Consider the following 72,089-nt stretch of genomic DNA (forward strand, 5'->3'; position numbering starts at 1 on the left):
TATTATTTATATTTGATTTTATTCATTTAAATTCAAATTAAATCATATAAAATCACACTTAAATGAGATAATTTTTATATTCCAATTATTCAATCAAATCAAAATTCATCCAAGAGGCCATGATACGTGAGAAGAGATTGGAATAACATTGATCCAAGTTTAGAAAGAATTAATACAAATATTCAATCAAATATCTCACACTCCAATCTTCATTATTCCAAAGATTTGAATCAAGTTTTGTAACCCTAAATTTCTCCATTATATATACATAAAGCCATACAAGTCATGGGGGAGGAAAGAGAGGGCAAGAGAATAGGGCTGTGGAACATAATTTTTTGGAAGAAAAGTGTAAATCGAGTTTTCAATTTCTAGCAACTTTCCATCAGAACCAGGTCCCAAAACGTGTCCCTGAGGTGCTAAAGGACGTTACTCAACTCTAAAACAAGGCCAGACGTGCTCAGAATCCCATCACTCATCGTCACCGGTTTGGTAATATCTTGCTTTATCGAATTGTTTATAGCATGCATTATTAATGAGTTTCGTTTGTCTAGGCATGATTGTGAGGTTATTCAGAACAGGTCCAAGTAGTTTCATGGAAGTTTGAACGTGTAAATATGCATCTGCCATTGTTGAGGCAGTCGGAGCTGGTCTCTTCGAAACGCATCATACAAGACGTTTTAGCCAAAACAAACCCTCGATTTAGATTCAGGAGACTCGAATTAGTAGGATAGGGTTATTTGTTTGGATTTATATTGGCTATTTTGCAGGTGTGGTATTTGAGTTCGTCGGAGAAGACAACCGGCACTAGGGCTCCGGCGTGTCTCCGATTCGGTCAAACATTATGACCCTTCTCTTTCCTGCGTGGCAATTCCAAGATCCTCCATTGGCCAGTCAAGATTCTCACAATTAGCAGCAAGGTACTTGAGCATTGTGAAGGACCCAGGTTCGATCCTGGCCAAGGACATTTCTTTTTATCATTCACAAATAACACGAATCCAGTGTACAATGTCAACGTGAGACCATTATGCGCCCTCGTTCATCCACCACTTAATGGAAGGATCTTCAGATCCAAAGGTCCAAACAGCGCATCTCACCATGCACCCTCAATGGAGCACTCCACAGGATCTGAAGCTAAGTCACTTTTAATTATTTACTCCCTCCGTTCCTTTTTAAGTGTCGTTTTAGCAAAAAGCTCTTCAACCAAGATAGTGGATTATTAGAGTTAATTTTCCTATTATACCCTTATTTATTTTTCTCTTTCCAAATAAATTCAATCATTCACTCTCTTTTTCCAATAACTAATTGAAAATTTTGAGGTGGAGTTATTGAGAAAATAAGGGTATAAATGACAAATTATAACATTAAATTATAAAACAACACTTAAATAGAAACAAAAAAATTCTTCTAAAACGACACTTAAAAAGGAACGGAGGGAGTATTTATTTATTTTTATTATATAAACCCTTTTTATTTGTTTTCTTTTCTCTTCTTTTTTTTATTAAAATTAGTCTATTTTAAAAATAAAAAGAAAAACATGTTATTTATTAATAAAATAAATATTTTCACCATTATTTATTTTTAATCGGAGATTCGACTTTTTTTATTTTATAATTAAAAATAATCGTTTTTAAGGTTTTTAGCTAATAATTATTTTAGGGTAACAATTTTAATTTTGCCTCAAACCCTGATTTTAGCAGGATAACCAATCACTGTCATTGGTAGGTGTTGTCCGTTAACCTTAGTTAATTTATGTCCTTTTGAGGTTTGCCTTGCCTTTTTTTGCCTAAATTATTACTATTGGGATCACTCATACACTAAAACAAATTCTCTTCTTTGCGCAAATTTTCAGGGTTATTTCAAGTTCTTCAGCCGCGCGCTTCACCCGACCAAAAGCTAAGTTTTCTAACTTTTTTTTATATATATATTTATTTTTATTTTTAATTATATAATTCCTCTTTTATTTATTATCAATGCCTTGTATTTGCCACAAAAAGTTTTCTACCTTTCTCTTCTTCATTTTTCAGGGTTAGCCACGATCCTCCGACTACGCACCATCAGAGCTAAGTTTCCAATCCTTATTTTATTTTATTTAAATATTATTTTACTTTTTGCCTTTTGCCCAAAATAGGGTTTGCTTCGAATAGTCAATACACTCAGCCCTATTATTTTCATTGTAATTTTCAGGGTCAATCGAAGGTTCGAGAGAGATCAAGGCATTCAATGTTTAAAACTAATTATTGATCCTTCTTTTTTTTCATTTGTTAATTTCCCCCATTCCCCGCAGGTGTTTATTGTAATAGCGTAGGAATTTATTTTCTGCCTTTAATTTCCGCTCATTTTAAACTGCGTGGTTAGTAATCTTAGGGAGTGCAAGCCCTTAACAGGATTAGAATAACTATAATTATAAGATAAATATTATCTGAATACAATCACGTGATTGATGCACACACTCACCTTTAGGGTAACCTCCTTTTGTTGCCTGTTGCCTTAAATATTGCTGCCTTTAAATAGTCAAGTCCCTCGATTCCGAGGATACCTAAAGCAATGTTGCCTGTTGCCTTCAAAGTTATTGAAACTCCCTCGAGGTTGCCTTAAAAAGAATAATTGTCCCAATTGCTAAGGTATCCTCGCATGATGCCTAAAAAACAAAATGACTATTCTATCCTTCCCTTAGACTACCTGCCCTCTTTATGGCAGGGACAGTCTTATGGCGAACGATATTTGTAACACCCCACTTTCCCATATCGAAAATAAACAAGTTATAAATACATAAATAATCAGAGTAATACGAGTAGGATGTCACATCTTCTGAACAATTCACAATAACATCACTTTATTTAATATTCATTAAAATAGAATATCCTATACTGCAGCGGAATTCAAAACAGCTTATTAGTTCTCATGGTACCACGGCCCCAACAAATAAATCATATCCACTAAACAGGTGGTCTAACAATAATGTCAAAATCAAGATACGTAACAATTTAACATTTAACTGAAAGGAAATCAAAACACAGCGTATCCCAACATCCCCGTGTTACGTATCAGAGCGACTCCTAAGACTCGATCAGGTAACACTCGAGAAATCCAAGCACTACTCTGGTACCTGGTTATCTGTACTCCCGAAGAAGCACAGACACAACAACAGAAGAGGGGTGAGAATTACATTCAATAAATATACGGTGAAATATCACATGGTTAAGGAGTAGTATCTACACCACACACAAACACAATCACACACAGATTCTCACACCATCAATCACACAACAGCGTCATTACATGACATTTACAAACAGTCAGATGAATGAAAATGTAACTATCGACTCTACATGCATGTGGTACCAACAGAGCATAAGCCCTCAACAGATGCCATTATATTAGAGGCAATAACAAGGCATAAGCCTTCAACAATGCCAATACAGGCCAACAACAGAGCATAAGCCCTCAACGACATATGTATGCAATATGGACATCCAATCAACACAATTCAACAACACAAGGCTTCAGCCTTCAACTCATTGCCATTTAGGCTATCAACCAGCTCAACAACATGCAACTATAATTTTATTATTTTGTAGTTACATTCACAACAGTCAACACAAACCTAACACAATATTTTATGTCCAAAGCATAACTCTTACAGTCTCTCTATGTTTACCTAAGTCTTACAGTTTAAGTAACTCAGAAAGGTATTTATTTCACTCAAGGATCAGGAGAAAATCACAAAAATGGAAAATTCTGCACACTAGCGTAACCATACGCGTACAGCTAAGCCATACGCGTATACCCCCTTGCCCATACGCGTATCATACGCGTTTTGCCAGAATCAGAATTGCACTAAAAACTCTTCCATACGCGTATCACATTCTCATACGCGTATGATCTCTCTCTCATACGCGTACCATACGCATTCCACCAGTTGGTTGTACTATGTTGGGACAGGGCTGCGTATCATACGCGTATAGCCCCCTGGGTGTGTCCCTCATACGCGTATGGCCTCAACCCATACGCGTATCATACGCAAACTGACAGGAAAATTGTCTTTCCAAGTCTGCATTCGCACCAGTCCGTTCTCACTCGTTTTCATCACTTCCCGTCTGCGATTTCAGGTCTAAAACATCATAATTTCACAAATTAACTCACACCTTTCATCTAGATTCATTAACCTATTATGCTACATCAGTTTTAACATGATAACAACTCAATTCCTAGTCATCAAATTAGACAGTTTTACACTCAGATTCAGTTCTTTTATGAACACAACAACAACTCAACCAACATCCAAAACCACACCAAAATTCATCAATCCAAAACAAAATTTCGTCCACAATCATACAATACTCATTAATCATGAAGAACAACATACAATTCAAATTAATTCACACATCAAAGAAGGAATCAACATGTCAATTATGAAACCTAAAGAGGTAAAGGAACCCTCACTACCCTCTCATGTTGTAATCACCATTTAGAGAACCCATTCTCCCCCCTTACCTTAGAATTGAGCTTTGATCCTTCAACAATGGTGGAGTTCTTCTACCTCTTGCCCTAGCCTTTTTCTCTGTTTTCACGTTCCTCTAAATTTTACCAAAAAGAAACTATTCCTTCTAATTTTTCTTTATTTTTATTAATCTCTCATTAATCCTTAATTTTCTAATGGGCTTACTACACATCCTCCCACTTACTAATCGCTACTTGGCCCAAATAACTAATTAATCATTCTACTATTTACTAATTAATTATTAAACTAATATAATAAAAATTAAATATCAGTTTAAGGCACCAAATACACCCAACAATTACGTAATAAATAAATATCGAAAATTGGGGCGTTACAACTCTCCCCCACTTACGATATTTTCGTCCTCGAAAATCTTACCTCGTTCAAACAACTCGGGATAGGAGTCTCGCATCTTGCTCTCCATTTCTCACGTCATGCTTTCTCCGGTAGTCCCCGTCCAGACTACTTTCACCAACGGGATATCTTTACCTCTAAGGGACTTTATCTCACGATCTGTGATCCGAATCGGCATCGTCTCTACTGTAAGGTTCTCTCTCACTTGCACATCATCCATATGAATCACGTGAGATGGATCTGGAACATACTTCCGAAGCTGTGACACATGAAACACATCGTGCAGATTCGACAGGTTAGGCGGTAACGCCACCCTATAAGCGACAGTACCAACTCTCTCTGAAATCTGATAAGGGCCGATAAATCGTGGAGTCCGCTTCTTTGACTTCAGGGCACGACCAACACCAGTCACAGGCGTGACTCTTAGAAACACATGGTCACCTGATTCAAATTCTAACTCCTTTCTTCGCTTATCATGATAGCTCTTCTGTCTACTCTGTGAAGCCTTCATCTTTTCCCGAATCATCTTTACTTTCTCTGTGGTTTCTCTTACAATTTCCGGTCCAAGTACTACACCTTCGCCAGATTCGTGCCAACATAGCGGAGTTCTACACCTCCGACCATACAACGCTTCAAAAGGTGCCATCCCGATACTAGAATGATGACTGTTATTATAAGTAAACTCGATCAATGGAAGATGAGTGCTCCACGAGCCTCCTTGTTCGAGAACACATGCTCTCAACAAATCCTCTAGAGACTGAATAGTCCTTTCAGTTTGACCATCCGTCTGAGGATGATACGCCGAACTTAACCTCAACTTAGAACCCAAACTTTCTTGCAAGATCTTCCAAAAATCTGAAGTGAATCTCGGATCTCTATCCGACACAATGCACAAGGGAATACCATGCAACTTCACAATCATTCGGACATAGATCTCAACTAACTTTGCCACCGGATACGTGATGTTAATAGGTATGAAATGGGCTGATTTGGTAAGCCTATCAACAATCACCCATATCGAATCGTGTCCACTCGCAGTATTAGGCAACCCCGTTACGAAATCCATCGAAATGCTATCCCACTTCCATTCTGGAATTTCTAACGGTTGCATCAATCCTGCAGGCTTTTGGTGTTCAATCTTCGATTTTTGACAAGTTAAACAAGCATATACAAATCGTGCCACGTCTTCTTTCATTCTCGGCCACCAGAATATCTTCTTCAAGTCTTGATACATTTTAGTAGCTCCAGGATGAATACTCAAGTTACTTCGATGACCTTCTTCTAAAATCATCCTTTTCATATCATTATCATCAGGGATACATATTCGATCCTGCAATCTCAACACTCCTTGCGCATCCACCCTAAAATCACTCTTCTCGGATTTGCCACAACCCACTATCATGTCTACCATTTTCACATCCAATTTCTGAGCCTCTTTGATACTGTTCAGAAAGTCATTATCAATTTTAAGCATTCCCAACTTAACACTCTGCGGTGTCACTTCACAAATCAAGCTCATATCTCGGAATTGTTCGATCAATTCTAATTCTTTAACCATCATAGCGGACATGTGCAAGGTCTTCCGGCTTAAGGCATCAGCCACAACATTCGCCTTACCGGGGTGATAATTCAACCCGAAATCATAATCTTTCAGCAGTTCTAACCATCTTCGCTGTCTCATGTTTAGCTCCTTCTGGTCAAACAGGTATTTCAAACTCTTATGGTCACTATAGACTTCAAATCTAGAACCATAGAGATGATGTCTCCAAATTTTTAGTACGAAAACAACAGCAGCGAGTTCCAAATCATGTGTAGGGTAGTTCCTTTCATGAATTCTCAGTTGTCTCGACGCATAAGCAATTACCTTACCATTCTGCATAAGTACACCACCTAAACCCATCAAAGAAGCATCGCAATAAACTACAAAAGGTTCTCTTGGGTTTGGTAATGTCAAAACCGGGGCTGTCGTCAATCTCTTCTTCAATTCCACAAAACTTTCTTCACATTGTGCATCCCATATGAACACTTTACCCTTACACGTCAACTTAGTTAATGGAAGTGCCATATAAACCGTCTGTAGTAACCGGCCAAGCCCAAGAAACTTCTGATCTCGGTAGCTGACTTTGGAGTCTCCCATTGTAACACAGCATCTACCTTAGATGGGTCTACAGCAATGCCACTACCAGATATGACATGTCCCAGAAAACTGACTTCTTTCAACCAAAATTCACACTTGGACAACTTCGCATACAACTTCCTTTCTTTCAACACTTGCAATACCGTCCTCAAATGATCTGAATGCTCTGGCTCTGATTTAGAATATATCAAGATGTCGTCTATGAACACCACGACGAACTGATCTAAATACTCATGGAAGATACGATTCATATATTCCATAAATACTCCTGGCGCGTTCGTAACACCAAATGGCATCACTGAATATTCATAATTTCCATATCTTATTCTGAATGCTGTCTTCTGTACATCTTCATCTTTAACCTTAATTTGATGGTAACCCGACCTCAGATCGATCTTGCTAAAAACACTCGCACCCACCAATTGGTCCATCAAATCATCTATTCTCGGTAGCGGGTATTTATTCTTAATGGTTACCTTATTCAGCTGTTTATAATCTACGCAAAGTCTCATGCTTCCATCCTTTTTCTTCACTAACAGCAGTGGAGCTCCCCACGGCGATACACTTGGTCTGACAAACTTCTTCTCCAGTAAATCTTCTAATTGTTTCTTTAATTCTGTCAACTCAGATGCGGACATCTTGTACGGTGCCATAGAAACAGGTCTGGTACCAGGTACAAGATCAATCGTAAACTCAATTCCTGTTTCTGGCGGCACATCGAGAATCTCATCGGGAAAAACTTCAGGGAATTCACATACTACTGGTAGCTCATCGATGATGTTCTGATTCTCGATTGACAATGTTGCCATCAACGAGAACATCTCTACTTCTTCCGTCAGCAATTGTCGTACCTGCTTAGATGATACTAAACCAGCTCCTTCTTCTTCGGCAGTTGAAAATCTCACAGTCTTGTTATAACAATTGATATGAGCATAGTTATATTCTAACCAGTTCATTCCCAAAATTACGTCCAGCCCGGCTAACGGTAAACATACTAAATCAACAGCAAAGTCCCTGTCGAAGATCGACAACGGACACTTCAAACAAACAAGAGATGTAGTCACAGATCCTTTAGCTGGAACCTCAACTACCATCTCGCCATTCATCGAAGATAGCACAAGACCCAACTTTTCAACACATTCAGCAGCAATAAAATAATGAGTAGCACCAGTGTCGATAATAGTAATTAAAGGCATACTATTGATGAAGCAAGTACCTCTAATGAGTCTGTCCTCAGTGCTTGTCTGAGTACCAGCCAATGCGAACACCTTACCACCAGCTTGTGCCTTCTTTGGTTTCTGACATTAACTTCCAATGTGTCCTTCTTCACCGCAATTAAAACAAACCACTTCTTTATGTCTACATTCAGACATCATATGACCAGTCTTGCCACAACGGAAACGCTTCTTAACGTCATCAGTGCAGTAAGTACTCTTGTGACCAGCCTTGCCACATTTAAAACACACAATCGGGGCAGGAGCACCTCCCCCACTTGTTCTCTGGCCCGGAGCAGCTCTCTGTTTGCCCTTGCCAGCTGGAGTGTCATAAGGCTTGCCACGTTGCTGACTCTGCTTACCTCTTCTATCACTGACAATCTTATAGTGAGCAGCATTATCTTCCTCAATGATTCTGCAGCTGTCTACCAAGTTAGGGAAAACGCGGATCTGCTGATACCCTATAGCCTTCTTGATCTCAGAGCGTAACCCATTTTCAAACTTAACGCATTTTGAAAACTCTGCACCCTCTCCATCATAGTATGGATAAAATTTGGCCAATTCAGTGAACTTTGCAGCATAGTCAGTCACTGACATATTCCCTTGTTTCAGTTCGTGGAACTCGATTTCCTTCTTGCCACGGACGCCCTCAGGATAATACTTCCTCAGGAATTCTCTTCGGAACACGTCCCAAGTGATCTCTTCACCTGCAACTTCTAGTCTAGGTCGTGTTGCTAGCCACCAGTCGTCAGCTTCGACTGCTAGCATATGCGTCCCATAGTGAACTTTTTGAGCCTGAGTACAATCCATTACACGAAAGATCCTCTCGATCTCTTTCAACCACTCTAGGGCTCCATCGGGGTCGTGCTTGCCTTTGAAGACCGGGGGTTCTCTCTCTGGAAAGTAGCCAAACTGCGAGGCCCAGCATTCTCACCAGCATTAGGTTGATGTTCCAGAGCTTGTGCCATAGCCTCCAAAGCAGCAGCAATCGCGGCATCGTTTCTTCCAGCCATTTCAACCAAACACTGCAACAGAAACATAGTTTAGATAACGAGATTAACAATACTCGATTTGTTAGCGACTCAACTACTTGGTCGGACGGACCGACCTGCTCTGATACCAATTGTAACACCCCACTTTCCCATATCGAAAATAAACAAGTTATAAATACATAAATAATCAGAGTAATACGAGTAGGACGTCACATCTTTTGAACAATTCACAATAACATCACTTTATTTAATATTCATTAAAATAGAATATCCTATACTGCAGCGGAATTCAAAACAGCTTATTAGTTCTCATGGCACCACGGCCCCAACAAATAAATCATATCCACTAAACAGGTGGTCTAACAATAATGTCAAAATCAAGATACGTAACAATTTAACATTTAACTGAAAGGAAATCAAAACACAGCGTATCCCAACATCCCCGTGTTACGTATCAGAGCGACTCCTAAGACTCGATCAGGTAACACTCGAGAAATCCAAGCACTACTCTGGTACCTGGTTATCTGTACTCCCGAAGAAGCACAGACACAACAACAGAAGAGGGGTGAGAATTACATTCAATAAATATACGGTGAAATATCACATGGTTAAGGAGTAGTATCTACACCACACACAAACACAATCACACACAGATTCTCACACCATCAATCACACAACAGCGTCATTACATGACATTTACAAACAGTCAGATGAATGAAAATGTAACTATCGACTCTACATGCATGTGGTACCAACAGAGCATAAGCCCTCAACAGATGCCATTATATTAGAGGCAATAACAAGGCATAAGCCTTCAACAATGCCAATACAGGCCAACAACAGAGCATAAGCCCTCAACGACATATGTATGCAATATGGACATCCAATCAACACAATTCAACAACACAAGGCTTCAGCCTTCAACTCATTGCCATTTAGGCTATCAACCAGCTCAACAACATGCAACTATAATTTTATTATTTTGTAGTTACATTCACAACAGTCAACACAAACCTAACACAATATTTTATGTCCAAAGCATAACTCTTACAGTCTCTCTATGTTTACCTAAGTCTTACAGTTTAAGTAACTCAGAAAGGTATTTATTTCACTCAAGGATCAGGAGAAAATCACAAAAATGGAAAATTCTGCACACTAGCGTAACCATACGCGTACAGCTAAGCCATACGCGTATACCCCCTTGCCCATACGCGTATCATACGCGTTTTGCCAGAATCAGAATTGCACTAAAAACTCTTCCATACGCGTATCACATTCTCATACGCGTATGATCTCTCTCTCATACGCGTACCATACGCATTCCACCAGTTGGTTGTACTATGTTGGGACAGGGCTGCGTATCATACGCGTATAGCCCCCTGGGTGTGTCCCTCATACGCGTATGGCCTCAACCCATACGCGTATCATACGCAAACTGACAGGAAAATTGTCTTTCCAAGTCTGCATTCGCACCAGTCCGTTCTCACTCGTTTTCATCACTTCTCGTCTGCGATTTCAGGTCTAAAACATCATAATTTCACAAATTAACTCACACCTTTCATCTAGATTCATTAACCTATTATGCTACATCAGTTTTAACATGATAACAACTCAATTCCTAGTCATCAAATTAGACAGTTTTACACTCAGATTCAGTTCTTTTATGAACACAACAACAACTCAACCAACATCCAAAACCACACCAAAATTCATCAATCCAAAACAGAATTTCGTCCATAATCATACAATACTCATTAATCATGAAGAACAACATACAATTCAAATCAATTCACACATCAAAGAAGGAATCAACATGTCAATTATGAAACCTAAAGAGGGAAAGGAACCCTCACTACCCTCTCATGTTGTAATCACCATTTAGAGAATCCATTCTCCCCCCTTACCTTAGAATTGAGCTTTGATCCTTCAACAATGGTGGAGTTCTTCTACCTCTTGCCCTAGCCTTTTTCTCTGTTTTCACGTTCCTCTAAATTTTGCCAAAAAGAAACTATTCCTTCTAATTTTTCTATATTTTTATTAATCTCTCATTAATCCTTAATTTGCTAATGGGCTTACTACACACCCTCCCACTTACTAATCGCTACTTGGCCCAAATAACTAATTAATCATTTTACTATTTACTAATTAATTATTAAACTAATATAATAAAAATTAAATATCAGTTTAAGGCACCAAATACACCCAACAATTACGTAATAAATAAATATCGAAAATTGGGGCGTTACAATATTTCTCGATGACCCTTAAACATCCAATTGAAAGACTTCCTGCCCTCTTATGGTATGGATAAACCTTTTCGCCCGAAAGACTAAAAGAACAATTTTTCAAACTTAGGGTAGTTGCTACTAATTGCTTGCTCTAAATTCAAAATATTTTTCCCACTCTTTTCAAAATCCAATTCAAAAAGACTACGCTTATTTACAAGCTAAAGTTCTTCTTCGAAATCTTTTCTTATTCAAAATCTTTTCAAACAAATTCAAACAAACAAGTGAGCTAAGCAATTAAGAGCCCATGGATAACCATGGATGCAAAGGGTGCCTTACACCTTCCCTTTGTATAACTTACCCCCCGAACTCAAATTTCTTTAAAAAGGTCTTTTTCTGTTCTTTTAGCCTTTCTTATTGGATAAAATAAAAGTCGGTGGCGACTCTTGCTATCTGCACATTTTAAATAAAGTCAGTTCACCGTATTACACTGCTGATATGAACACCAAGACATTGCCGAGTTGCAAGTTTTTCCACTGTATGTAGTTGATAAAGCTGCATAAAGAAAGCTAGTTTGTTCTTTGATGTTACAGAGTTTGTTCCCAGGTGGAGATTCATGAGAATTGGATCGAACTCTAGTGTGTCAAAGGGTAGCTTCTGGTTTGACAGAGATTGTGTCGAAGACCTACAAACTGTAGTCAAAGTGTGTTCTAGTATGTGGGTGTTGAAATGCTAGGGTTGTTAGTATTTCGAATTGGGCCTATTTGTTATGTCCAATTGTTTAAGTTTATTTGTACTCTAAGTTAGATTGTAATGGGTATTGGTAAAAAACCCATTAGTGTAGTATGTTAGGTTTTATTATAAATAGCATATTAGTCTCTCATCATTGCATCCTGCAAATCCTAATTTAGGTTGAGAGGGTTATTTGTTATTCTTGTAACTTGTAATCTTGTTTAAAGAGAAAGGAAATAATAGCAGTTATAACCAATCCTTATTGTTCTTCGTGTTTATCATCTTTTCTATCCTTGTGTGTTTCTTGATCACAAAGAAACAATTTATCCTTTATTTATCAAGGCATCCTTTTCACAACAATTTTAATAATATTGACTTTTTTTTCAATTAAGTTAGAATTTGTCGATAATATTATATCTTACTTTTATTACACTTCCTTCTTATTTAGTATATGTTTCTAGTATTTGACCTATAAATATCTTATGGTTTTAAGAGAAATACAGAGCGCAAGGCTTCACAATTCATGGCTTCGACAACCGATTTTAGTTTAAATAATGTAACTATTATAGACATAGACGAAATAATTATAATAAACAATTCATATGAACTAGTAGAAGATCCGTGCGTCCGCACAAGTAATTCAAATCTTAAGATGAATAATGTATTACAAACGCATAAAAAGAAGTTTAAAAACTCGAATGAAAAATGTTAAATTAAGATTCATAAAATATAATATAGATAATATAGATGTAAAGAAACTATATATATATATATATATATATATATATATATATATATATATAAGCTATTTTAAATAAAATAAGAAATTGGAAATATAATAGGCAAAAAGTGTCTTCAAAAGAACTTTGATTGTATATGACATTTTAGATTGAAGTGTACCAAAAAAATTTGAAAAGAATAGAAAATGTATTATGGTGATAGCGACCCGTGAAAGTTGTAAGTTTCAGTGATAAAATTCATATAAGAAAGGTATTATGGTGGTATCGACCCGTAAAAATAGTGAATGTCTGAATAAAAATAAATTAATGTCCAAAGAAAGGTAATATGGTGGTAGTAACCCATAAAAATTGTTTGTATGAGTGATTTTGCTTAATTTCGTGTCTACTTACATATTATAATACAAAAATATTTTAAAATCATGATCCTTTTGTGCATTTATTATGTTTGCATATGATGAAAATATTTCCTTAAATGATACTACAAAATATTATAGTTTTTTCTTTATGTTGAATGTATTTGTTTTTTTAATGAAATAATGAGATGTTTGTGTTTATGAACACATGTTTATGTAGAGTAGTTCATCCACCTTTATTCATGAAACAGGTAGATTGAACATTAGTTTATGTGCACACCTTTATTCATGAAGCGAGTCGACCTAAGTGATATAGTACGTGCAAATGTTAATTGTTTAATCAATTAAATACAAATGAAACAATGAGTTATTATGGACCAAAGGTACTATATGTAACACCCTTCTAATACCCCGCATAAATAATAAACAATAATCAGAGTAAACATGAATAAGGGCATTACAACTTCCAAATAATTAAACAATAATACTCATGTCATGCCATAAAAGAGAACGTCAACCAAATTTATTCAGATCATCATGTTTAACACAGCGGAATTATCTTTAACATCTGAATAACAAACAGCCAAGTCACAGACTTAATACATCAACATAAAAATCCATCCAAAATAAAAAGAGTTTAACAAGTAACTCTAGACGACGCCCCCAGTGTTACACGACCAGAGCATGACACGGACCCAACTGACTCTAACGAACTACTTGACGAGCTAATCCTCACCAAGTACGAGAGCTACTCCTCAATCTGAAAAATAACAACAGTAAGGGTGAGTCTCATTCACAGTTAACTAATGTTATAAGATATAGATAATAAAATATCATTTCACATGCCATTCACCCAATCACAGTTATGATCAGATTCAAACCATACAATCAGTGAGCAAACAATCAAATTAACACATATTATAACATTGGACAATCTTCCATTCATGTTATAATAGCAAAACAGCCTAATGCAATGCAACTACATGCATGTGGTACCAAAATCTGGGATAACCCAACTCACCGACCCACCATCGTCAAGGATACGGTAACACCCACTCACTAATTCCACACAATGGGAATTAGCTACCACTGATCCACCATCGTCAAGGACCAGCCACATAATGATTATGAATGCATGCATCAACCATAACATGCTCATCACCCACATACATCGATCAATGTCATAATCATAAATAAAACACATATTTCATACCAACAATACATGTATAATAAACACCAGTTATAACCACAACATCATACAGGTAAGACATTCATTAGTGTACCTATAAACATATCCCACCACAAACAAATAAAATCGGGTGTTTTAAAAATAATTCAAGCCACCACTCAAAACACCATTTGAGTATATAAATTATTTGATTAGCTTCACTGTACTCGAAACGGCACCAAAATCCGGTTTACGGTTTAAAAGTTACACATTTTTAAACTTTTCAAAACGGCCTATCGCCAACAGCACGCGGCGCCACACACAGTTCGCGGCGCGGAACGAATAGGAACTACGCCTTCGCGGCGCAACCAAGGTTCGCGGCACGTACTGAACACAACACAACTTCCTGGCTTTCTGCCAAGCAGTTCGCGGCGCCAACTCCTGGACGCGGCGCCAACTGGCGATTTCCAGAACTCCGAATCGCAGAAAACAGCCTGCGATTTTGCCCTTCCTTCACCAATTCATGACCAAACCAATCCCATTCCAACCAGATTTGCATACAGTGAAACAAACACATATTATAACATATTTACAATACATTCAACCATCCAATTATCACCAAATACATGATCAATATAATCATTATGCATCAATTCTCCAAAAGCCTAACACTTCTATAACCTAAGCATAACCCAATTGATACGAATAACACGATCAAATTCTATCATACTACCTATAATCCCATAATAGAAGATAAACGGAAGAGTCCCCCCTTACCTGAAGGTTGATTCTTCGCTCTTCCTCGGGTCGCACTTCTCCGCTCCTCTTCTCTTTTCACGTTCAGACTCTTCTCTTCTTCTTAGTTCTATTCCTCTTTCTCACAATTCCTCTAATTTGTGGAAAATAAAATAAAACTATTTTAATTAGTAATAGGGCCTACCAATACACCCCCCTCTTTACTAAAAGCGACACTGGCCCATCAGTCTCATTATTCCCATTTTTCTCAGTTAACTCAAATAATTCTAATATTTAATCCAAAAATTAATTATATTAAATAAAGATTTTTATGGGGTGTTACAACTCTCCCCCACTAGAAAAGTTTTCGTCCTCGAAAACATACCTTAGGCAAAGAGTTCCGGGTATGAGTCCTTCATCTGGCTCTCCAATTCCCACGTGACATTTCCACCGACTGGTCCTCCCCAAGCTACTCTGACTAATGCTATCTCCTTGCCACACAATTGTTTCACCTTCCGATCTTCAATCCTCATAGGCAAAGTTTCAACTGTCAGATTATCCTTTACCTGTACATCATCGACTTGGATCACATGAGATGGATCAGCAATGTATTTCCTCAACTGCGATACATGGAATACATCATGCAGATTCGCAAGTGTCGGTGGCAACGCAACGCGATACGCCACTTCTCCAACCCTCTCCGTAATTTGAAACGGACCAATAAAACGCGGAGTCAACTTCCTTGACTTCAGTGCTCTACCAACACCAGTTGTAGGAGTCACCCTCAAGAACACATGATCTCCTTCTTGAAATTCAAGTGTCCTTCTTCTTTTATCATGATAACTCTTCTGACGACTCTGAGAAGTCTTCATCTTCTCCTGAATCATCTTAATCCTTTCTGTTGTCTCCTGAACAATTTCCGGCCCAATCACAGCACTTTCGCCAGATTCGTACCAACATAAAGGCGTTCTACACCTCCGACCATACAAAGCTTCAAACGGAGCCATACCAATACTCGAGTGAAAACTATTATTGTAAGTAAATTCGATCAAGGGTAGATAACTATCCCAAGCACCGCCCTTTTCCAACACATAAGCACGCAACAAATCTTCTAGTGATTGAATAGTTCTTTCTGTTTGTCCATCCGTCTGTGGATGATAAGCAGAACTCAATCTCAGCTTAGTACCCAAAGCCTTCTGCAAACCTTCCCAAAATCTGGATGTAAACCTTGGATCTCTATCTGACACGATACTCGAAGGAATACCATGTAAACTTACTATCTTTTCAATATACAATTGAGCCAGCTTCTCCATTGGGTAATCCATTCTCATTGGTATAAAGTGAGCAGACTTTGTCAACCTGTCCACAATAACCCAAATAGCTTCACAATTCTTCACCGTCCTCGGCAAACCTGAAACAAAATCCATAGATATACTATCCCACTTCCATTCCGGAATAAATAACGGTTGCATAGCTCCATACGGTTTCTGATGCTCAATCTTCGACTTCTGGCAAGTCAAACAAGCATATACAAATTCAGCTATTTCCTTTTTCATTCTAGGCCACCAAAACAGCTTCTTTAGGTCATGATACATCTTGGTAGCACCAGGATGAATACTCAATCCGCTACGATGTCCTTCTTCAAGAATACTCTTCCTCAATTCGGCAATGTCAGGGACACAAACACGGTTACCAAACCTCATTATACCATTCTCGTCGATTCTGAATTCACCTCCTTTATCTTGCTTAATTAGAGTCAACTTATCAACCAACTCTACATCAGTCTTCTGACCCTCTCGGATTTCCTCAAGAATACCACTAGTCAGCTTCAGCATACCCAATTTAACACTGGTAGGAGTGTCTTCACATACTAAACTCAAATCTCGGAATTGCTCAATTAAATCCAATTCTCTCACCATAAGCATAGACATATGCAAGGACTTCCTACTCAATGCATCGGCAACAACATTTGCTTTACCCGGATGATAATTCAGTTCAAAATCATAATCCTTGAGAAATTCTAACCATCTTCTTTGTCTCATATTCAGCTCTTTTTGGTCAAAGAGATACTTCAAACTCTTGTGATCACTAAATACTTCAAACCTTGAACCATATAGGTAATGCCTCCACAATATCAACACAAATACCACTGCTGCCAACTCTAAGTCATGAGTCGGATAGTTTCTCTCGTGCACTTTGAGTTATCTCGACGCATAAGCGACTACCTGTTGATTCTGCATTAGCACACCTCCTAATCCCGACAATGAAGCATCACAATAAACAACAAAAGATTCCGCCGGATTCGGCAAAATCAAGATCGGCGCACTAGTCAACCTCTTCTTCAACTCTTGGAATCCTTCTTCACATTTCGAATCCCAGACGAAAGCTTGACCCTTCCTAGTCAACTTAGTTAACGGCAACGCTAACTTTGAAAAACCTTCAATGAACTTTCTATAGTAACCCGCAAGACCAAGGAAACTACGGATTTCGGAAACTGACTTCGGAGCTTCCCACTGAGACACTACTTCTACTTTCGTTGGGTCAACGGCAATACCATCCTTGGAAATTACATGCCCAAGAAAGCTCACTTCATTTAACCAGAACTCACACTTTGACAGTTTTGCATAAAGTTTCTTTTCCTTCAATAGTTCCAATACCACTCTAAGATGATCCGCATGTTCTTCTTCATTCTTAGAATATATTAAAATATCATCAATAAATACTACTACGAACTGATCCAGATAAGGATGGAAGATCCTATTCATATACTCCATGAAAACCCCCGGCGCATTGGTTACTCCAAATGGCATCACTGTATATTCGTAATGATCATACCTCGTTCTAAATGCCGTTTTCTGAATATCGTCCGTCTTCACCCGAATCTGATGATATCCCGACCTCAAGTCAATTTTGCTGAACACACACGCTCCAACTAGTTGATCCATCAAATCATCAATCCTCGGCAAGGGATACCGATTCTTGATAGTAACCTTGTTCAGTTGTCTGTAATCCACACACAACCTCATTGAACCTTCTTTCTTCTTCACTAGTAACACCGGTGCACCCCACGGTGAGACACTAGGATGAATAAATTTCTTCTCAAGTAACTCTTCCAATTGACTCTTCAACTTAGTCAATTCCGATGCCGACATACGATAAGGTGCCATCGACACAGGACTAGTTCCAGGAATTAATTCAATAGCAAAATCCACCTCCCTCTCTGGCGGTAATTCTCTTACATCTTCTGGGAAAACTTCCGGAAATTCACATACTACCGGGAAGTCACTACTCACCGTTTTCTTTTCCGCTTCCATGGACGCAATCAACATAAACACGGCAGCCCCGTCCTTCATTGCTTTATCCACTTGTCTAGCCGTCATCTCTAAGTCCTCAACAATGACATCTTCAGGAAAAATAACCGTTTTCGTGAAACAGTTGATATGAACCCGGTTAAATTGCAACCAATTCATGCCCAGGATAACATCCAGTTGTTCCAACGGAAGGCACACTAAGTCCATTCCGAATTCCCTACCAAAAATATCAATTGGACAGTTCAAACAAGCAAACGAAGTAGTCACTGAACCCGACGCAGGAGTGTCAATGATCATACTTCCATTAATATCAGATATTTCCAAATTCAGTCGTTTAGCACAATCCAATGAAATAAACGAGTGAGTTGCTCCAGTATCTATTATTGCAATTAAAGGAGTGCCATGGATAAAACACGTACCTTTAATCAACCGATCCTCTGGAGTAGTCTCTGAACCAGATAAGGCGAACACCTTACCACCAGCTTGATTCTTCCTCGGCTTAGGACACTTAGGACTAATATGACCTTCTTCCCCGCAGTTGAAACAAGTTACAGTGTTCCCTTTGCACTCAATAGCAATGTGACCTACCTTTCCACATCTATAGCACTTCTTTTCCTCACTTTTGCACTCGTGAATGCGATGTCCAGGTTCTCCACACTTGAAGCACTTAATAAGGGCACTAGAGTCTCCCCCACTAGGCTTCTTCCAGCCTCCAGTTTTCTGGTTACCCTTACCATATGGCTTACCACGATCCATATGCTTTTTCCCTTTCCTGTCGACTAACTCGCGAGAGTGTGACGACTTCAGTTTAATATTGTCCTCCTCAAAGATTCGGCTGCAGTCAACCAAATCGACAAACCTGCGAATCCTCTGGTATCTGATACCCTGTTTAATCTCATCACGGAGAACATTTTCAAACTTAACACACTTCGAGAATTCACTAGCCTCATCATTATTGTAGTGGACATAATACTTTGCCAGCTCAACAAACTTGGACGCATACTCCGGCACAGTCATGTTACCTTGTGTCAGCTCGAAAAATTCAATCTCCTTCCTGCCTCTAACATCCTCAGGAAAGTACCTCCGCAAGAATTCTCTCTTGAACACAGCCCAAGTGATTGCAATACCTGCAGCTTGCAGTTCGTCCCTACTAGCCATCCACCAATCATCAGCTTCTTCAGACAGCATGTGAGTCCCATATCTCACCTTCAGATTTTCGTCACAATCAATCACCCGGAAGATCCTTTCAATTTCCTTCAGCCACTTCTGGGCGCCTTCGGGATCGTGAGTGCCTTTGAACAACGGAGGGTTGTTCCTCTGAAAACTATTCAGCTGCCTGTCAGCACCAATTCCAGCTCCATTGGCATTCCCTCCCAACACACCAGCAATCATACCGAGAGCCTCAGCAATCGCATCGTCGTTCCTTCCTCCTCTTCTGGCCATTGTTCTGCTAAATATCAAACAATATTTATTAGAACAAGAAGTATCGACAGTGTCAATCTTACACCAATCTCATACGAGGGGTCAACCGACATTAAGACTCTGACTCAAACGACCGACTATGCTCTGATACCACTATTGTAACACCCTTCTAATACCCCGCATAAATAATAAACAATAATCAGAGTAAACATGAATAAGGGCATTACAACTTCCAAATAATTAAACAATAATACTCATGTCATGCCATAAAAGAGAACGTCAACCAAATTTATTCAGATCATCATGTTTAACACAGCGGAATTATCTTTAACATCTGAATAACAAACAGCCAAGTCACAGACTTAATACATCAACATAAAAATCCATCCAAAATAAAAAGAGTTTAACAAGTAACTCTAGACGACGCCCCCAGAGTTACACGACCAGAGCATGAAACGGACCCAACTGACTCTAACGAACTACTTGACGAGCTAATCCTCACCAAGTACGAGAGCTACTCCTCAATCTGAAAAATAACAACAGTAAGGGTGAGTCTCATTCACAGTTAACTAATGTTATAAGATATAGATAATAAAATATCATTTCACATGCCATTCACCCAATCACAGTTATGATCAGATTCAAACCATACAATCAGTGAGCAAACAATCAAATTAACACATATTATAACATTGGACAATCTTCCATTCATGTTATAATAGCAAAACAGCCTAATGCAATGCAACTACATGCATGTGGTACCAAAATCTGGGATAACCCAACTCACCGACCCACCATCGTCAAGGATACGGTAACACCCACTCACTAATTCCACACAATGGGAATTAGCTACCACTGATCCACCATCGTCAAGGACCAGCCACATAATGATTATGAATGCATGCATCAACCATAACATGCTCATCACCCACATACATCGATCAATGTCATAATCATAAATAAAACACATATTTCATACCAACAATACATGTATAATAAACACCAGTTATAACCACAACATCATACAGGTAAGACATTCATTAGTGTACCTATAAACATATCCCACCACAAACAAATAAAATCGGGTGTTTTAAAAATAATTCAAGCCACCACTCAAAACACCATTTGAGTATATAAATTATTTGATTAGCTTCACTGTACTCGAAACGGCACCAAAATCCGGTTTACGGTTTAAAAGTTACACATTTTTAAACTTTTCAAAACGGCCTATCGCCAACAGCACGCGGCGCCACACACAGTTCGCGGCGCGGAACGAATAGGAACTATGCCTTCGCGGTGCAACCAAGGTTCGCGGCGCGTACTGAACACAACACAACTTCCTGGCTTTCTGCCAAGCAGTTCGCGGCGCCAACTCCTGGACGCGGCGCGAACTGGCGATTTCCAGAACTCCGAATCGCAGAAAACAGCCTGCGATTTTGCCCTTCCTTCACCAATTCATGACCAAACCAATCTCATTCCAACCAGATTTGCATACAGTGAAACAAACACATATTATAACACATTTACAATACATTCAACCATCCAATTATCACCAAATACATGATCAATATAATCATTATGCATCAATTCTCCAAAAGCCTAACACTTCTATAACCTAAGCACAACCCAATTGATACGAATAACAAGATCAAATTCTATCATACTACCTATAATCCCATAATAGAAGATAAACGGAAGAGTCCCCCCTTACCTGAAGGTTGATTCTTCGCTCTTCCTCGGGTCGCACTTCTCCGCTCCTCTTCTCTTTTCACGTTCAGACTCTTCTCTTCTTCTTAGTTCTATTCCTCTTTCTCACAATTCCTCTAATTTGTGGAAAATAAAATAAAACTATTTTAATTAGTAATAGGGCCTACCAATACACCCCCCCTCTTTACTAAAAGCGACACTGGCCCATCAGTCTCATTATTCCCATTTTTCTCAGTTAACTCAAACAATTCTAATATTTAATCCAAAAATTAATTAAATTAAATAAAGAATTTTATGGGGTGTTACACTATATGCAGATATAAAAAATTTCACAGTTAGACATGAACTAAAAGGGACCAGGCTTCTATGACTTTAGCCCGCAAAAGTTACCATAGCTTTCACTTAATTTCCACTCTTCAATCAATCCAACGATCCATATGAAGACCCTTATTTTTTTTCTTTTTTATTCAAAAAATACAAAAATAATATATACGTTTTCAGATCAAATGTTAACAACAATCCAACTTTCACTTAATATCCACCATACAGAACAATGGTTTTCTCTCACCGTCGCCACCATGTGGATGCTGCCACCTTGTCATTACCTTTGTGCTTGCCGTTGCCGTCGGGGTCGCATGAGCTCAATTTCCACACCTACAGAGGAATAAATATCCAGACTGTCCCAGCCTTGAGCATCATGGACATAGATTTCTCCAACAAACATGGATCCTGTCTAATGAAAGCATTAGCAGGCCGACGATGCTTCTCGATAAACCTTGTAAATGTAAAAGCACCATCTATTTTTCGATGTGAATCATGATAATGAAAAGCTTTCCTTCAACCCTGGACATAGAATAGCCTTCAAATGGTGAAACATGATAATGAAAAGGTTTTAATTTAAGGATACAAATTAAATAGAGATTACTGAAAAAACTTATAAAGCCAGTAAGCCATATTATTACTCAAGTGTTAACAAAAACACAATTAAAATAATTGCAAAGAAGCACACTACTATATATGCAGGAAATGGGAAGTTTCAAGTAAACCTACTAAATAAATATGTTTAAACATGAAAATACATAGAAGGAGAAGAAGTAAATGATTCACCTATTGTGACATCTTCTTAAGCTCAGCTACAAGAGTTTTCGATGTCTTCTCAATATCGCGTGTAATAAGCATAAGGTTTGCACCAGCTGCAAGAAACTACTAAATTAAACATAAAATAAGGCCCCAATAGCATAACAGTAAGCAAAACCAAACATTACCAACCACTTACTAATTTACTCATTCTACAATCCTAACCAACTAACACAAATTAACAAATCTACCTTTACATCTTCTGCAATAAGGCCCTGGGGTCGGCTAAGCAGAACACAAGAATAACAAAGTTAAATTAAAACTTGAAATACAAAGTTCATAAGATGATTGCAATAACAGAATATTCAAATGAGTAATAACAAACTAAAGGAGTTTCACTTAGGCCCGTGAATCAGAAGGGCAAGATCTTTGGTCATCTTTCCCGACTCTACCGTCTCAAACATGCAGTATCCAACTTCTTAGCGAAATCCAGTAATTTTTCATTATTATCCTGCTTGGCTCTAGTACATGAGAACATACCTATACCAATAACATATTCAAAAAAGGGAAAAGTTCAAAAGAATATCAAAATGCACAAGATTTTGAAACAAGCAACAGAGTACCTATGTTCCAGCTCTCGTGTACATGCAAATATGGAAGCAATATTGTTTGTACTGGATTATGTCCCTTTTGATGAAACCAGAAATTTCGAGTTACAGTTCCATGAGTTGCCTCAGCTTCTAATGTCTTGCCATCAGAAGATAACTGCAATTTTTTGTTGCATCATAAGACATCCAAGAGCATATAGAGATACAAAGTTGATGATCAATATTATAGTAAGAATAGGAATCTAATGCATACCAGCACACAATTCATGAGGCCCAATGAGCCGAGTCCTGCACACATTCAGAATTATTCATTACACAAATTTCAAATGTTTTCTTTTGCATTTCACAAATATATTGAACTAAAGAAAACGAAATTAACAACCACACCAGAATAATCATATTCACAAGGATAATCGACTACAAAAACTGACAATCCAAGACATACAAATTTCAAGATTTAAGTAACAACTAATTAGGAATGTTGGTGGAGCTTACTTCTGACTGACATCATACATACAATCATCATGCTTCAATATAAACGAAAAGGTCTCTATATTAACTTGAGCAAGTAAATCACTTTGAACGCCGCTATCAAAATTCTTACAAGCCTAAACATATCCACCTTCACTCTAGAGTGCATATGCCACCATATCATCAATTAGCCTATGCTCATACCTGAAGTAACTCAAATGTCAACCATTAATGTGTATATGTAGTGCATAAAAAGATTAGCTTATGAACATCAAAAAAACCCATATGGAGTGTTCTTCAAACTGTTGCTGCCTCCTTTCTTCGTACACCTCCTGAAATATGTCTTCATATCTGCAATAGCGTCAAACTGTAAATCAAAACAGGATCTAAAATATGAACATGAATATCATCACTCCAAAAAATTGGATCTTGATCGCGACTTTACGTGTCTATTAGTCGGGATAACTGCAAGTGCACAGTCGTGTCGTGTAGTTTTAAAAGATATCGAATCCACAGGGACTATAAATCGACCTACCGTTATCTAAAGTTACTATGTAAAGCTATGGCTAATGATATTTGGGTTGTTTCTAAAGAAATGAAAATAAACTCTTAATTCTAAGAATATAATAATAAACGGATATCAGTATGTATTTCGTTTAACTTAGGTGATCCGAAATTCCATTGGCCAGATTCTAATTAAATCAAAGATCTTTACTAACTATGTTATTTAAAAGTCCTCCTCTCAAACTCTCGCTCTATTGATTCAGACTACAATCCTAACTCATAATGTACGCTCTCGCCATCCCACCAGTTTAAAAACGCTTTTTGAAAACATCATAATTAATAAAATGCTCGCTTCATGAAGGCGTTACCTACTTAAATCTCCTAGTCTCAAACTCTCGCTCTGTTGACTCGGATCATGCTAGTATTCCCTAACGTACGCTCTCGCCATCCCGCGTCCGGTTTAAAAACACTTTTTGAAAGTAAATAATTTCTAATCAGTTTTAATACGCTTTCGCCATCCTTAAAACTAATGTCCTATGCCTACTATCAAGTTAAGAATCTCAAACTCTCGCTCTGTTGACCTTAACCTTTTTTAGTTCTAAAACCTCAAACTCTCGCTCTATTGATTTTTAGACTTTATTAATTAAATTAGACACAAAACCAAAAACGAGTGATTTTTAATAAAACGTAATTAAGCCAAGTTATTTCAGATTCCTACGGTTAAATTACTTTACATACCGACATCTAAATAAATTAGCCAGACATATTGATACGGTTAAACATGCATAAATCAGTTCGGTTCATAATAAAAGGCATATTAAATGGCATACAATATATCATGCAAATAAATATAAATAAAGGCGGTAAATAATAAACTTGAATAATATAAATCTGAAATAAAACATGAATCTTGGAGTACTTGAACTTCCACCACAGGTTGGTTGGATTGTTCTTCAGAAATTATTCGGCGTAAATTAAACAAGGAAATAAAAACTAAACCTAACGTAAGGTTAGATCCGTTAAAGGTTCACAACAATTTCCGGTGTAGAAATTGTGAGAAAATATGAACGAAAGTAGAAATAAAAGCTGGAATTAAAAATGCTGGAATGAAAGGAAAATAATACTGAACTAAAAACAGTGGCTGGGACTAAGCATGGTCCAACCCCTCTTCACTCGCAGAAGCCTCCTTTTATACTGAAAAATGTGGTAACTGCTTCTTCATGTGTTCCTCTTTCTTCCCCGAGAATTTAGGAACGGTTTTGACTTGGAAAGAGTTGGAGACGTGCGCCTTGCGTGAGAAAGAAGTGGAGAAAATAGTGGAGAGGTGGAGACGGACGTCTCAAGTGGCTGATGTGGCTCTCTTTCACCCTTGGGCTTAGGAGACGGACGTCTCCTCCTGTAGTGGGCCCAGAGACGGGCATCTCCCACTTGGAGACGTGGCTTGGATGATGGGGACGTGCGTCCCTTATTTTGTGGAAGGTGAGACGTGGGGCTTCAGCTTCACGTGGGCTGGGCCTCGCGTATTCCTCTTTGGATTCCTCTATTTGCACCTCACTTCACTACAGTATCTCCAAATTGATTCTTTTGCCTTTTTAATACGATTTCTTCTCGATTTCTTCTTCTTTTGCCAAATGCTTCTTGCATAAACATAATACCTGAAACAAAGGAAAACACCAGCATAATACCGTAATAATATATAATTATAATAAAATAATGAAACAATTTATGTTATAATCGAGCCTAATATACAATATAATTACGTGTTATCAGATCTGAAAAAATACAACCAAGTAAGCAAATATGCAAAATAAGGGGTAAACTCCAAACCTGTCCACAAATCAAAATAGTTGAAATCAAATTACCAAAAATATGTAAACATTCGACAAATATAAAGATGTAAAACTGAAGAAATCGGAAGGGGTGAAGAACAATGTTTTAACAATCATCAACGACTCCCTCTCAGTTCACACAACCACTGTGTTTCAACAATCATCATTGGCTCACTCTTGATTCACACAACAACGACACCAAACCGCGGTTTCTCTGTTAGGAAGGGGTTGTAAAGAAGGAAGAAGATATTGTGGTGGCGGCTAGGATTAGGGGAGGTGAAGATGAAGAGAGAGATAACGAGAGAGGGAGGTGAAGATGAAGCGAGAGATGACGGGGGAGGGAGGTGAAGATGAAGAGAGAGAGACATGAAATCTGAAATAATAGGGATAGTAGTGAAAAGTTGAGGAAATGAAAAAGGTGATTAACTGGACAATAGGTTAACTCGGATAATGGTGTGTACTAAGGAAAATTTGAAAAAAATGAGTGCCATTTGGCAATATGGGAAATGCTGATTGGTTGGAATTAAATTTGTATTTAGAAAAATACTAAAAAAGGCTTTTGTAAGGGTAATTAAATTTTGTATTAGGGGTAAATTAGGATGTTTGGTGGTATGTTTATTTCTTAGTTAGGTAGTTGATTAGTATAAATAATATTCCCTCAACTACACTTATAAAAATATTTACTATATAAATTTATTAAGTAACTAATATATTTAATCTATTAAATTATCTTATTTTAGATGTTGACGTTTCACATTAAGTAGTTGTGATTTATCAACTATGATGTCACATCACATGAAACTATAAATAATCTTAGGGTATGTTTGGCAAATAGAAGAAATTGTGAAGAGAGAAAGAAGAGAGAAAGAGTGTGAGAAGAGAGAAGTATGTGAGAAATATAGTAGATTTTGTGTATTGTTTGCTATAGGTAAAATAGAAGAGAAATAGAAGTGTATTTTATTTTGAATAGGACAAAAATACCCTTTAATTAAAAATTAATGTTAATTTTTATGTTATATATTCATATAGTATAAAAAATCATTAACATTTAACCTATCAAACTTAATATAACTAATTAATTGATTAAACTTTTATTTTTTTAAGGATTGATCAATTAAATTTAAATTCACTTATATTTTTTTTAATAATATATTATGGTTAAATAACATTAATATATTTATTTATAAGATATAAATTAATTAAATTATTTGATTTATTTTACATTATTTTTTATTTGATTTTAATATTATTTTTATTTAACATTTATGAGATTAATATTTTAGTAAAACAAATTAGTATCATGACACAATGTAATATTGCAAAATAATTAAACTGAAAAGTATAATAAAAATAAGGATAAAGCAAGGATAAAGTTGGAAAGGAACAAAAGATACACAAATCTCTCATCTTTCTTCGCTAATTTGAGAAGAAGATGAAAATAAGTGGGCCCCATGCATTTTATCTCTCTCTCCTCTATTTCTCTTCAAACCAAGCAAGAGAGATATTATATTTCTTCCCAACTTCTCTCTTACCAACTTCTCTCTCACCTATTTCACCTATTCCAAACATAACCTTAATGATTTCAGTGCTGTAAATCCAATATTCATAAAATTGAACTTTAATGTGATTTGGAATCAAATTGGAAATTCTTTTTTCCAAATAATCAAGTTTTAACACTTAATACTTAATGCAACACTTAATACTTAATGATGATATATCCAATTTTAAAGGTTATTGGTGCCCATCCTATAGTATTAAAACAGACTATAAACTTTGGATGCAAGATCTTCCCAATCATAGGGGTCGGCGTGTAGAAGAAGATTGACAGTGTTTGTGGATATTTAATCACCGCCAAGAACCAAACCCTTATTCTGGTGGAGTTGTTGTGGTTGCCTTCATACTATAAATAGATTGAGACAACATTATGATGTTCCATGTCCCACTAATTGTCATTTATGTGAGGGAGGAATGGGGATGAGTGACATGTGTTTTTGGCTTGAATAGTTAAATGATGTTAGGATGGTGCTTCAAGACATACATAGTAAGGATGATAAGAGGATTGCAGGTAGGGTGACATTTATGTTACGGGTGTTGTGAAATGATAGAAACAATTGGATTTGGAATAATGAGAAGAAATATGTGAATCAGTTGGGGATGCAAGGTTATATATTTGAAAGGATGGTTAATGGCTTAAAACTATCAAGATATGTGTATTAGTGACGACCGGCATAACCAACAACAACACATATGGCAGCCTCCTATTGTTGGTTGGGTGAAATGCAATGTGGATGTTGGTTTCAATAAACACTTAGGAACAACTAACAGAGGTTGGTGCTATAGAGAATGTACAAGTGTATTTATTATGGCAGGTACTTCGTGGAATGTTGATATCTACACTGTCGTTGAGGCGGAGGCTTTGGCATTGAAGGAAGCGGTCCAAGGATCTATTCAGATGCAAATGGAGCGCATTACATTTGAAAGTGATTCTCAAATGGTGGTGCAAGCTATTAGTGCTAATTATGTTGGTAATTTTGAGTTTTGTGTGATTATTTATAGTATTAAAAATCTGTTAGATTTACATCCCAACTTTGAAGTTAAGTTTGTTAAGCGTCAAGTGAATTTAATTGCTCACATGTTAGATAGGACGACCAATTCTTGGTCTAGGCGTAAGATTCTCCATTCAATTCCTCTTTGTATTGAACAACAATTAAGTAATGTAATGAATTGAGCTTGTTTGTGTCAGAAAAAAAGCTACTTGAAAATTTTCTTATCTGCAGGTAACGTCATATTTAAAAGTGAAATCTCAATCATTAAACTACTTAACAAGTAATAAATACTTTATTGAATAATATATAGCAAACAATGTGATGATAATATTATTCATTGAGATTTGATAATATCTCAAAATGTTAATAATGATGATAGTATATTAAAAAATTGATTGGAAAATAAGTGTTCTTCTTCATGAGTTGCTGACAACTTCAATATGTTTTTGGGGACTGAATTTCAAGAACTTTCTTTAAGTGACACCTATTTTTGAAGTCAAATGTCTACAAATGATGTAGTATATTTATTAAATTAGTCACGATAAATAGACAACATTTATCTGAAGTGCCACTAGAGTTAGTGTATCTTTTAGAAAAATTTGTAACAATTGTATTCGTACTACTCTGACTCGAGTTGGGTTGGAGTTGGCCCATACTAGAACAATATCCTCTCAAGTCTATATCGGTGAAGTTAGGACGTGACTTAATTCGTCAAATTTGGGTCGACACATTAGAGAATTTCAAATATACACTTCGGATTTCATAATTTTTATATGAAGTTATTTGTGGTGGGTTAATTTTAGAGTATAATGTGATTTAATAGTCATTGTCGTTTATGCCTTTGCCTTAATATGATGGGTCCGCTTAACTATTAACTAAAAAATAATAGTCTATGACTAAACATGACATAATTATTGAATCTTTGTCATTTTTTATTACATTACATAATTATTGAATCTTTGTCATTTTTTATTATTTGTTTAGTCCAATTGTGTATTGGTAAGTGTCAGATTTACATGAAATACGTCAGAACCTATTTACTTATTTCACTAGCAATCGATACAAAAACCCTCTAGTTTATCTATGAAAAGTGAGAAAATATATGTTTGGACTTTTCTAGTATGTATTAATTAAAAATATGTGAAAAGGAATGAAAAACCATGAATCAGCATACTAAGACCAAGCTAGAGAAAAATCATGGAAGACTAGGCTTGCTAGACCCAGCCATAACGCACAGGCCAAGGAAAAGGATATCACACGTCCTTATGCAAGTACTTCAAAGTGAAGTAAGAGTTAACTCAAAGTGATCTCGAGATGTTGAAACCGAAAGAAGATACGAATGAGAGAAACATGTGGTAATATTAATAGTTTAATAGAGGAGCATATTACTGAGCTATGGATGTACTTTCTAAATACGTAATATGAAAGCTACCCCTAGCATGTTTTCTTACTATTAACACATAATTCTCCATTTTACGTAATTTATTTCACGTAATTTAATTTCTTACATCACAACAAATATACAACCCTTCTCTACTTAAGATCTTAAAAGTTGTTGAAAGGTCTTAAAAACCACCAATATCTATAGATACGATACTTATAAACCTTAATTTTGTTTCACAATGAACAAAGTGGCACTGCTCTCGAGGACTTGTGCTAGTTTTAAAGAAATAGCATAGTTGTTATTATTTAAGTATTGTTTATATCTGTGCATATTTGTCAATAGCTATATATTTTGTTTATAAACAGTAACCCATTAAAATTATAATTAGTTCAATTGTTACTTTTTATGCGAGGTAAGGTTCTTGTAGACAATTGTTATTTGATCTTGAAACTGAAGGAACTGCACACAGAAATCTCAGTAAAAATAGGGAAAAGAAACAAAGATTCGAAAGACTAGATCTAAAATATCCTTCTATCTTAAAAAAACCATGGTTGACGTCGACAATAACACCAACAACAATGGAAATAACAATTGTGGCACACCATGTCGTAATAGTCCTATATGTCTAGCTCAGTTCTCTAGAATGCAAAGGAATGTTCGATAAAGTGAAATGAAAATGGGCTTATTGAAAATTTCAGATTCTTATCCTTTTTTCAAGTTTAGATCATGAAGACTCGTACACGCACCTCACAAATTCTACGAAAATGCTAGCATGCTAGGAGCTCCCGAAAATGAGCAAGAAACGATATAACTATGATTGATTCCACACCCTCTTATATGTAAAGCAAAGGAGTGGTATCTAGATCAACCCGCATCGATAATGACAAATTGAAAATTCTTGGAAGAAAATTTCTTAAACAAGTTCTTTCCTCACAATAAATTTATAGAAGCTAAGACAACCATTGTAGTGTTCTCCCAAGGCACAATAGAAACTCATTGTGAAGCTAAGTACATGCTGAGACGATGTCCATACCATGGTTTTGAAGAACTCATGCAGAAACACATCTTCAAGAATGGAATTCAACAACAACCAAAGTTGTTGCTATATATTACTGCTGGGGATTATCTTATGTCCAAAAGTGTAAAAGATGCAATAATAATCATTGAGGGAATGCTGCTCAATGATCATCAAAGACAACACAGCAGAAACCCCTCCCAATGGAAGAACAATATCATAGAAATTGTTATAATATTCCGAAAATTTATAATGTTAATGATTAAAATTTATTTATCGTCACATAAAAAAAATCATTATTTTAAAAATGTTAAAGATTTTTCTATATTTTCTTTAAACTTTCTTTTTCTAGAGCCATTCCTTACTGTATCTTCCTAACTCGCAAATAGAGCCTTAAAGTTTTCTTTTCTTGGAACCTCCCCCTAGGATATGATTGGCTTCCTTCTCATGGATTTACCAAGATATTCTTCCCTTTTTATTTGGTCAATCACTTCAACAAAGGTTTTGTAAAACCTCATAAATTTAAACAACATTTCGACAAGGAAAATTATAAAGCATGTCTCTAGTGCTTGGAAGATTCCTTCTTATTTTCGAAAATATATATATATATATATATATATATATATATATATATATCTCAATATTGGTATCATCCAACAAGCTTGTTTCAACTTTATGTTCTTTTTTTGACATTGCTTATTGCACTACCGTTGCTAGGGGTGGCCAATATTTTGTGTATTATTGTTTATTGCAGTCTCTGGCCTTGGACTTAGAAAGTTTGAATAAAAAATGACCCTTAAATTCTCCTATCTGGGAATGATTTAAACCTCTACCTTGCTAAGCTTTTCCATGGCGGTCATTATAAATATTGTTAGGGCCAAATATGGGAGTCGAACGGTCTAGAAGGGAGGTTGAATATGTAATCACCCTAAAAACCATCTTCAAATATATTTTCTTCGAAAATCATAATTTTACAAATAAATACATAAATTTCAAATGGAAGCAAAAGATATCGGGGGTTTATAAAATGTATGATTGGATGAATATTATATTTAAGGGTTAAATACCTTTTACCCCCCTGCCAAATAAGCGGATTTTGGTTTGCCCCCTTTAAAAAAAAATTGTTGCGCAGACCTTACCAATTGCAGATTCCAACCATTTAAACCTTTTACCATGTTTTTACCTAGAACACCAGGTTACCATCCTACGTGTCTGTTACCAATTTTTTTCTGAAATAAATGCCACGTTGGCACATCTTCTTTGTCCCTCCTTCTTCCTTACAGACCATAAAATTCCCAAGTCAAAAATTTAGGGTATGAAATAAACAACGAAGAAGGAGGGACAAAGAAGATGTGCCAACGTGGCATTTATTTCAGAAAAAAAATTTGGTAACAAACATGTAGGATGGTAACCTGGTGTTCTAGGTAAAAACATGGTAAAAGGTTTAAATGGTTGGAATCTGCATTTGGTAAGGTCTGCGCAACAATTTTTTTTTAAAGGGGGCAAAATCAAAACTCGCTTATTTGGCAGGGGATAAAAGGTATTTAACCCTATATTTAATTAGGATCATCAGAAATTACAACAACTAAGAAAGATGAAGTTGCTTAAACAAGCAATTCAACAATTGACATGATTCAATTTTATCACAGGGTTCAAATTGAATTTGATTAATCAATTTTTCAATCTAACATTAATAGTTTATGCAATGATAATCTCTATAAATAATATTGAAATTACTAGATCTATCATAGACCTACGCTTATTCAATAAATCATTATAAGTAGATACGTCATTCAACATGTGATTCTAGAAATGATATACCCTAAATCATGCAAATCAATATAAAAATGTAAAAGAGATAGAAAGAGATATTGTATAGCATGTTTATATTGGTTCAACACATTCATCCTCGCTTTGCGCATAGTCCAATCTTCAATGGCGAACCATTAGAAAAATTGTTAGGTATTACATTATTTAAAAAAATAATATAAAAAGTTTTGTTACAGCGGATAATCACAACGACAGTGAACACTTCAAGCAAAATTAGTACTTAAGACAACACATGTCTAAATCTTAATTTTTCTTCTTTTGTAGCAGAACACTCAAACTTCTAAATTTATAAGATCTTCACTTGATCTTGACCTAGGTGTCTTCCTAGACCTAAAGTTCTTTTCTAAGCTTCCATTTTGCAGCAGTGTTCATTCGCCTCTATCGACTCCTTGTCTGAGCCCTACTCAAGGATCTTGAAAACTCCCAACTTTATTCTATAGCTACCTCCACTTAGTACTATCGAAGTGTTCAATGGAGCACAAAATAATATTTTTTCACTGGAAGTCAGTCTCCAAGCACCATAATCACAATATCAAATCTTCAATCCTATACACACAAAAGCTTAACAAAAAACATTAGATTGCTTAATATACCTTGTATCTACCACTCACACTTATCTTTAGAATTGAGTACCACTACAATGGTGTTTCTAGGTTCAAGGTTGAAGATGATTGAATATCATGAAGAAACTCACAACTCCTAAACATGTCTAACTCAATAAACACACGATGAAGTTTTTATAAAGGTTTGACTTGAGAGAGAATGTGTGACATATGAACACTCAAGGTTTCTTAGATTTGTGAAAATATGGTTTGAGATTATTTTCATAATACACAATCGTGCATCATGTGTTCTATATGAACACCTATATTTTTAAGAGAATGACAAAATGAAATATACATGTACTAGAGGGAACACATAAAATAGGTGACAACATAAATAATTGATTCGAGTCAGATTATACGATTATGATTTGAATCAGATGAAAGAATGATTTGAATTAAGGTGATAAAATCTGGAAATTATTTGTTTGATTCAAATCATAGTTATTTTTAAAAAGCGTGTCTGATCATAATTCAAGTCATACATTATTGTAATTCGCATCAATGTGTTATGTGATTTGACAGAGACACTTCATTTATTTGAATCAGAAAGTCAATGCCAAAATCATAATTTTAAATTAAATTATTAATCGGAATCAATCATATGTATGATTTGAATCAAGCTTCAAAAACACTTACTTTTAATCTTTTTAACTTGTGTTTCAAACTTGCTGAAACTAAAAAAAAGTACAATAGATTCAAATATAATTAAGTGTAAAGGGTAACTCAAGGTATACTTTTACAACATATAATCAAATTACATGATCCACACCCATATAGGCGATATCAAACTCAAAAAACTCAACGACTCGTTTTGTCATTTTCGTAGCCAGGTCATTGAATTTATAGTATCATTGATTTGATTTACACATCTATGTATCTCTCTCACTTTCTTTACTAATTTTTCTCAAAACAAACACACCGAAAAATTAACTAAGACTATTTATAATGGAGGTGTTAAAAAAATTATTCAATAATTGAATAGTTGCAATGGAGTGTTGAAAATAATATGGATTAATTTGTGTTGAAAACATTCAACATATTGAATGAGAAGGAAGTGGGGTCACTATAATACTTTGCAAAATCTTATTGGTTGTTGAATTGTTTGCATTTTTATCTCACTTTAATTATTTGAAATTAATTATTTTATTTTAAGTCAATTTTTTATTTATTTTTATTTTCATCAAAATTTATTATTTTTCCTCTATAAATAGAGACTTGGTTTATTAAATTTGGACACAGAAAAAATTGAGATTTTTCTCTCTAATTTTTCTATTTAGCCTCAAATAAAATCTTGTTTGTAGCACTAACTATCTTTTTAGTAAAATAGATCACAATAATAACCTTTTAACACCCAAAATTCAACTAAAATATAAAATTTAAAAAATAAAATTTAAATAAGTTATTAAATTAGAAAAAAATTATTTAACTCTATTTTAATTTAATTTCAATTGATAATTGTGATTATATATAATCACAAAAACATAAAAAAATATATGAATATGAAATAAAAGTGGTGGGATAGGGTGTTGAATTTTATTAAACAAAAATTATTGTAGTGAGTAAAAGTTAAATGAGTGTTAAATTATTACTTATTAGGTAGAAGAGAAAGAAAATAACGTGAAACATAAAAAGTAAAAAATTAGAGTCTTGAATCCATAAACCATTATCCATATCCATAGTATAAGATTAGTTTGTTTGTTTGTTGATGCAACCAAAGTTAAGCATTTTGACAAATGGTAATATACTACTCCAAAATAAGAGTGTACTAAATTTGTCTACGTATAATTTCTTAATGCTATTCTCTTTGATGTAATGTTTGTTTGTAGTGCCTGGCCTATTACCTATATCATTTCCTCTATGCTAACTAATAAAAGTATAAGACAAGTTGCCGTTAAATGTAATGTTTCAAGAAAAATAATGTTTTTCTTATAAAAATACTTTGGTAAACCATAGTGAAAAAAATTCAATTGGAGATGCAACCAAGGTATCCTACTTGTCGTAACGCATCGTTTGATAATAGCTTATTCCAAAAATAAGAACATCAAGATGATCTAAAAATATTATATTTGAGTTAAAAGGTATTGCACTGACAGTGTCATCCAATAGAAAATCATAAATGTGTCATGTCATTAACTTTTTTTTAAACAAAAAATAATTTAATTGAATACATGGGTGGTGATTGGTTGAAAGTGTAAAAATATTTTACACTGTACGTGCATCACCCCTTTTCTCATTATATTTTACTTTTACTACCTGACGTTTTTATATAATATTTGTTTTTAGTGTTTGACACATATATATATATATATATATATATATATATATATATATATATATATATATATATATATATATATATATATATATATATATATATATATATATATATATATATATATATATATATGAGCATATCAAGTGAGAGTATTTTTAAATGAGAGATAAGAGGAAAAAATATCAATCATTGGATTCATCAAGAGAGATAAATTAATAGCATCATTAATAGAGTAACATTCTCTCTTGATGGATCCAATAGTTGATATTTCTTCCTCTCATTTCTCATTTAAAAATGCTCTAATTTGATATGCTTCCATATATATATATATATATATATATATATATATATATATATATATATATATATATATATATATATATATATATATATATATATATATATATATATATATATATATATATATATATATATATATATATATATATATATATATATATATATAAATAAAGTGCAGGCATCGTAATTTATAGCTTTGACAACCGGTTTTAGTTCAAATAATGTAACTATTATATATAGATAGATGAAATAATTATAATAAACATTTAGGTGTTCCAAAATTATAGGTTTGACGACTGGTTTTTTTGTCAACCTAATGAAATCTACCTTTTAAAAATAAAACAAGAGGGATGTAGGAGTTGGATTTGGCGTCTATGTATTTATGGTTCGTTTGTTTTAGTTATTTTTTAAATAATTTTTTTAATGTTATATTTTGTATAAAAAAAATTTACAAAGAAATGTTTCATAAAATTTTAAATGAATAGTTATTTTTAAAATGTTATTTTAGGTATTTCAATTTTTTATTGAAACTTTTTTTTTTAATCAAAATTTCAAAAAATCACTTAATTTTGAAGCTATTTCAAATAGATTTTGATAAAAATTATTTTTGAAATACAACTTTTTGAAAAAAATTACGATTTTGACTATGTTTTAGTCTTCAATAATGTATGTTTATGTTATAGAATGTCAAAATTAATGTTTCATTTTAAAAAAACTAATTTAAAAAAATTTATTTATGTTTATAGATATAAATGTGTTGCCCCTATTTTTTAATTATTTTACAGAATATTTATTTGTCATTGTTAAAGGATTATAGAATGTATTTACATAAATTAAAATTTAATCATTAATTCAAATTTTAATATTATAAACTATATTTACTATGAAATAAGAATATTCCTAATTGTAGTTAATGTATTATATCATTTTAATAAATATCAATAAGTTGATTCATATATAAGATTTTATCCAATTCAATTATAGAAAATAAAAATTATAAATTAAATATATTATTTTTTTATGTAATAATAAAGTGTTGATTAATATAGTATAAATAAGGAAGTGTGAAGAAGTTGTAAATTATTATAAAGTCATTTTAGATCGTATGTCTTTTCTATTTTTTAAAGTTAATTTTAAGTCTAGAAGTAGACTTGTCCTCTCAGCTTTCTATTTTAAAATAATTTTTTATGTCAATATTTAAATATATTAAAATAAAAATTTTAAATTAGTTTTCTTCTTATGTCAAATTGTAAATTTATTATCATTAATTATATTTTATATAATATAATATTTTGAATTTTGATGGTTATTTTCTCATTTGTTTAAAGTAATAATTTTTGTTTGTTAAAGAGTAATGATAAAACCGTTTTAGAATGTGGAAGATGAGAATATGGAGAAATAACTGTTTGTGAAAAAATAACCTTTATGATCTCACAGAACCGATTTTGATCGTGAAGGAAAACCAATAAAGACAATGAATTAGGAAAATAGAATATTTAAGTAATAAATGGAAAATAGGAAAATGAAATATTTAAGTAATAAATCAAGAGATTTGTTAGGAAAGTAAAAGAGTCTTCTTTTCTTATATTATAGATAGATATCAAAATTATATTTAATATAATAATTTCGATTTTATTTTATGCATCTTTTAAGAATGAATTTATGGCAAAGATATTGTGACGAATGAGGCTAGATATTGTGACGAATGAGGCTATACCACTCCATACTACCAAACATCTTAGGCCAAACACAAAAAAACATTAATCATCAAACAAAACTCGGTAAATATATTTCACATGATAAAAGAATAGAAAAAACTCAATTTTGATCCGTTTCTTTGTTACAAAAATTTTGCTACTTCCTTGTTATCTGGTTTAAAGAGTTTGAGTAAATGATTTCTATAATGCATTAAGCAACATTTTCTACCAAGAATCTTAGTAATAAATAATCAAATATTTCAGACTTCACTTCTTCCAGCAATGATAGACTGATAGTTCTTCCAGCAATGGTAGTTGATGGTGGCACTGCCTTGAGTAAACGTTTGCCAAAGATCTCATCTCTTGCAAGGAATAAATACAAAGCATGATAATATAAAAAAAATTTGGTCTACAACAAAATATGGAAGATTATGCGGAAACATGAAAGCAATCGCGTGGGAGCCACGGTGTTGGTGTTGCAGAATATAGACTCCCACCAGTAAAACACATGAAATAAGAGGCACCATACATGCATCAATTAGTCATGTAAATAACAGATCCATGATTAAACCAACCAAAACATTAAAAATATAAATCATGGAATCTTCACAGAGATAACATACCCATATTGCAAAAATGGTTGTCTGAAATCCTCATCTCTGATTTCAGAATCAAGCCCTCCAACATTCTAAAATTCTCATCTCTAATTTTTGTCCATGTATTCCGCCAGGCCACCAAATTGTCCCGGGTACCCGCTGTAAAATATTCGATTACCCATGTCATCAAAGTTTTGTCGTCGTGGTGGGGGATGATGTGGAAATGATACCTGATTGGTAGCACTCGGAACTTGAATTGGCTTGGTAAAAAAGACATTGTTTCTTATGGTGTGTTGAAGCCATATGTTTGTTGATGGGTGCTACGATGATGTGACGTTTACGGGATTAGTAGGTCGCTTGGATTATATTCCTCTGGTTGGCCCAAGTCGAGGCTAAGTTGAGATCTAGAAGGGCCCGCCTCAGAGTGTTGGCTGTATTGTCTTTGTTATTGGTATGAAGTTTGATAATTTGGTTGGTAATGGTATTGGTGTTGGTGTTGTTCTCGTTGTTGGGTTGGTTGTAGGTTTGTTGTTGGGGGTCAATTAAATAGTACGGGTCAGACACAAACGGATCAGACATGATAACCGATCTATGTTAACTCATATATTCTTGAGTTTCTTTCATTTCAAATGGGGAAACAGGGAACTGTAGGACATGTTGGTGATGCCTCTTCCACATCTGAAGCCACTTGGAAGCGAAGTCTTTCCAACTTCTAACATTCCATTGGTAGTTCACTCTGCAAAGATGTCATTGGCCCAAAGACGTTAGGGGACCCGGGATTTCTCGATGCATGACAAGCTAGAGTTTCACACAGACAATATGGATCATCTTCATAATGTTGTACTGTATAATAGTTATTTTGCAATCCAAAAAACTTCATCTTCGGGGTTGTGTTCATGTTGGAGACCCAAATATGATCTCTAATAAAACTGCATAGGAAAAAAATATTAGATTATTCGGAAGATGGTTGATATTAAAAATAAATTCCGTAGAATATGAATAGTTTAGTGGTAATACATCCTTCGGTCAAAGGTGATCCCAAAGTTGGCGATACATCAAGATATTTCTCTAGGATTTTTGTTGTAATCCATTCCTCTAACACAGATCCTAAAACAAAAAGAGAGAAAACAAATTATTTACAATTATTTTTAGAAAAGACTGAGTAAATTGAAATAACTTAGTTGCATAGGGGAACATGTAGAGGCCACTATTGTCGGTGGCTAGTATTGACATCCTCCACCAACCCCATACTTGGAGCAAGAAGGCGCATCCATAAAATGTGCAAGTATCTTTTTCTGCGTTCTTACACATGGAACTATAACGCATAGCCAAAACGGCAAAACCCCCACTATACTATCCAATTTTATCAATGTCGTCGAATAAACTTAAATACATAAAATTGACATTGTTACTTGTACTTTATGGAAATAACAGGTTATCAAATAGTATTATAATGTAACATTTAGTTTTAATAAATTTTCTTTCCTCGGATGAATATTCGTCCAAAGAAATAGACTTATAATACTCTTTAAGGGTCTTTAGGTTAATACATTGTCCCCTCTCACCCTCATCTCCCTCTATCATATCTTTCCCCAAGACTTCCTCACATAGGGCATTGGCCTATTGAACAGATCCATTAACAGCCTTTCCCTCAATCAGGAGACCCGAACCCATGTGCATGTCCTCTAGTGTGATTGTATATTCACTAGTTGGAAGATAAACGTGTGAGTTTCGGGTCTCCACCGTTCTAAAATGGCAAGTATAAATTTTGATTATATTGATAGAGTTGTTCGATATATTGATCACATGTCTAAATCCCAGAAGTTGTAGATACAAAACAATCCACGGGTCAGAAGCAACTTAACCGTGATAACGACAACGGGTTCACGAAACATCCTAAAAAGAATATATGAAATAATGAGCATGGATGGTTGTGTTGACGAAGAAACAATGTATAAATATAGATGTATGAAAAAAACTTACATATTACTGAATGTTCGCCTTAGTTCCTCTGTGGCTATCACCCATGGTTAGAAGGAGGGACATGTTTGAAATCTTGGAGACTTGTTTGAAGATGAAAAATGGGAGAGTTTGGTGAATATAAGAGATGGAGAGCTTATGTGCAGATGAAAATATATCTCTTTTGTAGTCCCTACAATACTTTATGTGAATATGAGGGTCTTACTAGTCCTAGGTCTAGTTTGAACGAGAGGCAAGGACAACACTTATTTGGACCTTGTAAACATAGCTTCACACTCAGACGTTCACTCGTAAGCTGTCTCTTTCCTTATAAGCTTGTATAATATAAATGAGTTGCAGGATGACATGGAAATGAATCTTGTAAGAACGTTCAAAATCCCTTTCAAACGTCGTATGCATATCTTAGTTCTTGGGGCCTCTATGTCTACAAAGGCCTTATACTTAGAGATATTAATCTATATCCCTTGCTCTGTAAGATAGTAGCCTAGGAACTTCCTTTAAAGTGGCCTTCTGATAGGTCGTATAACTTATTTCTTCACCGTAATTCACTATCATATCATCCATGTACACCTCTAAATTTTCTCTAACGTGGTCCTTAAAGACCTCATTCATCATTCGCCGATACGTTTCTCTTGAAATTTTAGGCCGAAAGGTATCACACTGTCACATAAATATTATAGTCGATAATGAACATTGTCTTAGAACATTAATTTTGATCCACTAAAATATGGTTGTAATCCTAAATTTGCATCCATGGATGACAATAACTTAAAACTAGGTGAGTTATCTATGAACTTGTCTATATTGTGCAAAAATTATGTGTATTTAGGACATGCTCTGTTTAGGTTTGAATAACCAACTAATATGCGCCACTCGTTGTATGACTTGTTGACGAGTACATCAACCAGATTTTGTATTTTTATTTTGTTTTGAACTCGAACCTCAAAGGATCTTCCTCAACATTCTTGATCACTTTAGTTTTGTCCAATGACTACTTTCGACGATGTTGGGTAACGTAAGGGACATTTGTTTGCAAGGCTAAAAGGAGACAAGCTACCTCAGGGTCTATAATTGGAATCTCATTCATAGACTAAGTGAAGACATCGTTGTTAGTTTCTAGTAATCTTATAAGCTGGTCTTTCACCTCCTTCGGTAGGTCGACCCATTTCCTAATGACATTTAAAGGACCATCTCTTACGGAGGCCTCAATAAACTCTTTGTTGGGATTTGGGTGCTCAACCTCCCTCTTTTCCTCCAAAGGAAATGTTTCTTCATTGTCTTCTTCTTCTCTAGTGGGCTGTGGCTCTATTTGAGCATCTAGCTCAGACGAGTCCATGCCTATGAATTTAAATAGCCAAGACTACATCGAGTTCAATTATTACTTTCCTTGTAACATTAGAAAAAATTGTGTTTGATGCTTCCAAGTCTATCCTAAGTGTAGTCACTTTATCTGTATTGATAAAGAATTTCAACTTTAAATGAACCATCATTGATACAACACATAGCTTGGCAAACATTGTCCGTATAAAATTGCAATTGTATACAAATTTGAAGGAAATTACTAGGAATCTAAATTTCACGACACTCATACTCCCGCTTACTCTAAATGCTTCTAGAAAATACACCTAGCATTTGGTGATGAAACAATCAAACCCATGTAGGATATATCCTTGAAATGGTTGTACGTGAAACTCAAGCATCATGGAATTGAATAACTCTGTGTGTACATGATTTTGCAAGAACTTCCTTGATCAACTAGCACATGACAAACGTCAAACCCAACCATCATGGCCCATACCAACAAAAGGGATGTGTAGGTTTGACACATAATTGATCATTTCTTTCTTGTAGAATGGCAAAGGGCTTCATCTCCTTTTCATTTCTGGTTTTCTTCGTCTCTCAGAATGGTGGCTTCTCTTTGTTTGCTCTTGAGAGAATATGATTTAGTTGCTCTAGGTCACAGAAACCCCTTAGGCAGCAAATGTTCCAGTCGAACCGTTAAGAAATGTGGTTAGACCTAACTCAACCCTACAAAACCGGCTTGTAGGGTGAGGATTTCCCCCACTTATAAGGACATGTTCAGGCCATATATTGTCCGATATGGGACTCTTAACACACCCCTCACGCCCAGGACTAGACAACTGAAGCATGGAAATAAATGATGGGTGACCCGATAGAGGAAACCATAGAAGGTGGCCCATCGGATCTTAAACGAGGCTCTTGACACCATGTTAAGAAATGTGGTTTGGCCTAACTCAACCCTACAAAACTGGCTTGTAGGGTGAAGATTGCCCCCACTTATAAGGGCATGTTCAGGCCATATATTATCCGATGTGGGATTCTTAACACACCCCCTCACGCCCTGGAATAGACAACTGGAGCGTGGAAATAAATGGTGGGTGGCCCGATAGGGGAGACAATAATAGATGGCCCACCGAATCTTAAACCAGGCTCTGATACCATGTTAAGAAATAAATTGTTTTTGCCTAACTCAACCCCACAAAATCGGTTTTGTAGGGATGAGTTAGGTTCAACCACATTTCTTAACACGAACAACCATGACTCAGTAATATGTGCTCTTTTGAGGCGTTGATGGGTAAGTCCTTCCCAAACACAAAAAGTTATTGCGCCACGCTAGACACGACATAAAAGTCATCTCACTGGTTGAACGATCCATCAGTGAGGGTGGGTTTTCGAAATAAAACTCTCAATCTATTCATCTTTCTTTGTCTTGACTGTCTCATGTGATCGCTCTATATTTGGATATGATCTATTTATCCTAAGTTATTTGGATCGAATGCTACCAAATTTCCCCATGAAATGAATAAAGTAGAAATGTTAGAGGATGTTTTTTGTATGTGACACAAAATGATCAGAGGATAGATTTTCCTTTTCACATGTTACTGATAGCTGAAGATCTAACGACAAGTTCTAGTAAAGCCTTCTTCACTGATGGAGGGGTACCTACAAACACTTCGGCACTTAAGTTTGTGACAATTGTAAGTTTGATATTTTTATATTAGAATTATGTGTACTTGAAACTCATTCACCTTTTAGGCTAGTAAGCCCCTATGATTTGAGGGCCTATAACCTTCTTCAAGGAACACCTATCTTTGAGGACAATTGTCAATCGATCATGTGACCTTGTTATCAAACGATCAATAATGACTGGAAGACCTCAACCTGATCGACGTGCCTTCAAATCGAGTGTATCTTCTAGATAATTTCCAGCTGTTGGGTTCAGGTTATCCAAATTTGAGTTGGATTGGACATCGACTTAAATTGAAATAAAACTAGTATTAACACATTAATTAAATGAGTTATTAATTTTTTTCTTACATTCTGACCACTTAGTTATTATAAAAATAAAAATAAAAAGAGAATGACAAAGATTCCTAAATAAAACAATACTAACAAGGAACACTTTTTCAATGCTCCACTTTGTTTCTATATATATAGGTATGCATAGAATTGATGTTCTTCACTGAGCTGAAAAATAAAATTAAAACTTCTTCCACACATTATTACCCTATTTCTTTTTTTTATCTACATGGATCTTCAAGCAATTTTCCCTACCACCCTTTTAACAATTTTCTTCCTCTCCATCATTGTGACACTAAAACTAAAGAAGAAAACAAAAAAAGTTTCCTCAATTCCAAATATACCACCAGGGCCATGGAAGCTACCTATCATAGGAAACATAGCCAATCTTCTTGGCTCTCCACCACATAGAAAACTAAGAGATTTGGCAAAAAAGTATGGACCCTTGATGCATCTTCAACTTGGTGAAGTTTTCTTTATTATTGTTTCATCAGCAGAATATGCTAAAGAAATAATGAAAACTCATGATGTCATATTTGCATCAAGGCCTGCAAATCTTACCTCAGAGATAATCTTTTATGATTCAACAGATATAGCTTTTGCACCTTATGGTGAGTATTGGAGACAACTTAGAAAGATTTGTACCATTGAACTTCTAAGTGTAAAACGTGTGCAATCTTTTTGGCCTATAAGAGAACAAGAGATGAGTAATCTTATCAAAAGAATCGCTTCGGAAGAAGGAAGAGTGGTCAATCTTTCTCAACAAGTTGTGTCAATGATGTTTTCGTTCACTTCACGAGCGGCGTTTGGCAAGAAATACATGGAGCAAGACGAGTTCATATCGGCGGTAAGAGAAATTTTGCAGCTTGCTTCTGGTTTTTTCATTGGTGACTTGTTTCCGTCGGCGAAATGGCTTCAAAATGCAACTGGTATGAGGCCTAAGCTTGAGAAGTTGCATAAGAAAGTTGATAGAATATTTGAGATGATTATAAATGATCATAAAGAGAAAAAGACAAGAGGTATAGATGGTTTAGTTGAAGGACATGAGGATTTGATTGATGTTCTCTTGAAATTTGAGGAAAATAACAGCACTAATCAGAATCAGGAATTTTCCTTAACTAAGAATAATATCAAGGCTATACTCTTTGTAAGTATATTTACTTTCTTCCATAATTATATGCATGTGAATAATTATGTTTTAAATATCTATTTGAATGGACTTATTTAAATATCTATATGCATGTGAATACTTGAAAAAATATGGGTGAAATATGTGGTCAGATGCATGATCTTAAATCACACTATAATTGCGGTTTGATGTTGTTACCGCATCTGCAATAATGCGGACTCAATTGCAGTTGCAAATTGAAATTTAAAACTATGATTCAAATAGAGCATAAGTAGTAAGATTTTTTTAGTTTTTGAAAATCAATCTCTGGTCCTAGAATCCATTAAATCCGGGGAATCAATCTCAATGTCCACTAACAGGAGGCCTAATTAAAGCCTGAACAAAACTCTGTATAGACTGATTTAACACAAGAATTGTTAGCAGTTGGAAGGATTCAAACTTGAGAGCTTGAGTTGACCACACTCTTAGGTCTGAAGTCTTCACTATCAGACCAACCGATGAGGTTTCTTGAGTAGCAAGAAATAGAGTAGTTCTTTGTTTGATGTGGTATATGAATATATTTGAAGTTCGCAACTAATTAACTTGATATGTTTTTAATTTTAAGGATATCTTCACTGGTGGAAGTGACACAGCAGCAACAACAATCAACTGGGCAATGGCAGAAATGATGAAAAATCCAAGAGTATTGCAGAAAGCACAAGCAGAAGTAAGAAATACATTTAAAAAAACCGGAAAACTCGATGAAACATGCCTTGAAAATTTAAAATACTTAAAAGCAATAATCAAAGAAGTCCTAAGAATCCACCCTCCAGGTCCACTATTAATCCCAAGAGAATGTGCACAAGATATTGAGATAAATGGCTATCACATACCAAAAAAAAGCAAAGTGATAATCAATGCATGGGCCATTGGAATGGACACAAAGTACTGGAAAGAGCCAGAGAGGTTTTATCCAGAGAGGTTTGTTGACAGTTGTGTGGATTATAAAGGGAATAGTTTTGAGTATATTCCGTTTGGTGCTGGGAGGAGAATTTGTCCTGGGATGAATTATGGTATGGCGAACGTTGAATTGGCTCTTGCTATGTTGTTGTATGAGTTTGATTGGAGAGTTGGTGATGGGGTGAAATGTGAGGATTTGGATATGAGTGAGATGTTTGGTGCTTCTGTTATAAGAAAAGATGATTTGTATTTGGTTCCGACTGTTTATTCTGAAGTGTAGTAGTGGTGATAAGTGGAAAGTTTGTATTGTATGGAAAATTTGAGAAGTAATTTATTGTTAAAGTGTCTAATATCGTTTTATCAACATTTTCAAAAAATGTGGTATCTTGCATACGTTATACCGATATTTTTAAAATTGTTTGTATGCATGTATGCTTTTTTACGTTTAATTTCAAAACTACATATAAAAACGTATGTAGGATGATAACTCATTTTTCAAAAATATTGATAAAAAACATGAAAAAAATTGGATTCTACCTAAGATTTTAAAATGCCGGTAAAAAACATAGTTTTCGTGACAAATCTGGTATAAATTTAAAATTACCAATATAAATATACAAATTTAATAGAAAAAAATATTTATTTGTAGAAGTTTCAATAAAATGCAGAAAAAAACAAGGTTTTCCAATTTTTTTTTAAAAAATGACAATTTTAATAATAAAAATGACGTGGGATTATTATGGTAAAAGCGCAACAACTGGGAGGTGTCAAAGGGTGATAGGACAAATTCTTCCACCTTATTTGTAAGGGTGTTGGGCCTCCTTGTTTGGTCAGCCCACTTCCTTGCCTTGTATTGTTTTTTCTGTAGTTGTTTAGTACACCATATATATTTTTATAAAACTATAGGAAAAATAAAAAATATCCTTTTGTAAAGTTATCTTCTAACTTCACTATGAAGTTTATCGCAACAAATTTTTATGGGTATAGTTAATTTAACATTTCCTATATACATATTATATTTTTTTCGCAGTTCATAAAAGAACAGAATGCGTATATATTCTAAATTTATCTTTTCCTATATATTAATAATTTTTTTTTGCAAATTTTAACTTTTGATCAAACTCCTTAGTTTAACTTTTGAATAAACTCATAACATATTACAAGATGTGTTTGGGGACAATAGTATCTTTTGGGGTGTTTAAAACTAAAATGCCCAATAGAAAACCGTAAAATCAAATCAAATCAAACCGATACCGTAAAAAATCGCATTTGATTTGGGTGTGTTTGAGTCATTTTTTAATCAACTGCGCGGTTCAGTTTAGTTTGCGGTTTGTGTTTTACATACCAAACCAAACCGAACCAAACTGCATTATGTTACAATCACCCAAACATCAATTAACTTATATCTATATCAAACCCAGACCTATAATGCTTAGCCTTATGATTACAAATGCTTTTCTCTTTGGAAAATAAGTGCTTTCAAAAACGCATATCCGAAAACACCAAATAATGAATGTTTTCGAAGATGCATCTCCAAATTTTAGAAAGAAAAAAAAAAAAAACTTCAAAACAAGATATTTTGAAATTTTCAGCATGAATTATTCCCGCAAGGGTGTCTATATAGAAATTATCTTAATGCTTTGAACTTGCAAAAGTGGGCCAGGGAGAATTGTAGCTGGTTCTACCCTCTATTTAGAAGTGTCAAATTACTAAATTTTTAAAATTAGCACCTAATTTTAAAGACCCCTAATATTTAAGGGACTAAAGTTTTAAGAATAAATAACTTCAAAAATAAATAATTTCTCAAAAATAAAGACTCTTAAAATTATTGTTGAATCTCAAACTTCAAATTTTCAACTTTTTTTTTAATTTTAATTTTACAAAAAAAAATTTTAGAATTAAATTTTTTCCATAAACACTAATGAATACTCATGAGTACACACGCGTACTAGTTTTGTATCCATATTTGTACACATGTTTTTTAAAAAATAAAATAAAATATTGACTAAAATTTGATTAAAAACAAAAATCAATTTATGCAATAGTAAATAAACATAGATGTGATCATTAAAAATCAAACTGCAATACTTAAATATTGTCGAGGTAAAATTATAGTTAAAAAAATTACATATTAGATAGAGCTATGCTCTCTTTACTACACCGTTGCACTTTACACCATATACAGATACATTTTTTTCTAGTGCTACACTATACCATAGTGGAAAAGAAATGATTAAAAAAATAATGAATATATATTTATTGAATATATATTTATTGAATATATTACGGTGTGAGTGTACAAATAACTGTAAAAGGATCATTTTTCTATTAGATAATAATATAAACAAAATGGGATAAGGTCAACCATTTGCATTTGACAGTGGATTTTTTTAGGGGAAAATAAGAGAATTTCTTTGCCAACCTCCCAACCTTCTAGTCCACCTCTGGTGAAAAATCCAAACTACCCCTGACTTCGGAAGTTCATTTCCGAAACGCCTTTTTTTTGAAAAAATTATCTTCTTTCGGAAGTTCATTTCCGAAAACAGCATTTCGGAAATGAACTTCCGAAATACTGCGCGTTCTGCAGATTTAACAAAACACTCCCCCTCCCCCATTCATTTACCCTAACTCAAATCAAAAACAACCAAAGGCGAAAATTTGTGCAAACACACTTCCAAGGCTGCATCAAGGCTCCAATCACATTGCTATACAACATTCAAAAGCCCACAAATCACTCAATTTGTAAGTTTTAAATTTGTTAGATTCATTATTCAAATGCATGTTATTTAGGGTTTCAATTGCATAAATGATATATGGACTGGTTGTTAGTAGTATTTAGGTTGTTTAGAAAATTTTTGAATTGGTTTTATGTTTGATTTTGGGGTCTGCCATGGAAGTTTCAGAAAACTCTATCGCAGGGGTGTTTCGGAAGTTCATTTCCGAAAACACCTCCATCCCAGTTTTCGGAAATGAACTTCCGAATTGTATCAGAAGTTCAAATTTTTTTGTTTTTTATTTTGTCTCGCATATTAATCGATTTCAATTGTTTACAGGAACATGTCAGGAATGGGTGGCGCTAAGGGAAAAAAGGAGGTGAAGGAGAAGAAGAAGGTTTCGACCGGCTCTACTTCGTGCTCTCGCGGAGTGAAGGAGGTGAAGGAGAAGAAGAAGGTTTCGACCGGCTCTACTTCGTGCTCTCGCGGAGTGAAGGAGGTGAAGGAGAAGAAGAAGGTTTCGACCGGTTCTACTTCTCGTTCTCAGGGGGGCCGGGGCCCGGATGCTCAAGCTCAACTATGTGGCGTGAGAGTCGTGGTTGATGCTGATGGTTCTGAGACTGAGTGGGATGAGGATTGGTATCAGTATCTTCATTCGGAGGAGTTCGCTCGTCGGGCAGAATAATGTGTTTTTGTTTTGTTTGATGTGTATTTTGTAGCGCTCGTCGGGCAGAATAACGTGTTTTTGTTTTGTTTGACGTGTTTTGTTTTGTTTTGTTTTGATTTCGGATTGTATCTTTCGCACAGTGTTTTTGGATTTTATTTATCATATTAGTATTTTCTGTTTATATGTCGCTTATTTTATTTGCCGTTTGCGTTTAATTAAAATGCGAGACTGTTTAAGAAAAAACATAAAAAAAAGCTTTTTGAGAGCGAGAAAGTTTTTGTATGGTATCCTAAGCATAACATGACACCATTGTTCAAGAGTAAACTATCTGATATTTACAGAAAAGTTGGTGCTAGAAATATCTCTGAGTCACTATCCAAAGAAGAATCATCTGTTGTGAATGATGATGTTGAACTCGCGGCGATGAAATGAAACATGCTTCAAATTTCTCTGAAGCAATATCTGAAGGCGTTTTACGCGAGAATCATGATCATGTCGCTTATTTAATATATGTCGTTTATTTGTTTTTTTTTCAACAGGAGCGAGAGCCGTTGAAAATGCGAGACTGTTTTAGATAAATCATAAAAAAAAAACACAGCTGCATAATTCGGAAGTTCATCTCCGAAGACACCCCCATGAGGTGTTTTCGGAGATGCACTTCCGAATTGTGGAAACTTTTAAAAAAAACATGCGCTTCGGAAGTTCATTTCCGAAGCAGGGGTATTTTGGGATTTTTGCTGGGGGTGACCACCCATAGGGAGGTGGCTAAAGAAATTTTCGAAAATAATTGTGTTGCCAACTTTTAGTTTGCATTTTTTTTTTTTGAATTTATACTAACGATAATATAATTGTGTTGCCAACTTTTAGTTTGCATTTTTTTTTTGAATTCATACTAACGATAATATATGTAAATTTAATTTTTATCCTGATGACCTTGCATTGCTTAGGTTGTGGATGATGGGTGATCTTTATCTATAATATTAAAAAAAATTGATGTTCTGGAAAAGACATCAATGCCTGTCTATAATTATGACACCTCTTTAATTTTGGAGTATTTTTTGTCCAAATATTACATTTTTCAACTAATGCTACATTATGGTTTGATGTTGACCGATTATTACATGAAACAAACTGATTCCATTTGTTTTCACTTGCTCTTTCAACTAGAAGATTAAAAGTAACATATGACAAATAAGCCTGCTACACTTTCATCACAATTCTTTTTTTTTTTCACTTCTCACTTCTCATTTCTCTCACTTCTCACATTTATCTTTTCTCTTCTATTTATGCAACTCCTTCAGCCCTTTGAATCTCCTTTTTCATCCATATTTTGAAAATTAGTAAAGAAGATGTTGTTTATTATATATTTTTTGATTTTGTATTTTTATTATAATTACAGTTTACGATTCATATTTATGGTTATTTAGTTTTTGATGTTTAGAGTTTATTTTATGCTATTATGTTATTTCCCTACACATCCATTTGATTAAAGTTCATTACTTTTTGATGTATAGGGATCATGAAGTTATTTCCATACACATTTTTTTTTCATATTCATCTTTCTCTTCCTCCTCTTACTTCTTTTCTCTATTTCAGTTTCCATATTTTTAGGTCTGGTCTTTCAACTTTTAGGGCTAAAGAATAAGATTTTGAAAAGAAGAAGAGGGAAGTGAGGGAGAAAGTTAAGTTTAAGTTAGGTCATGTTAAAGAAGAAAGCAAATGTCTTGCTACAATTCATGAAGTATATATAATTTAGAGTTCACTTTTTTTTTTTAGATTTAATTTCCAATTTCATTAAAACTTGGATTTCGGAAACCCCTTTTTGATATTATTTCCATCTACTTTTCAGTTATGTTTCATTAAGTGTGTGATCTTATAATCTAATGTTTTTTTTGTGCAACTACTTGTGAAACATGAGGCAAATTTGATGTATTTTTTCTTGTTACTGTTATAATATGATCTATTTTGTTTCATCTTTTGTTTCTGTTATAAAGTTTAATGTTCTAATTAAATTGTTTATGGTTTTTCCTTTGCAATCAACTATAGTGGAGAAATTATTGTGGTTAAGTTGCAATTGAATTTTTGGTATTTAAGATTGAGCGCTTCTATGTTAATAGGGAAAAACCACAAAGATATTAACAACATAAAGACAAAGAAAGAGGTATGTAGATAGAAAGATGGCTATACAAAATTAAAGTCATCTTATTGGATTTTTTGAGCTAGATCGGCATAAAAAGCAATAAAATTCATCATATTTGGATAGCAACTTCCCATTTAATATACAAAAATAATATTAGATAAAAATGAAGTAAAAAATATAAAATAGTAGCATAACATAATACCAAAAATATTATAATTAAATAGAAAAAAAGAGGAGATGAAATATTAGAGAAGATGAAAAAGAAAGAACAGAAGAGGTGCGATTAGATAAGAAGAGGAACATTAAAAATGTAATTGGAGGAGAGAACATTAGAATACAAATAATAAGATGAAAAAGAAAGAACTTAAGAGATGAAAGACTAGAAAATAATATGTGATATGTATTTGGAAAAGAATATGAGAAGAAGGTGCAATACAGTTAGGAGAGATTTGAGAAGACTTAAACTGAAACCTTAAGTGTGAGGAAGAGAAAATCATTTGTAATTGTAAGCTACGACATAATAGGTTTAAGTTTGAGTTGGATATAAGTTAATTAATGTTTGGGGGGTTGTAACATAATGAGGTTTGACTCGGTTTGTAAAATACAAAATGCAAACCGAACCGCACAGTTAGTTAAAAAATGGCCCAAACGTATCTAAACCAAATGCGATTTTTTGCAATTTCGATTTGGTTTGGTTCTGTTTTGCGATTTTCTATTGGGCCGGTTTGGTTTTGAACACTTTTAACTAAAATTATTAAATGTTTCATATTCATTGATTTAGGTTGATTTTTCTAAATTGACAATATCTATAATTGGCCTAGCTCTATTCTTTACACATCGTGTAATAAAAAGTTCTTTACACTTATTAATTCTTACTATGTGTAGGCCTTGCACTCCTTGTTCATCACCATGTAATCATAGGCAGGACCAACCCAATATTTTTTTTAATAGGCAATGGAATTGATATAGAGCAAAAGGGTTGCTCCTCCCAAATACAAGGCTAAAAGAAAACCGCTATTCAAAGCAACAAAGCGGCATAACGTGCCAAGACTGAAAATTACAATTAGAAACTAGCTTAAGACTCGGTTGTAACCAAGTCCACGATCGGAAAACTAACACCGTCATACACTCGAGGAAGCTAAATCTCCCGCTTTTGAAAATGATATTATTGCGACCCATCCAAATACTCCAACACGTCGCAAGCCAAATAACACCCACAATTCTCCTTTTGACTAAGATCTTCACTTTATCAAAGAAGAAAGGGAAAAACATAAAGTCCTCCATTGAGAAATCGGGAATGGTTCCTATCCACGCATACACCTTCGACCAAATTTCTATCACCACACGACAGCCCCCTAACAAATGGGGTAAAGTTTCCTCCGATGTCAAACAAAACACACAAAAAGAGTCGTTAACATCTAAGATACCCCTTTTGAGCAAATTATCCTTGGTACCAATTCTATTATGAATTATTCTCCAACCAAAGAACAAGAAGTTTGAAGGGGCATTAAGGTTCCACAAAAAAGTTGCAGCCTTTATCACTTCCTCACTAAGAGTAGGCCCTGACAGCTTTGTGAAAAACCAGTAAAAGCAAGACTTTACCGTGAAAACTTCGTCCTTGTTGATGCGCCAATTGAAAGAGTCCATGACACCCCTCCTTGGAGTAACAAGATCGAGTAAATCCTAGAGCTCCATCCACTGCTGCGCTTCTGTTGTTGCTGGCAGTCACTAAAAAATCAGAATCCCACTGCCAGCCCAATGTAATGTGAGGCCTAAGATAACTATGAAAATGAGGCATGTTTTGTCTATTCACTATAATGAAATATTTGTTGTTTAGAAGTTCTAAGATTTTTGTTGGTATTTACTATGAAACTAATGTTAATTTCGGTAGCTAAATATTTATATATTGTTATCAAGGTTGAACTATCTTTTCATATAAGAAATTAAATATGAAATTCTCAAAATAGTAAAAATTTCTCTTTTGAAGCCCTACCAGATTTGAACACAACACCTTCCACTTAAAACATGATTTACCTACCAACTGAACTAAATAAAGATATGTCTATGATTATGTCCAGGATTTTCGTTTTTCTAAAAATGTACTCAATTTTAATTTTTTGAGGCCTAAATCAGCTTTTAGAAAACAATATTTTTTTAGGCCCAAGGCGAGGGTCTGGTCTGCCTTATCCTTGGGCCTTCCCTGATCATAGTTTTGAAGGATAGAAAAACACTTAGAAAGGGGGGGTTTGAATAAGTGTAGTCTAAAAACTTGGACGATAAAAATAAATTGCACAGTTATTTTTATCCTGGTTCGTTGTTAACTAAACTACTCCAGTCCACCCCCACGGAGTGATTTACCTCACCCGAGGATTTAATCCACTAATCGCAACAGATTACAATGGTTTTCCACTTAGCCCACGACTAAGTCTTCTAGAGTATCCTGATCACAACCTGATCACTCTAGGAACAAATGCTTAGACACAAGCTAAGACTTTCTTAGAGTATCCTGACCACCACGTGATCACTCTAAATACAACTGCTTAGACACAAGCTAAGACTTCCTAGAGTATCCTGATCAACACTTGATCACTCTAGTTACTTACAAATTAATGTAATCAATTCTAAGAGTATTACAAATGCTTCTGAAAAGCTATAATCACAACAATGATATTTCTCTTAACGTTTAAGCTTAATCTCACTAATATATTACAACAGCAATGTAGTGAGCTTTGATGAAGATGAAGTTTCTGAGCTTTGAGCTGAACAGCGTTTCAGCAAGTTAATATTCACAGAATAGGTGTAGAATTGGTAACCTTGCTTCTCATAAGAACTTCATACTTATAGGCAATTGAGAAGATGACCGTTGGGAGCATTTAATGCTTTGCGTGTTCCATACAACATTGCATTTAATGTTTCACGCTTTTGTCAACTACCTCGAGCCTTGTTCACGCTGTGTCTACTGACGTTGCCTTTAATAGCTTCCAACGTTCCTTTTGTCAGTCAGCGTAGCCTGCCACCTGTACTTTCTTCTGATCTGATGTTTGTGTATACAACGTTTGAATATCATCAGAGTCAAACAGCTTGGTGCATAGCATCTTCTTGTCTTCTGACCTTGAAGTGCTTCTGAGCGTGATACCATGAGAACTTCAGTGCTTCTGCTTCTGATCTCAAGTTCTTCTGATGCTTCAATAGACCCATGTTCTGATTCTGCTTTGACCATCTTCTGATGTCTTGCCAGACCATGTTCTGATGTTGCATGCTGAACCTTCTGAGACAAAGCTTCTGAGCGCTGATTAGTGCATACTCTTTATATATTTCCTGAAAGGGAAATTGCAATGTATTAGAGTACCACATTATCTCACACAAAATTCATATCCTTGTTATCATCAAAACTAAGAATATTGATCAGAAAAAATCTTGTTCTAACAAGTTTGACAAATATGTAGAGATATTCTATTTAAACTGTGGCAATTTTGTATACCCATAAGGTGATAAATTAACATGAGTTATGAATATATTTCGCTAGTATTTTAAAGGGTGATAACCAGTGCTAAAATATCAGCACATGAAACTTTATTTTGACATAAAGGAACAACATCCACAGGTTATTTAGCTTTGATAATTGTGTCAAATCCATCTCCACCCAACGAAATTATCAGGATGATCCCTCTGTGCTCTCTTATGAGGGGTGGTTGACATAGAACAAAACCATCACAACCCTGTGAAACGCCAAACATGCATAACATGAGAAGGGTTTCTACATTTAAATTTGGTTTGAAATGCATGAAATTGAAGTGATATAGTTGTTACCTGAGCAATGGAATCGTGGCAGAAGAGACGAAACATAGCTGTTGTAAATGTTTGATGAAATTTCTTATTGACAGCTTCTCTAACATTAATGTTCTTATCTATTTTTTGAAGTATTAATACAAAAACAATAACCACAACTAAAGCTTATTCAAACAATGTCATCTTAGGCACATGAATTAAAACCCTAAAATCAGGAAATATGTATGGAGAAGAAACCCTAAAATATGAACATATAAAAAACCAAATATATATACACAAAATATATGCAGATAGTTTGGAGCTTTACGATTACGACAGATATACCATCGCGAAATCGCACACCGTCGTGAAAATACCCAAAAACTTCAAATATGTCGCCATCAACTCTTCGCTTGAAACAAAACTACAACCCACAAAAAAATCTCTATCTTCTTCGCTTGAAATCAAATCGACAATCCAAAAGCAAATCTGCATATTTTTTCTTTGAAATGGAAACAACATCAACAGGGTATGCGTAGTTTCTTACCGGTAACAATTTTTATTATTCATGATCATTGATGAGCACATAAATCGTATTCTCATCACACATAAATGATGAGGTGGAGGGTAAAAAGAAAAGATTATTTTAGTGTTTTCCAAAGACATTAATTTTCTTATATGATTGATGCCTATGATTCTTTAAAGACAATATATGTTCTACCTGATGTGATATTCTTGTTCTACCACCACTTCACCTCACATTCAAACTCAGTAAAGTGAAGACAAACTCGGTAATTCTATTTTTTAGGAAGGAGGTATCATATGAAGGTCTCTCATCATATTTGTTTATTCAAAATCAAAGATGACTGAAAATCGACATCATAATTGATTGTGAAAGACATGGTGTTAGCTGAAGATTTCGTCTTGTAATGTTTGTCCTTCGAAGAAGTGAATATCGAAGGAAAGATGGTTACTGATGGCCATCCCTTGAAAATAAAAGATGGCTACTGATGGCCATGCTTCAAGAATAAAGATTTCTAAGTTCGTTATGAAGATAATGAATACTGAAAGCTAGTGAAAGTATGTGTCTTCGGGGACTTAGACAAAATTTATAAAATATATTCAAGTATTACTACTTAGCGTGTTTTCGTAGTGTTTTTAATACACTGCCACGCGTCGAAGACGGACTCAGGCGGGAAGATTTGAAATTCGAAGACGGTTTCGTAACTGTCCAAGTAACAGATGGCGTCGCTGGAAGTTCTTATGAGAGACGTGGCAGCAGATTAGTGTAGGACCGTTAAGGTCGAAACTAGTATAAATAGGAGTCTTAATGTTAGGATTCTGTGTGTTCATTTTGTACAAATCACTCACATATTTACTCAAGTATCAAGTGTTAAGAGAAAGAGTTCGCTGAGAAAATGTACGTATGACACCACCGCTTTAATATATGTGTATTATCTTTCGTTTTCAAATATCTTTCAGAATTACTGTATTCCATTTACTTCTTGCCATTTACATTTCTGTATCTTTACCTTAATGTCATTTACTTTCGAATTACTTTCATGTTATTTAATTTCAAAGTCTTTAACGTTTCTGCATTCTAAGATTCTTTACGTTTTAACAGTCCTTTTAGTTTCATATGTTATGTTACTTATCTTTTCATTGAAATCATACTTACATATAACAAAGTGATTATCAAGATTACTTGTTCTTTAATCGAACAACGCTTATTGAAGAAGACGAATCATGAATATGGTTCAAATGAACATTGATAACAATCTTTTTGACTATGTGTCCTAGGATCAATCTAGTCGATCCTGCGAGTAACCAAATCATATTTATTATAGTTTGGAAGACTAGCGGTTGTTTACCGGAAATCACCGTAAACAAATTGGCACGCCCAGTGGGACAGTGTCAAGCGGATTGTTTTAATCAATTGCTTTATTTTTTGTCTAGACAATATCAAGACCTTGTATGAACCTTAGGAACGGTAAATTAAAGAACAGTGCACAACCGATTCCCAAACGAAGGTACAACAAGAAAATGGTCGTTACGGCCAGTGCAGGGGGTGATCAAGATCCCCCACAAGGTTCAGGATCAGGAGCGGCAAATTCGACTTCCACTCAAGGAACACGGGATACAACGAGTCCAAATGGATCGAGACCTGCAGATAATTCCCAGGCTATGCCTGAAAATAATACAGGACCCTCAGGGACTATTCCAGTTTCAGTGTCGACAACCGCACCCTCATCCACAAGTGCAGAGGACGTACCGTTTTCCTCGACAAATCCTGCAAACAATTTGTTTGGTCAAGGCACGAATTCTGCTTTCGAATGGAGACCAAATAATCCATATGGAATGCCATACCAATATGGAACAGGCGTACGAGGGGCAGGACCTATATATGCCCCAACTAACAATGCGACATTTTCACTGAATGTTAGTTCAGTGGGTCGAAGTGCACGCAACACTAGTTTTTCTACCCAGATGCCCCACTTTACCACAAATAACCAAGCAGCATTTCGACAAGAAATGGATGCAAGCAACCATGATATGCTAGGGGCTTTGGCCAGAGAATTGACTTCAATTTTAAGCCCACTAATGACAAATATTGCTACTACAAATAGGGAAAATGTGGAGACTTTCCAAAAGATATCATCTCAAATGAATCGAATGGCAGAGTTCATGGGAGTAACACCACCTAGAAGGAAAGACAAAAAGCCTTCGAATCAAGAAGAGAGGCCCATTATGGAATGTGTACAAGATATAGTTCCGTTATCTAGGACAGCCACTAGGGATGTAGGCCCCTCACGAAGAACAGAGACGATCGAAGGAACTCCAGTAATTAACTTAGAGGTTTCAAATCAAAGAACCGTCCCCGTTCGACAGGAAACGGAGGAAGAGCGACCCAGATTAAGGGTTGTGGGTAGGAACGAACACCCAGATGAGGTTGTCCAAAGAGTCAGAAGAGAAAATCTGGCTACAGAAAATAACTTAACTGCCATGATAGAAAGGGTTATGGCCAATAATGGCCTTAGTACTGGACTTAGACGTCCAAATTATACATCCCCTATATCAGATTATATCATGCAGACAGAATTGCCGAGGGGCACTAAGGTACCCAAATTTACAAAATTTTCAGGCGAAACTAATGAGTCAACGGTGGAACATATTGCTAGATATTTGACAGAAGCAGGAGACTTAGCGGGAAACGAGGATTTAAGGATCAAATATTTCCCTAGTTCGCTGACAAAGAATGCCTTCATTTGGTTTACTACTTTGCCACCAAATTCGATAGATGCGTGGGCATACTTAGAAAGGCTGTTCCATGAGCAATTCTATATGGGCCAAACTAAGATAAGTTTGAAAGAATTGGCCAGTATTAAGAGAAAATTCACAGAAACAATTGATGACTACTTGAATAGGTTTCGTCTGTTGAAATCAAGGTGTTTTACAACAGTCCCAGAGCATGAACTTGTCGAGATGGCTGCGGGTGGTCTAGATTATTCAATAAGAAAGAAACTAGATACCCAATACCTTAGGGACATGGCCCAATTAGCAGACAGGGTTCGACAGGTCGAACGTCTGAAGGCAGAAAAAGTTAGGGCAAATAAAAGTTATAAGAAGGAAAGGGTAGCGTACGTCGAAGCCGAGGACGCTGATGATGAGTCTTTCAATGACTCATATAGCCCTGAAGAAGTCGAAATAGACTTGGCTGAGTTGAAAGAAGCGCCACCTTATGCCTGCAAATTGCTAAATCCTGCAAATGGAAAAAACCCAGTAGAAAACGATAAGAATGATAGGTTCCCTAAGAAAACTTATACATTCGACATTACCAAGTGTGATGAAATATTTGATTTACTGGTAAAAGATGGCCAAATGATACTACCTCCAAATTCCAAAATTCCTTCGTTGGAACAACGGAAGAAAAGAGGTTTTTGTAAATATCATGGTTTTTTAGGCCATAAAACTTCTCAATGTTTTCTTTTCAGGGATCTAATTCAAAATGCTATCAATGATGGAAGGTTGAAGTTTGCTGACAAGACCAAGAGTCACATGAGGGTTGATACCAATCCCCTGAACATTGCTGACGCTAGCCTTTGTGAGGTAGAAGATATCAACATGGTGGAGGCATCTGAAGTCGAAGTTGTGGAAACTAAAACAATGTTCAATGAAAAGCAGGCTACTGAAAGCCTAAATGGTGACATAGTCTTCAATACTGATGTTGAAGAATCTTCCAAGACAGAGATAACTGAAGCATCGAAGGAAGAAAACAGTGAGGCCACTGAAGACCTCAGGATGAAACTCCAGAAAATCCAAATCTCTGAAGTTCCTCCAGCAGTGGTTAACATGGTCAGCGCCAGACGCCCAATGTCTGAGTTTGGCGAACTAGAGACATGGCTGACGAGGCAAAATGGGGGCATCGAAGTTCCTCCAAACACTGAGAGCCTCAAAGACTACCTCTGGAATTGCCATGAGAGAAATGGTGGTAAACAATGGATGTGTCCAAGGTGTTCGATCATGCTGAATTGAAGGGTCGAAGACAACTTCGAAAGGGCTCGACGTGAAAGATGGGAACACCCAGGAAGAGAGCCAAATCCCCTACTACAACTGTACCCAAGGATGGAGGAAAGCTTAGTAGGATTTTTGGTCAGATGCCACAAAGGAAACACTGAAGTTGCTCTGTGCCCCAGATGTGGGGCAGTCTATGATGAAATGCTAGCACGATCATTCGAACGTGTGTACTGCTATATGAGTCGAGAAACTCAGGGGTTGCGTCCTAACCTGTACGGTTTCGACATATGGACTCCAACAAAGAGGCCTGATAGCCCACACCCTAGAGCTCGAAGGGTAACATTCAAAATCCCTGCAGATGCACCCAGGGATAGGTGGGTGCAAGCTGATGCAAGAACCAACAAATGGCGAAGTTGGGACCAAGGAGGGAGAACTGTAATGGCATATAGGAAACAATTTCAAAGACCAAATCGAGAGGCGTATCGATTGGAGAATTATAAAGGAAAAAATCCTATGTCTCGGTCCTAGTGGAGAAGGCATCAGAGAATAAAAAAGGCTCAGAAGGAATACAGGCCAAGAGAAACTGGAGAATCTAGTAGCAACCAAGTCCCATACCAGGGGGCAAAGTCAAACAAACCTCCGGTGGAACGCAGATTATTCGAAGCTGAAAAACTCTTGGATGAAGAAGAAAAGATGCGTTCAAATTCCTGGAAAGAAGAGGATAGAATGACAAATGATTTTGATTCTGATGGAGTGTCATCTATAAACTTGAATTGCAATGTTGTATCCGTACTCCCTCACGAGTTTAATCAGGAAACTGAAGTGGAAGACTGTGAAGAGGCTGATATCGAAGAAATGGCAAAACACAGACCTGTGTGTTACTATGTGCTGAATAATGGTGCAGTTGAAGAACAGAATGCTTTCTTCGAAAGGCCTGATGAGGGTATGCGAAATCATTTGAAGCCACTCTATATCAGGGCTAAGATTGAGAATGTTGGCATTAATAAAGTCCTAGTTGATGGGGGAGCAGCAGTGAACCTAATGCCTCAATACATGCTAAAGAGAATTGGTATGTTCGATACGGATATAAGGCCACATAACATGGTTTTATCTAACTACGAAGGAAAAATAGGACAAACACTGGGAGTCGTTCAGGTCAATTTGACAGTAGGCTCAGTTACCAGGCCAACCATGTTCATGGTTATACCAGCAAAAGCAAACTACAACCTTTTGCTTGGTAGGGAATGGATTCATGGGGTAGCAGCTGTGCCCTCAACAATGCATCAGAGGGTGACAATTTGGAGGGAAGATGGTATAGTGGAGAATATCGAAGGTGATCAGAGTTACTATATGGCTGAAGTCAACCAGGTGAATAAAACCAACTTCGATAGGAACCTGGCAAACATAGGCCCTTGTCATGCTGCAGAAGAGATGTATACCCCAAATAAAAATGCATTGTACTATTTAACTTTACACCCAAATGGATTCCAATGGAATAGAGAGATCATGGATGGTCCAGCAGATACAGCACCATTGGAGAATTATCCAACAGTACGGCCAACAGGCCGGGACGATGACATTAATCATGTCTGAGTCTTCGTTCTTCGAAAAGATTTCGGCCTATGTGGCCGAGAACAAAAGGAAGGCGGCTCTCGAAGCCGAACTATCAAATACAAAGATAGATGCAGTTCTAACCAAAGAAGGAATAACAGAATTGGAGATACGTACGAGTTTCGAACTCTCTGAAGACACGGCTCCAGACGAAGAGATCATAAGAGAATAACCAAATCAAAGGTTAGATGCAATATACGACGAGGAACCTTTGGGATTCGAAAAAGACCCAATGGCGTCGAATATAAAGATGTTGGCCCAAGATCCACTTGAAGATGTAAATCTTGGAAACAATGATCAAAAAAGGGTAACATATATCAGCGCGAAACTAGAACCAGAATTAAAAGCAACGGTCATCAAAATGCTGAAAGAAAACAGAGATTGTTTTGCTTGGGATTATGATGAGATGCCTGGTCTAGGAAGAGACTTAGTCGAATTAAAATTACCAATAAAAGAAGGGAAGAAGCCTATAAAGCAAACTCCCAGAAGATTCGCGCCAGAGATTCACTCGAAGATTAAACCGGAGGTCGAAAGGCTCTTGCGTTGCAAATTTATCCAAACTACAAGGTATGTTGAATGGATTGCTAATATAGTACCTGTAATTAAAAAGAATGGCTCATTAAGAGTATGCATAGACTTTCGTGACCTTAATGCAGCTACTCCTAAAGACGAGTATCCCATGCCTGTAGCAGAAATGCTAGTAGACTCAGCCGCAGGTTTTGAGTATTTGAGCATGTTGGATGGATATTCGGGATACAATCAAATCTTTATAGCAGAAGATGATGTATCCAAAACAGCATTTCGTTGTCCAGGGGCAATAGGCACTTACGAATGGGTTGTGATGCCTTTTGGTTTGAAAAACGCTGGGGCAACTTATCAAAGAGCAATGAATTCTATATTTCATGACTTTATAGAAACATTCATGCAAGTATATATAGATGACATTGTGGTAAAATCTACCTCGGGTATGAGTCATCTCGATCATCTGAGCCAATCATTCGAAAGAATGAGGAAATATGGCTTGAAGATGAACCCCCTCAAATGTGCTTTCTTTGTGCAGGCAGGTGATTTCTTGGGTTTCGTAGTCCACAAAAAAGGGATAGAAATTAACCAGAACAAGACAAAAGCCATTATGGAAACCAAGTCTCCATCCACGAAGAAAGAACTACAATCATTATTGGGTAAGATAAATTTCTTAAGGAGATTTATCTCTAACTTGAGTGGACGCACGCAAATTTTCTCACCTCTACTACGGCTTAAGCAAGGAAAATTTGAATGGCGTGCTGAACATCAAGAAGCTTTCGATCAGATAAAGCAATACTTGACTTGTCCACCGATTCTGTCTCCCCCAAATGGGAAGAAGCACATGCGCCTATATATTTCAGCGTCAGATAAAACAATAGACAGCATGCTGGCACAAGAAGATGAGAATGGCATCGAAAGAGCCATTTATTACTTAAGTAGAGTACTCAATGATGCAGAGACTAGATATACTGATATAGAAAAGCTCTGCCTTTGCTTGTATTTCTCCTGTATCAAACTTAAGTATTATATAAAGCCAGTTGATGTTTACGTTTCATCTCATTGTGATGTTATTAAACATATGTTATCTAAGCCAATACTACATAGTCGAATTGGCAAGTGGGCTTTGGCCCTTACTGAATATTCATTAATATTTCAGCCTCTCAAGGCAATGAAAGGTCAAATTGTGTCAGACTTCATTGTCGACCATGCGGTGGTTGAGAATCATCAGCATTATGTGGACTTAAAACCTTGGAAGTTATACTTCGATGGTTCAACACATAGAGAGGGTACTGGAGTTGGAATGTTGATAATTTCTCCTGATGGAATTCCAACAAAGCTCAAGTATAAAATCGAAGGTCCATTATGCTCCAACAATGAAGCTGAATACGAAGCGTTAATTGCTGGACTTGAGGCTTTGTTAGAATTGGGGGCAACCAGAGTCGAAATTAAAGGAGACTCCGAATTGGTCATCAAACAATTGACAAAGGAGTACAAGTGTATCAAAGAGAATTTGATCATGTATTTTGTCATTGCAAATAGGCTACTCAAGAGATTCGAATATGTGGAATTAAAACACGTATCAAGGGTGAATAACCAGGAAGCAAACGACTTGGCACAATTAGCTTCAGGATATAAAGTATCAAAAGAAAAGTTGGAGGAATTGATTGAAGTAAGAGGAAGAGCAATGTCTACTAAACTTTCTCCAAGTGATCTAGAGAACTCACAATTGGGTTATGCCAACAAAGAAGAATTCGAAGTACTAAATATAGACTCGTTGGCAGACACAGATTGGAGGAGTCCAATTATTAACTATCTGAAAAATCCTTCGACGGATACAGACAGGAAAATCAAGTATAGAGCCTTATCATATTTCCTGATGGGAAATGAATTGTTCAAGAAAACTCCTGAAGGGGTATTGTTGAAATGCTTGGGTGAAGCAGAAGCATACTTGGCCCTGTCGAACGTACATAGTGGGGAATGTGGTGCACATCAAGCAGGGCACAAAATGAAATGGCTCTTGTTTCGTTATAGGATGTATTGGCCTTCGATGTTAAAAGATTGCATAGAGTTTGCGAAAGGGTGCCAAGAGTGCCAAGAACATGCAGGTATCCAACACGCTCCAGCAAACGAATTAAGTACGATAGTAAAACCGTGGCCTTTTAGGGGATGGGCATTAGATTTGATTGGAGAAATTCACCCCAAGTCATCTAAAGGTCAAAGGTACATTTTGGTAGGAATAGACTATTTCACAAATGGGTCGAAGCAATACCACTGGCAAATGTGGATCAAGAGGCTGTGATTGAGTTTATTCAGAAACATATTATATATAGATTTGGAATCCCAGAAAGTATAACAACCGATCAGGGATCAGTCTTTACTGGACGAAAAATGCAAGACTTTGCCAGAGAAATAGGTTTCAAGTTATTTACTTCTACACCTTACTACGCTCAAGCAAATGGACAGGTTGAAGCAGCAAACAAAATAATAATTGGCCTTATTAAGAAACATGTGGGAAAGAAACCCAAGAACTGGCATAAGACTTTAGATCAAGCACTCTAGGCTTGTCGAACATCTCCAAAAGAAGCTACAAATACAACTCCTTTCCAGTTGACGTTTGGACACGATGCAGTACTCCCAATTGAGATATATTTGCAATCGGTAAGAATACAAAGACAAGCAGACATTCCTCCCAACGTGTACTGGGAGTTAATGATGAATGAGTTAGTAGATTTGGACGAAGACAGACTTCGAGCACTGGAAATGATAAAAAGGCAAAAGGAAAGAGTGTCCAGAGCATACAACAAAAAGGTGAAAGGTAAAACTTTTGTTAATAATGACTTAGTTTGGAAAGTTATTTTACCTATAGATCGAAAGAATCAGGCACTTGGTAAATGGTCCCCACATTGGGAAGGACCCTTTCGAATCTTAAAAGTATTTTCGAACAATGCTTACGAAATTGAAGAGTTAGCAGAAGATCGTAGGATCTTAAGAGTAAACGGGAAATATTTGAAGAGATATAAACCAAGTATGTACGAAGTAAAGATTGCAAAAACGTAGATACTCAGGGTACTACGAAAGCCAAAATGGTCAGGCATGTGTCAAAACATATACGTCACATTGATCAAAATGGCTTTACAATCAGAATAGATTGTTAAATGGAAGGAAAAGAGTCTAAAGAGACACCAAAATATTTTTCATTCAAAACATAGGAGTACGTGCATTACAAAAGGATCCAAAGAACAGGATCTGAGATTACAAAAGAAAAAGAAAGCATAAAAAACCTAAGGTAAATACTTGCTAGTTAATCCGTTGGTCTAAACCTTCCAAGGACAGCACAGGCGAGGGTTCAGCTTCGAACATATCCATGGCTCCAGAATTGCGCATCCTCTTCACTACACCTTTCCTAAGGAAAATGTAACTGAGGAGTCTCCCGTATGGAAGACAGGTCACACTCCCTTGACGGTTGACACCAATAGAGACAGCCTTAACAAGTCCTTTAAAGATCATCAAAGGAATGTTAATTTTCTTCCCTCGAAGACCACAGAGGATAAACTCCAAGTCTTCAACCATGATGTTGTTTTCATCAATCCTCCGAGGTTGAAAGTTTCCCACGAGCATCTGGTGCCAGATCCTGATAACTTTGGCACTAAAGCGGTCGTTGTCCATAAGAGTTCTCAACATGAGATGAGTAGTCATGTTGAGACTGTTGTCATCAAAAGTTTCCCCAGAGTTTTTGCATCTCATTAGGTTGGCAATGGTGGTGGGAGTGATGCTAAGACGAGCATGTCGAATATCAGAATCAATGGTGGTCCTACCTTCAGGATCTATGCGTAAAGACGCATTCATCCAGAATTCTGCCACCATGTTGGGGTAGATAGCACCCTCCAAGACTTCTTCAAAATAGAAGTCCAGTTCTTGATTGACAAAGAGGGTTTCGATGTTGATGAAGTTACGAACAAGTTCATCCTCAGAGAGTCTGAACTCGTTCTTGATGAGGGCTTTGATGTTATTAAAGGAAAGAGGTTCAGCCATTGCAAGGAAAAGAAAGGTTTTTGAGAAAGAAGTTGTGTGTTTTCTTTTTCTGTGTTTAGTTTGGAGAGAAAGCGCATGAATGAAGAAATGAAGGCAATATTAGACCCTTTATATAGACTGGGGATACTGAAGGGTGGTTTTAAATTGTTAATGATTGATTGGACTGCGTTTGGTTTTCCAAAGAGAGAAGTTATGGCTTCCGCCGTTTCCCGCCCTTGGAAGTTGAGAAGTAATCATGAAACTGATGCACGCACGTCTTAAATTGACGTTTTGAAGAAAGTGACGTCACTGTTCAATAATGATTATGGCTAGAGAAGTGGAAACGTCAAGTCTAGAGGCAAGGATGCTGCGAAGGATGTTCAGGGTCTACACGTTGCATTAAATAAAAGCACTGTAGAAAATCTAAAGATATATTTTGGCAGAAATTGAAAGATTCGCTAAAATAGTGCTGGCGAACATTGTAGATATGAACGAAGAAAATAGAAGTCAAGCATACAAATAGATGTTTCTACAAAAGCTTCGATTACAAAACGAAAATGCAACAAGTTACAGGATTGGAAACAGCTAGTTAAAATCCTCAGGGAGATCGTTTTTGATCTTCAAGTATTGAGTTTCCCACGAAGACATACGAAGCTCAATTAGTGCCCGTTGTTTCTTCAATCTTTCGATCTCTGGCACTAATTTCTGTGCAGTCTCGAAATGTTTAATCCCCGACTGCACCACTTCGAGCAAATCCTGTTGGTTGGATTTTTGTATGGCTGCCTGACAACGTTCAGCTTCCTTTATCTTGTCCTCGAGTACCTTTATCTCTTGTTTCCAGGAGTTGATGTTCTTCTCATAATCATCAAAAGCCTTCTGATTTTCTGAATGCTTAAGCTTGAGGGCCTCACCTTGTTTCGTTGCATCCACAGCAGAATTCCATGAAGAGTCATGAGAGGCCATTGTCTCAGATAGCTCTTTTTCGACATTTTGCTTTCGAAGAATGTTGGCCTGGAGTTGATCAAGTAGAGAACCTAGCAGAACAATTACCTCTGAAACTTCTGTGGAGACTTGAAGCAAATCTACTTTCTTTAAAAGTTGATTTAAGTTGTGACTCTTAATAGGTTCCCGGCTGAGAACATCCACAAGATTGACCCCAAAGAATCTCTCTTTTATTTGTCGAAGGAGGCTAGGAATATCTTCCTTGTCACTAGATTCTACAGTCACAGCTGGAGAGACATCAAGTTCCGAAGGCGAAGAAGTATTCACATTCATGATAGCCTTTAAGAAACTAAGAGGATCAGTTTGCTTAAGTTGTTCCAGCTCCGAAGGAGTAGGCTTCGCAGGGGCAAGCGTCGAAGTTGTCCCAGGAATGGCTTCTGTATCAAGGGTCGAAGTTCCTTGAGGATCTTGTTTTTCTGGTTTAGAAGTCTCCTCCATAGCATCTTGCTCCGATGCAGTATCTTCGCTGTCATGTGGTTGTAGGTTCACATTGTCGCTGCCTGAGAATGGGTGATCTTCTTCCAAATTTTTGTCTTGGTGAGTAGGTGGGGATTCGTCAGTGGATTGGCTTTCTTCGACTGGTTCATTAGGCAATATGGTGGCGATTGGCCTAGCATCTTCGAAGACTGGCGAGAGAACATGAGTTTTGTTTTGAGAGGTATCTGTATTAAATGGAGCAGAGTTAGTCATAAAGATAAGCCTTTGAGGGGTTTATTGACGAAAGTTAAAGATTGGCGATTACCGTAAAATTTGTCAACATTAATGGTAAGGCCATGATCCTTAAAACCCAAAGAACACGTGGCGGCTGGTTATTTAATCCGACGGCGGTCGAATAAATTAGCTTCACTCCTAGTATGTAGGAGTAATGATCAAGAAGTAAGGTCAAAAACGTGGGAATGTAAGTTATGAGAAGACATCTTTGAAAATGACAAGACGTTTCGGGAACAGGGTCATCAATGATTATGACGTTAGTCAGCAGTCTTGGAACTCTCAAAGATCAATAAGAAACGAAATCTTATGATGACAAGAAACGCCTATTTCTGGTTGATTTTCGAAACAGGCATTTATTGGGGGCAATTTGTTAGCTGAAGATTTCGTCTTGTAATGTTTGTCCTTCGAAGAAGTGAATATCGAAGGAAAGATGGTTACTGATGGCCATCCCTTGAAAATAAAAGATGGCTACTGATGGCCATGCTTCGAGAATAAAGATTTCTAAGTTCGTTATGAAGATAATGAATACTGAAAGCTAGTGAAAGTATGTGTCTTCGGGGACTTAGACAAAATTTATAAAATATATTCAAGTATTACTACTTAGCGTGTTTTCGTAGTGTTTTTAATACACAGCCACGCGTCAAAGACGGACTCAGGCGGGAAGATTTGAAATTCGAAGACGGTTTCGTAACTGTCCAAGTAACAGATGGCGTCGCTGGAAGTTCTTATGAGAGACGTGGCAGCAGATTAGTGTAGGACCGTTAAGGTCGAAACTAGTATAAATAGGAGTCTTAATGTTAGGATTCTGTGTGTTCATTTTGTACAAATCACTCACATATTTACTCAAGTATCAAGTGTTAAGAGAAAGAGTTCGCTGAGAAAATGTACGTATGACACCACCGCTTTAATACATGTGTATTATCTTTCGTTTTCAAATATCTTTCAGAATTACTGTATTCCATTTACTTCTTGCCATTTACATTTCTGTATCTTTACCTTAATGTCATTTACTTTCGAATTACTTTCATGTTATTTAATTTCAAAGTCTTTAACGTTTCTGCATTCTAAGATTCTTTACGTTTTAACAGTCCTTTTAGTTTCATATGTTATGTTACTTATCTTTTCATTGAAATCATACTTACATATAACAAAGTGATTATCAAGATTACTTGTTCTTTAATCGAACAACGCTTATTGAAGAAGACGAATCATGAATATGGTTCAAATGAACATTGATAACAATCTTTTTGACTATGTGTCCTAGGATCAATCTAGTCGATCCTACGAGTAACCAAATCATATTTATTATAGTTTGGAAGACTAGCGGTTGTTTACCGGAAATCACCGTAAACACATGGGTGTAAGTATGTAACCTTTGTCCAATCCTCCACAAATAAAGCTTCAATACAAACATCAAAATCAAATTAATTAGTTTGGTTCGGCTCCATTTTAAAAAGGGTTAAATACTTTTTAGTCCCTATAAATATGAGACCCTGAAATTTTGGTCCCTCCAAAAATTTTCTTTGAATAATGGTCCTCGCAAACTTTTTCATCCATAATTTTGATCCCTGCGGTCAAGTTTCATTGACAGAAGTTGACGTGACAAATTGCAGGCGTTTTAAACCTCCTCTAAACTAACCCAGAAAAAAAACAAAAAATTTGTATGCACCTCCAATTCTGTTCGAGAAAGAATATTATTCTCAGTCGTACATAAATAAAATATGGAGCAACACATTGCTTCAGCCATTATTATATGAAACATAGCTGTAGAAGCCGAATCTGGAAAACCAATGACTAAGCCAATTCACTGGTTTCGGACACTCAGACTATATAAAAACAACTCGGTGTTCTTTTTTTTTTCTTTTCAATTAGTTTATACTAGGGTTTATTTAATTGGCTGCATCACCCGATTTATTGAGATTTATATGTTTTGGATTATCACGTAGACCTAGCTTAGAGATAACAAAACAATAGGAATCCTAGTCGGTTCTTCTGAGGTATTTCAACAATTTTTTCCTCTAATGAGCCATTCCTATCAGACCTTTCCGAGAATGCACATCCTAGAGCATCACATAATGAAATTAATCAGTAGTGAAAAATAGTAATACTTAACCAGACTGGAGCTATGTAACCATATTTTCCCTTTGACTAGGACTAAATCAAGGGACAATGAATAGCTAAAGTGACAGGAGATAAAGATTATTTACTGCACACTAGGATAAACATGTCAAATAGCATAAATCACATTAGGTAACTAAAACAAAGAATATTGTACATAAATGCTAACAGTGTGCAGATACCAATTCAAAATAATATCAAAGATTATATTATAGATTTTTCTAACAGAAGAGAAGATGTCATAGCAATAGTCAACATATTTGCTTTGCACTAGGGATCAAAAGGAATCACAAATTACATTGTCCACCAATTAAAACAAGTTATGAACCAGAAAGTATGGAAAATAACAGCTTCCTGCATCAGAATTAAAATGGGGCAAAAGCTTATGTTAAATCTCTGTGACATACAGTTCAATAGAAAGCACTATCAAATAAACCTCTAGAGCAAGACTATATTGGAAATGAAAATGGACATGAATGGTTCATTCTCATACATCCATGTGAATTTAATTGAGGGAAGATATTGAAAAGGAATTAGAGGTGCAGACCAATTTTTTTTTGTTTTTTTCTGGTTAGTTTAGAGGAGGTTTAAAACCCCCGCAATTTGTGCCACGTCAACTTCTGTCAATGAAACTTGACGGCAAGAATCAAAATTGTGGATGAAAAAGTTTGCGAGAACCATTATTCGAGAAAAAATTTTAGAGGATCAAAATTGCAGGGTTGCATATTTATAGGAACCCAGACATATTTAACCCTTTTAAAAATATTAAAAACTAAAATAAACAAAACCAACGGAGATATCATCATTTTAGACATTTTTTTTAACAAAAAAATCCCTCCAAAAATGAATTCAATTACAACCCTAATTAAATGTTTGACCCTTACACGTATTCGGCCTGTGGCCGACTAAAAAATATATTAATGATATATATATATATATATATATATATATATATATATATATATATATATATATATATATATATATATATATATATATTAATAGAGTGGTATCCTTCCTCCGTGCCGACTAATCCACCCGAGAGGAGTTTTTTAAGCTCCCCACGTAACCTCCGAAAGTTGTTGAGAATCAAGTGTGAGTGTGGATAATAGTCCCACATTAGAAATGCGTGTGGTGACTTGAGCATATATAAGTGGGAGAACCCACTCACCTATCACCTTAAGGTTTTAGGTGGAGAAGTGGTGTCTCTCCCACAAAGATGTGTTGCTCAAAAGAATGTCTGAGCCTTTGGTTCGAGAAAAAAAAGGGAGCATCACTTGAGGGGGAGTGTTGAGAATCAAGTGTGAGTGTGGATAATAGTCCCACATTGAAAATGCGTGTGGTGACTTGAGCATATATAAGTGAGAGAACCCACCCACCTATCACCTTAAGGTTTTAGGTGGAGAAGTGGTGTCAAAGGAATGTTGCGCTAACAAAAGTTGGCCTCGGGCTCCTTCGAAATCAGTATCTCAAGGAAAGCACGCCCTTGAGGCCCAAACTCCACCACTATATAGGATTATTAATTTTTTTTATTTTTCTAAGAAGCTCATTTTAAAAATTAGAAGAAAGCCTTTAACTTATTTTAGAGGACATGATATTTTAGGTTTTCAAAGTCAAATTCTCACTTCTAGTATTATTAAATATATTTTTTTAAATACATAACACACGATTTAGTATTATTATTTTTACTAAGTGCCAAATAACATGATGTAAATAAATCGTAACTAATAACTTGTTGGGCAAAAAAATGTTTGAAAAGTTCATTATCCCAAACCTAATCCCATTTATAAATATATAATATAATATATTAGGCTGCTGCCGCTTCACAGTTTTTCTTTATCGCCGTGCGTTGTCTTTTGGTAACATTCCTCAACAATAGTATCCACCGACTGCCATAATCGTTACTGCCATGAAGAATCGAAAGAGATTACCATCGATAGAAGATAGGATTAGTGACCTTCCTGACTCAATTCTGTGTCACATTCTCTCTTTTGTCCCAACCAAATTAGCCGTCAGAACAAGCATCCTCTCAAAGAGATGGAAACCTATATGGCTTTCTGTCCCCGCTTTCGACAATCTTCAGTTGTACCGAACCGATGATCTATGTTCAGCCATGCAATCTCGTGACATTAATTTACCAATACTATTATTCAGACTCCAGTATTATAAATGTTATTGTTATGGGACAGTATCCAAATTTTTCAAGCTCATCAACTCAGCAACACAAAGAGGGCTTCAAACCCTAGAACTTGACATGTGTTGTGAGTATTTAGAGGTGAAATATGTTTCTAACATACTCACTTGTAAGACTCTCACTGTTCTCAAGTTGACAAGAGTAAAATTTGACAAAGACGTTCCTCAAATAAATGTTTCTTCTATCAAAACTCTTCATTTGCATTATGTCTATTTCAGACAGGAACAAAATATGGTCAGCTTTTTATTAGCATTTCCCAATGTAGAGAAACTGGAAGCAATTGATGTTGAGTATCGAAATCCATTTCCCAATGTAGAGGAACTGGAAGCAATTGAAGTTGACTATCGAAATCAAATGAATAAAATTTTTCCCAACTTGATGAGTGCTACTATTTCTATTTCTGCTATTCAACTTAT

General features: G+C 35.7%; 4 protein-coding genes and 1 pseudogene across 4 annotated transcripts in view; 3 read left to right on the forward strand and 2 right to left on the reverse strand.

The window, feature by feature from the left end:
• Window positions 1-5,988: 5,988 nt before the first annotated feature.
• Window positions 5,989-9,016, reverse strand: LOC131658779 (uncharacterized). The gene is made up of 5 exons (XM_058928037.1): window positions 8,339-9,016; window positions 7,663-8,290; window positions 7,136-7,608; window positions 6,122-6,548; window positions 5,989-5,993 (listed from the first exon to the last, which is right to left on the reverse strand). The coding sequence occupies exons 1-5, from the start codon at window positions 9,014-9,016 to the stop codon at window positions 5,989-5,991; spliced, it is 2,211 nt and encodes a 736-aa protein (XP_058784020.1).
• A 35-nt stretch (window positions 9,017-9,051) lies between these two features.
• On the reverse strand, window positions 9,052-23,926 carry LOC131658780 (isocitrate dehydrogenase [NADP], chloroplastic/mitochondrial-like; annotated as a pseudogene).
• Window positions 23,927-28,286: 4,360 nt separating this feature from the next.
• Window positions 28,287-39,044, forward strand: LOC131658781 (uncharacterized). The gene is made up of 4 exons (XM_058928038.1): window positions 28,287-28,407; window positions 28,450-28,694; window positions 38,788-38,865; window positions 38,970-39,044. Exons 1-4 carry the CDS (start codon window positions 28,287-28,289, stop codon window positions 39,042-39,044), a joined length of 519 nt encoding a protein of 172 aa, XP_058784021.1.
• A 4,814-nt stretch (window positions 39,045-43,858) lies between these two features.
• Window positions 43,859-45,986, forward strand: LOC131662295 (cytochrome P450 71D11-like). The gene is made up of 2 exons (XM_058932036.1): window positions 43,859-44,776; window positions 45,363-45,986. Exons 1-2 carry the CDS (start codon window positions 43,859-43,861, stop codon window positions 45,975-45,977), a joined length of 1,533 nt encoding a protein of 510 aa, XP_058788019.1. The 3' UTR covers window positions 45,978-45,986.
• Window positions 45,987-71,301: 25,315 nt separating this feature from the next.
• Window positions 71,302-72,089, forward strand: part of LOC131662296 (F-box/FBD/LRR-repeat protein At3g26920-like) — a 1,668-nt gene continuing 880 nt past the window's right edge. Inside the window, exon 1 of the mRNA XM_058932037.1 lies at window positions 71,302-72,089. This exon is cut by the window's right edge and continues 46 nt beyond it. Within this exon, the coding sequence (XP_058788020.1) occupies window positions 71,389-72,089 (701 nt within the window). The 5' untranslated portion in view covers window positions 71,302-71,388.

This window comes from Vicia villosa, linkage group LG3, assembly GCF_029867415.1.
Source record: "Vicia villosa cultivar HV-30 ecotype Madison, WI linkage group LG3, Vvil1.0, whole genome shotgun sequence".
Lineage (NCBI taxonomy): Eukaryota > Viridiplantae > Streptophyta > Magnoliopsida > Fabales > Fabaceae > Vicia > Vicia villosa.

Coding starts and splice junctions, on each gene's coding strand:
- LOC131658779 (XM_058928037.1), bottom strand. CDS start 9,016: ATGGATTGTACTCAGGCTCAAAAAGTTCACTATGGGACGCATATGCTA. Junction 8,291..8,338: donor AATGTAGACATAAAGAAGTG/GTTTGTTTTAAT, acceptor AGTTAATGTCAG/AAACCAAAGAAGGCACAAGC. Junction 7,609..7,662: donor TACGATTGATCTTGTACCTG/GTACCAGACCTG, acceptor CTGAGTTGACAG/AATTAAAGAAACAATTAGAA.
- LOC131658781 (XM_058928038.1), top strand. CDS start 28,287: ATGTGTATTAGTGACGACCGGCATAACCAACAACAACACATATGGCAG. Junction 28,408..28,449: donor CTTAGGAACAACTAACAGAG/GTTGGTGCTATA, acceptor TTATTATGGCAG/GTACTTCGTGGAATGTTGAT. Junction 28,695..38,787: donor TTAAGTTTGTTAAGCGTCAA/GTGAATTTAATT, acceptor ATTGGTATGAAG/TTTGATAATTTGGTTGGTAA.
- LOC131662295 (XM_058932036.1), top strand. CDS start 43,859: ATGGATCTTCAAGCAATTTTCCCTACCACCCTTTTAACAATTTTCTTC. Junction 44,777..45,362: donor ATATCAAGGCTATACTCTTT/GTAAGTATATTT, acceptor TTTAATTTTAAG/GATATCTTCACTGGTGGAAG.